Genomic DNA, 72,089 nt, shown 5'->3' on the forward strand with positions numbered 1-72,089 from the left:
TTTTCGATTTTTTGTTTTTTCAAAAATTCAACACACCCTTTACCTATGAAATGTTTCGTAGATAAATATTGCTTTTACCTATGAAATCTTATTTCGTAGGTAAAAGTACCTTTTTGATTTTTGATTTTTTCAAAAATTCAAAACACCCTTTACCTACGAGATCTCATTTTGTAGGTAAAAGTACCTTTTCAATTTTTTATTTTTTAAAAAATTCAAAACACCCTTTGCCTACGAAAACATTCAACGGCAAAGATGGCTTTTACCTATGAAATATAATTTCGTAGGTAAAAGAAACCTTTTCAATTTTTTGTTTTTTCAAAAATTCAACGCACCCTTTACCTACGAAACGTTTCGTAGGAAAATATGGCTTTTATCTACGAAATCTCATTTCGTAGGTAAAAGCCCAGATATCGATTTTTTGTTTTTTCAAAAATTCAAAACACCCTTTGCTTATGAAAATGTTCGTCAGTAAATATGGCTTTTTCCTACGAAATATAATTTCGTAGGTAAAAGTAACCTTTTCAATTTTTTATTTTTTCAAAAATTCAACATTTCGTAGGTAAAAGTAACCTTTTTGACCTTTTTGTTTTTAAAAAATTCAAAACACCCACTTTTAGCTATGAAAAAAAAATTCGTTGGTAAAGGTAAACTTTTACTGACGAAAATAATTTTCATCGGTAAAAGTCATCTTTACCTATGAAAAAAATTTCGTCTATAAAAACCATATTTCTTGTAGTGTCTATAGGTTTTAATCAGGATTAAGAATGGGCCAAGCGTGACATTCATCAACCAATAATAACATTTTATTATTTCTTTTTAAGAATTGGATGTGGATCTCCGTTATTATTTTGAACCGTTCATCTTTTACTTCAAAAGCGTTGATGGGCATCATCAGGCTGGCCTGTTTTTTGGATCAGATTACATCGGTGGTGGGCCCTGCTTGATGAATGGCTCAGATCTTGTTCATAATGAACCAAATTTGATCTAAAAACCATCTCTAGTCTTAGATGGATGCACAAGTGGCACATGGCCAAAATATTGCAATGATCAAATAGCTCTAAATTTTTTACCGTTGGATCATTTTTATGGACCATAGATCATCACATTTGTCGACCCTAAATAATTTTAGGGTTGTCTTATTGAGAAATTAAGAAGATCCAACCATCGCAACGATGGCCCTTAACACTTCAGGAACGGGCTAAGTTGGCCTTTGCGGGTCCCAGCCCAATACGGACGGGCTTGGCCCTGTAAAGGAAGCCCATGGATCGAAAATGGGCTTGGATTGGAATCCTCATTTAGAAATGGGTCTGTCAAAAAATTTTATTTACATACCCGAGATCGATCCGTCCATCTGTCCAAGACGATGGACCTGCCTTGATGATGTGATGTATTCACATTGTCTATTCATTTTAATGGATGTGTGGTTTCCTTGATATATGATTTCATCCACGCCGTCTAGGGACGGGGGACTACCATGATGTATGTTTTATCCATTCTGTCCATGGGATGTGTAACCCACCTGATGTATGCATTTTATATCCACGTCGACCATCTAGTGGGGCCCATTCGTTGCGAGGGCCCACTGTGATGGATATATGACCCATTAGTGTGGCCCATTGATGCAGCCCACTTGTTATATATTAGGCCCATTGGTGCCGCCCATTGTGATATATTTTCGGCCCATGTGAAGAGGCCCCACTGTAAAGTATTTCCAGCCCATTTGGTAAGGCCCATTGAGATGTATTTGGGGCCCATGGGTTGAGGTTCATTGTGATATACTGAGGCCCATGGGTCATAGCCTATTAAGATGTATTAATGGCCCATGTGCAGGGCCCATCTGTTATGTATTTAAGGCCCGTGGGAGTAGCCTGATGTGATGTAATTATGGCCCATGGTGATGTATATTAGCCCCTTATGTGAGGCCTTAGGCCCACTATATGTTTGGCCCCATGAGGACCACTCCTTGGGATTAATGAAGGTTAAATGTTCACATATATGAGCGATGATGGTTAAATGTCCACATTGTGACCTTCCCTTAGGCCTTGTTCGGCCGATTCCGATTGTCGAGGCTGATTATATAGGCCGATTCCAATTATCGAGGCCGATTCTGATTGTTGAGGCAGAGTATCGAGGCCAATTATATAGGCCAATTTCAATTATCGAGGCTGAGCATTAAGGCCGATTTCGATTGTTGAGGCCGAGTATCGAGGCTAATTCCGAGTGTCGATTCCGATTGTTGAGGTCGATTTCGATTGTCGAGGCTGATTTCGATTACCGAGGCCGATTGTCGAGACCTATATGAAGTATATGCGGCCTATATTTTAGGCCCATTGTAATGTGTATTCAACCCCTGTTTAAGGCCCAATGTGATGTATATGAGGCCTATATGATGAGGTCCATTGTAATGCATTTGAAGGCCAGGCGATGGAGCTCATTGCGATATATGTTAGGCCCATGAGAAAGGCCCATCGTGATGTGTATTAAGCTCTTGAGTGAGCCCCATGGTGTTATATATTTAGCCCTTCTGTGAGGCCATGGGTCCACAATATGTTAGGCTCTATGTGGGTCATTCCTTGGGAGACAATGTTGGTTAAATGTCTACATTGTCGAGGTCGATTGTCGATGCTAGTTATTAATATCGATTATGAGTATGTGGCTACATAGCATCATGATACATGTCCATACCCATCATTTACATGTTTGTTATGAGATGTGGTTGATCATTACATATGTCATTAGGCAGGTTGTTATGAGGCTCCCTGATTGGTGGATGTTATCTCACATGAGCACACGGTATGCGCAGGATTGTTGCATGACTGGATTGTATGACTCATGCATCTTGCATTTTGATTACTATATGCCCTGATGACATTAGGGCCGTAGCTTCCACAAGCATGTCGTGGATGGCCAGATGGGACACCGAAAATCTGTTATTAGCATCGGGCTACCATAGATGGCCGTGGGTAAAAATTCCTAAACCTCCGAGGCCAGGAGATGCCCCAACGTCGAGACTGAGTGGATACATGAGCGCCCGAGTGCCGAATATCAAGACGCTGCGTCTCTTACTGTGTCGTGGTCGGTTGGGAGGGGGTGTAGCCTTACCCACCCAAGGGTAGGAGGCATTGCTAGGCTGAGTTTGACCAGCTCGTGAATGTGTCCGCCATCGACGTGCCGAGTAGATATTGGCTGACTACTGTCCAGGCGGATGATGAGGTCTCTTCCACTTGCATGGTCGGGTGTCAATGGCCAGCAATTTGCATGTAGAGTGTACTAGACCCCGGTGATAATCCCAAAGAGGAACCGTACTGATATGTGGACTTATTAAGTAGGAATTGCATACTCATTCATTCATTCACTATCCAATCGGGCTGGTGGTGCGCAACTATTTGTTACGTGAACCTTTACATGATCAGGATTTCATTTGGGCGCGCGACTAACCTGAGATTGGCAGTTTACCACATTGAGTCTGACTATTCAAATTTAAGTATGAGACTGGTTTAGATAGAAGTCCTTGTGGTGGACCACGTAGCCTGCGATACTATGTACTATCATCCCGACTTCACACTCCAGCATGTTCATTCCATTTGCACCACATACTTCATTACATCCCTAGCATATGACATTTTGGATTACTATGTTTCTGCATTTATATGGTCTAGATACGGTTGACGGTATTCGTGAACTCATCAGGAATTGTACATTTCATTGCATTCTCGACATCTGATATCTGGATCTTTATGACTCCTCATTTGCATAGTTGATCTGTATTGCATACTCTGATATTATTTGACTCATGAATTTGTTAGTATTTCCGCTCACTTTGATATCGTATGATTCATGATCTTGTCAGTATTTTCGATATTGTATGATTATGACATTATATTGAATACTTGGCACTTACCTTCTGTACATACTTACACCACCCTTCAAGCTTTTTATAAGCTTATGCACGATAGATGTGTGCAGGTGATGTTAGGTTGCAGCAGTGTGGAGCTTGGAGCATGTAGCTGACTTTTGGAGCTTTAATTTTGACATATGTATTTCCCTTTCAGCACTGTATTCAACTGTTTATATTAGTGGATATATAATGATGATGTTGCCTTTGTGATTTGGGTAAACTTGTGGTTATACTTATTACGAGTTAAATATATATTGAAAAATCCTCCTTGTAGGATCCCAGGATCGAAATCTGGCGTATGGACGCTGGGAGCCGAGAATGGGATACTACGGAAGCTGTCGATTCCAGATTCGGCGATCGAAAATTTTGTGAGTCTGGTTTTCGAGTTTGGGGCGTAACACCTACGCTCATTTCCTAGGAACTACGGTTAAGCCGCAACGCATCGTGATTTGATGGAATTAGAATGTGTGCTCATACAATTATTGCAAGGGTTTCCAGATGAATACAGGAACTGGGAAACCATTGGCCTGACAATGCCTCAGCGTCCCTCAAGGACGAAGCTGCTCCTCAAGCTCTTCATCTAAATAGGGGTAAAGTCACTATTTCTGCTACCCCTTTACTAGTCAAATGGTTGAAACCCCCCATGGCTGGGTGAAGTTGAACGTGGATGGTTCTTCCCGGGGGAATCCGGGCGAAAGTGGTGGTGGAGGAATCGTTAGAGACTCTAAAGGTCGGGTTATTTTTGCCTTTCACAGGCATTATGGCCTTACTTCCAGCATAGTTGCTGAGACTCAGGCTATACTTGATGGTATCACTCTCTGCAGCAAATTGGGCCTTTCCATTATTGTTGTTGAATCTGACGTCATGGTGGTGGTGGAAGTAGCTTCAGATCCCCTCGCTGGTTGCTCCTGGAACATATGGTACTAGTTGGGTGCCATCCATCACTTTAGTCACTACCTCAACCTCAGTTTTAGGCATACCTTTCGTGAGGGTAATTCATTGGCAGATGCTTTGGCCAGGATAACCAATGAAGGTTGGGCTAATTCTTTCTATACTTCTCATTCAGAAATGCCAAGGTGCATCACGGGTCTCTTGGTTCTAGATATGGCAGGCCTGGGTTACTTGAGACCATGACCTTAGTGGGAGATCCTCTCTCTTTTCTCTTTTGTTTCCCTTTTTCTGGTTGGGTAGGTGTGGTCGTGTTTATACTAGTTCGGGATTGTGAGTAAATGATAGGCGAGGCTCCTTTCCTTTTTGTTGGAGCCAGCCCGAAGAATTAATAAATTAAAAAAAAAACTAAATTAGATTAATTCAACATGAAATATGATGAAATTTGGTGAAAAAAAAAAGACATATGAAGCCAAAGCTATGAATGTTATTTCCTGTGTGGTATCGCAAGAAGTTTTCAATCAGATTACCATGTGTGGTACATCAAAAGAAGCGGGCAATTTATTAGAAACAACCCATGAAGGAACTAGCACAGTAAAAATATCAAAGCCACAACTTCTGACATCACAATTTGAACATATCGGGATGGAAGAACATGAGACTTTTATGGAGTTCTTCACAAAGTTGAACATCATTTGTAACTCCATGGGTGCATTGGAAGAGAAAATTCCAGTATCTAAAATCTGTAGGACAATTCTAAGGTCCTTACCGAAACGTTTCAACTCCAAAGTTACAACCATTGAAGAATGTAGAAACATAGATAAAATGGAAGTAGAAGAACTAGTAGTTTCACTACAAACTTTTGAACTACACTTCAAACCACCCACAAAATCCGAAAGTAATGCACTTAAGGCCTTTAAAAACATAACCATGATTGAGGAAGAGGGAAGTGACAAAGAAGATGATAATGAAGAGGTGGCTCTCTTGGCTCAACGATTAAAAAAATTCTTTAACAAGAACCATGGTAGACCATACAACAACAAAGGAAAACAATTAGACAACAAATGCCATATAGTTAAACCTTTCAGGAAGTCCGAAGAGCACCAATGTTACAATTGCTGGAAATTTGGTCATTTATCCACTGAATGTCCCAATAAGAAGACAAAGGGAAAGGCTATGACAGCCACATGGGATGACATTGTTGAACCAAATTTTGAATCCAATGATTCAGAAAGTGATGGAAACCAAAAGTCTTAAAAAATACTTATGGCCTTCACATCTATTATCATTTCCAATCTAAAGGACAGTGAGGAAATGGATGAACCCCAAGCCAAAGAGACACTCTCCTCAGATGAAAAAGAAGAAGAAGAAGAAGAAGAAGAAAAGGATAACGTTCATGATGCCTCTGATCAACTTTATATCTGTAGCATTAGTATCTTTAAGAAGCTTGGTATTATTGAAAACAAAAACAAATAGTTACAAAAGGATCTAGATAAAACTCTAGAAATCAATACCCACCTGAAAAACGATCTCCAGCAATACCATACGAAAAATACCAAGCTTGAAAGAATAACAACATCCCTTATGTCTAAAACACAAAAATTAAACAAACAGATTGAATTCTTGGAATCTGAGAATATGCATTTAAAGAATGAAAATCATAAACTTATTTTTTATGCAGAAAAATCAAAACAATCTGTTGAGCTAGGTCATAAGTTCTCCCAAAGTAGTAAAAAACTAGAAAAACTTCTAAGAATGGGAAGAACACAAAAGGATAAGAGAGGCTTGGGATATAAAAGTTGCAAAACTAACGTCCTTCCTACAGCACTTGTGACTAAGAAAATTGTGGCATCTGGAAGCACCATAAGGGACACTCGTATCTGTCATTCATGCGGAGACTTAGGACCTTACAAGTTTGAATGTCTTACTTTTGGAAGGTCTCACTCCACTTCCGGTTTATAATTTTTTTGGTAAATTCAAACCAACTAGAAGAACAATGCAAAATATCAAGAGTCCTTTAAAATATATACCAAATAAAGGAAGGAAACATCATACTCCACACAAAATGACAAAAAGGATGGAGGAATTATTAAATCAGGTTGCTCAACTGAATCAGAAAACCAAAGAACTGATGAAATAAGGGAATCTAGTTCAGTTGCCCGAAAAATCTAAATAAGCCCATGGTGAAAACAAAACACTGTCTTCAAGAAAGATTGTCACCGAATGGGTAGTGAAAAATAACAACAATTGTCTGGTAATTCATACTGCTCTTAAGGCAGGCAACAGTTCTAAGTGGTATCTTGATAGTGGTTGCTCCAGACACATAACGACTGACCAAACAGATTTTTGTGATTACTCAAAATTTGATGGTGGGTTGGTTACATTTGGAGATGGGAAATCCAGCAAGATAATTAGGCAAGGAACAATAGTTGGTCCTGGAATGGCCAAGATTAAAGATCTTTGCATAGAAGGATTAAAACACAATATTCTTAGTATTTCACAAATCTGCGACAAGTAACACATGGTCACATTCTCCAAAAATGTGTGCAAGATCTCAGACCTGACAGGAAAACTTATTATGAAAGGTATTCACACAAGTTACAACTGCTACATAATTGAAAGTAGTACGGAGAATGATCCATCTATCTAATATCACATGGATATGAATAATGAGTCCAAGTCATGGCACCAAAGACTTGGGCATGTACACTATCGGAACATGATAGGATGACACTTAATCCAGAGACTGCTATTGGGATTGTTGATGAACAATCTTCTAATGAATGTGGTCCTTTGATTAATATAGAGGATGATGTGGATTCATGCATTATAGGTAAATCTGATAACAAATCCACATTTCCTCCCTTTTTGAACCTCAGCCATTGAGTAACGTACCAATTATTTGGGATCATCCTCCCAACCAAATCATTAAGTGATTCAAATGTTGGTGTAAAAACTCTACGTAAGCATGAAGGTTACTATAGTCATCCGTGTCTCACCTTAAAAAATTGAGCCCAAAAGTACAAGACGTGCTCAAACAAATTGAAAAAGAATGAGGTGTGGCTGCAAGTTACAAATCACTTGGAATATGTGCGATATGATATATTTTGTGGTCTACGAGTTCTCAATGATATATTTGAGGATTTTAAGACTCTAAAATTCTTTTTGAACATAAACATAGGATATGTTTATAATTTTGGTTACTATTCTTTTTGTACAGATTTTGATAAGCATACAAAGCACATAAGTGTATTCTTATGAACATTCTCATGATCCTATCGAATCATGCGGCAAACTCAAAAATTTATTAGTTCGATTGAAGATTCAATGTCATCGAACTATATTCGATGTCATTGAACCAACTTTGATAAGATGAAAGTATATGAAGGAACTAGAGCGTCAAATACGGTTTTGATGACATTGAATAATCTGATCGATGTCATCGGAATTTGAACTTCGATGACATCGAACTCGGATCGATGACATCGAAGATGCTTAAAAATATATAAATGCCGTGTACGAAAAAGCCTCATTTTACCTAAAATTTTTGAGGCGTCTCCTCCCTTCTTCCTCCATGTCCGGCGGAATCTTAGTGTGCAAGCAAAACCATTGGTGTGTAAGCAAAGCTCAAATCAGCCCCTTCATCAACACATCACATCTTAGTAAATCCTCACCATCTTGGTAAATATCTTCATCCTCATCTTCCTTAAGTCTTTTTCTTTGGAATCAGGTCTCTCTTTTGCCATCTATAATTATTCTAGGATTTTCTTCTTTACTTTATGCCTAAGGACAAAGGTAAGGCCCCTGCAGAAGGGGAATCGTCTCGACGCTTAAGACAAAAGACCTTGGCACCAAAAGAGCGGGCCAAAGCACCTGTGGCGTCATTGGTTTAGTGTTCCCCTGCCTCATGGCGTGGTAACCCTACCCGAAAAACTTTTTGCAGTGGTGTTCCTCCCATTGCTCCTCCTAGTGCCGCTTTTTTGCCAAATATTTAGGGAGGCAGCTTGTTCATGAGCGACGGGTCAATGTTAAGTGCATACAACCCTTTGAGATTGAACGTCTTCTTGTAATTGTAGATTGGACCCTCTGTTGAATTTTGGGGGTGCCAGTCATGATGAACAGGTCTATAGGTTCCTTGCACACTATCATACCCCTGCTTTGGACCCACCACCTGTGTCCATTACTGTAGGACAGTCCACCTTTGTCATCACACCCGACACTGTTGATAATCAATTTTGCCTCACAACATCTCCAATAGGTCTGTCAGATTTAGACATTGATGACCCTACTATTCGTTCCTTAATGACCAAATTCATGTGCTATGGCAGAGACATTCCCTGGCACCAAGGGAATGCTCTCAAGACATGTACATGCTTCCTAAATATCAGGTCCTCAATGGCATCTTCTCCACTAATGTATACCCACGTGGAACAAATTGCGTCGACCTTACTCCCTTTATGCTCCTAGTTCTATACAATGTTGCATCTGGAGTTAAGTTGTGTCTTCTGTCCTTAATTGTCCACAAACTCGCCGTAGTTGTCCATAGTTCAAGACCAACTCATCTCCCATTTCCACATCTAATCTATGTTTTGTGTAAAGAGCTAGGCTTGCCTACCACTAATGATCCCGAGCGCTCTTTACAACATTTCACCAAACTAAACATCAAATGGATGGATCTGAAATATCATCCAATTCCGCGTGAATAAGAAGGGAATGAGCCTTAAGCCGAGATAGAAATAGGAGAGACAACAGCTCCTACTGAAGATGAGGCACACCTGCCGCCAGTTATTCCATCGATTCTTGGCTCAATGCATGTGCAACGTCCCAAACAACAACATGATCAGGTTGGTACAACTCTTCACAGGCAGGTGCGACTTGAGGACCGGTTTGATCAACATGAGGAGTGTATGGAGCGCACGGAGGAGAGGCTCTCAGGAATTGAGCAGATGGTAGTGGCCTTACAGTGCATGGCTCAACACATTGTCAACTTGTTGACCTGCTGCCGTGACGATACAGTTCCTCAGGATGCAGCCCCTGCTCCATAGCATATCTTTCTCTTCATCACATACATATGTTGATTGATTGTGCTTAGGGCATAGATATCTTTTTGGATGCCTTAAGTATGTGTGTGTGTATCTGATGCTCACTAATTTCTTTTGGATAACTTATTTTTGATCTCGCTCATGGATGGGGTAAATGCATTTTGGATATATATATATATGGGTATTTCTTGCAATATTTTGTTTATCCCAAACTTGGGCATTGTGTTTATGATGATATATATCTGTGTGTGTGTGTGTGTCTGTTTGCTTCTGGCATTCAAATTTAGCCTCCTCTATATTGTCTCTCCTATGTACCTTACTAGCTTCAACTTTAGTCATACAATGATCTTTTCATATCTACTAACCTTTTGCCAATGACTAACAAAAAGGGGGAGAACAATTCCCACCATTATGTTCCTATCAGTGTATGGTTAAAATGAATGGCGATGCAGGATGATAGGGGGAGCTGCAACTCAAGCAATACAAGTTTGTATTTGTCCAGTCTTTAGAATATAAATCTATAAAATTGTGTAAAGATATGTACACACAATTTAGCTTGTTGTTCTAGTTGTTTTGTCACGTAATTGATAAAGTGGGAGATTGAAAGTTCCTTTATTTGTCAATTAATGTGATGGTTGAGTCGGCCAGTCCAGTGAGTCCCATGAGAAGGCATTCCAAGCTACTACCTCAACAAAGTGGATGAATCAGGAACATCAAAGGTAAGCTAAACCTCATATCCCATGACTAAAACACCACATGTAGAAAATCCACACTGGAATTCAAAGAACAACAAAGAAACTCATGTTTGAAAACTAAATTTCAATATGCAAATCAAATCAGTTTTCTGCAATGTCACTTCAAGTCATCGAACATGTCTTGATGAAATCGAACATACTTGTTCAATAAGATCGAACATGACTTAATGACATCAAAAAATGACTCTCAAATGTCCAGTAACCACACAAGATATATGGACTGAAAATTCGATTCATCGAACGTGCCTTCGATGACATCGAACATGCTTACTCGATGACATCGAAGTTGATTCGATGACATTGATGAATTAGAAACTTATGTCCAACAAGCTTCTTGAAAAATCTCCTGGAAATGCTCAATGACTCGAACTAATCTCAATGATGTCGAGATTCAAATTTCGATGACATCGACTCACATTCGATGACATCGAAAAAGGACAAGAAAATGTCCAGCGTGCTCTGAAGGAAAATACCTTAAAACATTCAAGGAATTGAACTCAATTCAATAACATCAAGATTTAAATTTCGATGACTTCGAATCACGTTCGATGACATCGAAAAGGGACAAGAAAATGTCTAGCAAGCTCTGGAGAAAAAACACTTAAAAATTTGAGGAATTAAACTCTATTCGATGACATTGAAATTTAAATTTTGATGACATCAAATCACATTCGATGAGATCGAATAAAGGTAAAGAAAGTGTCCAACAAACTTTGAATGAAAATCCTATGTCATCGAACTATCACTCGATGACATTGAAGGTAATACTCGATGACATCAAACTGAGTTCAATGACATCAAACATAGATAGATTCAGGCAAATTTATTACCATTGAGACCCTCTGTCTTTAAATCCAGAAGATTGGTTCTTGTGGTTGTATTCAGAAAAAGAGTGACCTCTAAGAGAGTTATTCCTCACCTAACATCATCAACCTTTTTCTCATGGGAGTTCATCCTTTAATCCTTTCTTAAATGCAAATATTGAATATTCAATATATTAGATTGGAGAATGAACTTCACCATTCAAGGATCTTCCAGCAACTTACTCAATGGCAAATCATTATGCTTGAATCTCTTGAATGCACAAACCTTGGAATCTCTTTGTCTCTTAAAGATCTGCATTCATTAGAGTATATTCCACCAAATACCTTGACGCAACCTCAGCCACTTATATTAGAGCATCTACAAGTGTTGTTGTTCAAGAGAGTTAAAGACTCTCCATCATTAAGGGAGATCAGCTTCATCATGTGCTGAATATGGCTCACCTACTTACAAGTAAGTCACTAGAGTCCAGAGATCTTGAAGATCATTCCTTGTGTAGGATTGGGTCTCATGCTGTATCTCAAACTTACCAAGACCTCAGTGGAGGCCTCCGATGGGAGAATACGTTTAGGCTCTTGTGTAAAACCTTGACCTGCGTGGCCTAAACCTAGGTTCTTATGTAGAACCTTGGCTTGTGTAGCCTAAACCTATGTTCTTGTGTAGAACTTTGGCCTGTGTGGCCTAAACATAAGTTCTTGTGTAGAACCTTGACCTGTGTGCCGTAAACCTAGGTTCTTGTGTAGAACTCTTGCTCTTGTGTAGGGCATAAATTGTTAAGTCTTTATGTAGGATGGTTTGCCTTGTGTAGGCATTTTTAGGAACCTTGTTTAGGTCATAGTGTTAACCTTGTATAGGTTGTAAAGGTTTGAGGTGAACCTGATTTGAAACGCACGTTAGTGAAATCCGGTACACTCATGGGTTGAGTGCGTTCACCGGGAGTGGAGTAGGCACATATCCGAACCACTACATAAGATCGTGTTTGGGATTGCTATTTTCGTACTCATTTGATTTTCTTGTCTTGTATGTTTAAATATGATGCATGTTTACATGAATGTTTAGGCTTGATAGGAATCAAATCCCACATACTCATATACACAATCCTATGTAGACTAGTCATTTAAATTACATACTTGAGTAATCTATTGCTTGGATCCTTTACTTGGCTTGGAAACCTTTAGAATTAAGATTGACATACCTTGATTAATTACAAATTAGTTCAAGAATAGGAAATTAGTTTTTAAATTGGTATAATTTCTGAAAATTCCTATTCACCCCCTCTAGGACACTTTGACCAATTCCATACTTCTACTGCAGTATCGGTCTAAATCACAATTTCAATTGGTATCAGAGCGGGTTCCTCTTAAGGGTTTAACAACCTAGAGAGAGATTATGACTGAAGTTGGAAATTATGGCCAAAGGAAATGGATCATTAGTTTCTAGACCTCCTGTCTTTGATGATTGAAATTATGCATATTGGAAAGCTAGAATGCATTATTTTCTGCAATCTCTAGATCATGATGTTTGGGAATTAGTTGAAAATGGATATGTGCCACTAACTGATAAAGTAGTACTTGATAATGACACAACTATCAGCAAATCTAAATCTAAAGAGATGTGGACTACCTATGATAAAGAAAAGAAAACATATGAAGCCAAAGTTATGAATGTTATTTACTATGCGGTATCACTATAAGTTTTCAATCAGTTTAGCATGTGTGGTATATCAAAATTTATTGGAAACAACCCATGAAGGAACTAGCACAGTAAAAAGATAAGGCTACAACTTCTAACATCACAATTTGAACATATCAGGATGGAAGAACATGAGACCTTTATGGAGTTCTTTGCAAAACTGAACATCATTTGTAACTCCATGGGTGGATTGAAAGAGAAAATTTTGGTATCTAAGATTTGTAGGAAAATTCTAAAGTCCTTAACAGAATGTTTCAACTCCAAGGTTACAACTATTGAAGAATGTAGAAACATAAATGAAATGAAAGTAGAAGAGCTAGTAGGTTCACTACAAACTTTTGAACTACACTTCAAACCACCCACAAAATCTGAAAGTAATGCCCTCAAGGCCTTTAAAAACATAACCATGATTGAGGAAGAGGGAAGTGACAAAGATGATGATAATGAGGAGATGGCTCTCTTGCCTCAGTGATTAAAAAAATTCTTTAACAAGAACAATGGTAGACCATACAACAATAAAGGCAAACAATTGGACAACAAATGCCATATATTCAAACCATTCAGGAAGTTCGAAGAGCCTCAATGTTACAATTGCTAGAAATTTGATCATTTATCCACTGAATGTCCCACTAAGAAGACAAAGGGAAAGGCTATGGCAGCCACATGGGATGACACTGATGAATCAAATTCTGAATCCAATGGTTCAGAAAGTGATGGAGACCAAAAGTCTTTAAAAATACTTATGGCCTTCACTTCTACTGTCATTTCCAATCCAAAGGACAATGAGGAAATGGATGAACCCTAAGCCAAATAGAAACTCTCCTCAGAGGATAAAGAAGAAGAAGAAGAAGAAGAAAATGATAACATTTATGATGCCTAGATCAACTTTTTAGTTGGTCATAACATGACGAGTGACCAAAGATAATTGGGCAAGGAACAATAGTTGGTCCTGGAATGGCCAAGATTAAAGATGTTCTTTGCATAGAAGGATTAAAACACAATCTTCTTAGTATCTCACAAATCTGCGACAAATAACACATGGTCACATTCTCCAAAAATGTGTGCAAGATCTCAGACCTGACAGGAAAACTTATTATGAAAGGTCTTCGCACAAGTGACAACTACTATGTAATTGAAAGTAGTACGAAGAATGATCCATCTATCTGATATCACGTGGATATGAGTAATGAGTACAAGTCATGGCACTAAAGACTTGGGCATGTATACTATCAGAACATGATAGGACGACACTTACTCTAGAGACTATTATTAGGATTGTTGATGAACAATCTTCTAACGAATGTGGTCCTTCGATTAATATAGAGGATGATGTGGATTCATGCATTATAGGTAAATCCGATAATAAATCCACATTTCTTACTTTTTGAACCTCAACCATTGAGTAACGTACCAATTATTAGGGATCATCCTCTCAATCAAATCATTAAGTGATTCAAATGTTGGTGTAAAAACTCTATGTAAGCTTGAAGGTTACTATAGTCATCCGTGTCTCACCTTAAAAAATGGAGCCCAAAAGTACAAGAAGTGCTCAAACAAATTGAACAAGAATGAGGTGTGGCAGTTAGTTACAGATCACTTGGAATATGTGCGGTATTATATATTTTGTGGTCTACGAGTTTTTAATGATATATTTGAGGATTTTAAGCCTCCAAAATTCTTTTTGAACATAAACATAGGATATGTTTATAATTTTGGTTACTATTCTTTTTGTACAAAATTTGATAAGCATACAAAGCCCATAAGTATATTCTTATGAACATTCTCCTGATCCAATCACATCATGCGACTAACTCTAAAATTTATTGGTTCGATGGAACATTCGATTTAGTTCGATGTCATTGAACATACTTTGATGACATCGAAGTATATGAAGGAACTGGAGCGTCAAATACGGTTTTGATGACATTAAATCATCCGGTCGATGTCATTAAAATTTGAACTTCAATGACACCGAACTAGGATTAATGAGATCGAAGATGCTTAAAAATATATAAACGGCGTGCGCAAAAAAGTCCCATTTTACCTAAAAATTTTGAGGTGTCTCCTCCCTTCTTCCTCCTTATTCGACAAAATCTTGGTGTGCAACCAAAACTATTGGTGTGCAACCAAAGCTCAAATAAGTCCTTCATCAACACATCTTAGTAAATCCTCACCATCTAGGTAAATATCTTCATCCTCATCTTCCATGAGTCTTTTTCTTTAGAATGGGGTCTCTCTTTTGGCATCTATAATTATTCTAACATTTTCTTCTTTACTCTATGCCTAAGGACAAAGGGAAGGCCCCTGTAGAAGGGGAATCGTCTCGACGCTTGAGACAAAAGACCTTGACACCAAAAGAGTAGGCTAAAGCACCTGCGACTTCATTGGTTTAGGGTTCCCCTACCTCACAGCATGGTAACCCTACCCGAAAAACTGTTCACAGTGGTGTTCCTCCTAATGCCGCTTTATTTGCCAAATATTCAGGGAGGTAGCTTGTTCATGAGCGACGGGTCAATGTTGAGTGCACCCAACCCTTTGAGATTTAACCTCTTCTTGCTGTTGCAGATTGGACCCCTCTGTTGAATTTTGGGGGTGTTAGTTAGGATGAACAGGTCTATAGGTTCCTTGCACACTGTCATACCCCTGCTTTGGACCCACCATCTATGTCCATTACTGTAGGACAGTCCACCTTTGTCATCATGCCCGACACTATTTATAATCGGTTTGGCCTCACAACATCTCTAATAGGTCTGTCAGATTTGGACATTGATGACCCTACTATTCGTTCCATAATGACCAAATTCACGTGCTATTGTAGAGACATTCCCTAGCACTAAGGGAATGCTCTCAAAACCATGTACATGCTTTCTAAATATCAGGTCCTTCATGGCATCTTCTCCACTAAGGTATACCCGCGTGGAACAAATCACGTTGACCTTACTTCCTTTATGCTCCTAGTTCTATACAGTATTACATCTGGAATTAAGTTGTGTCTTCTATCCCTAATTATCCACCAACTCGCCATAGTTGTCCATAGTTCACACTACGTGAAAAATGGGAAAAAATGACGGATTTAGAGATGGTTCTGGACCGTCTCTAAAATTGCTTGGTTTAAAGACGCTTTAGAGACGGCCGTAAACCATCTCTAAATTTTTAGATGGCCCTTGACCATCCTTATTATTGTCTTAAAAATTTGAACGTTGACAAATCATTTAAGACGGTCAAAAACCGTCGTTAACTGCAGATAAAAGACGGCCATTGACCGTCGGGAATAAGAGACGGTCCCTGACCGTCTTATATGGCAGAATTTGAGACGGTCAAAGACCATCCCTATTAGAGATAGTCATTGGCCGTCTCTTACTGGTAATTTGAGACTGTCAAGGACCTTCTCAATTAGAGACGGTCGTTGACTGTCTTTTCCTGTAAGTTGGGACTGTCAAAGAGAGCCTGTATTAGGGACGGTCCTTAGCAGTCTTTATTTGAGACTGTCAATGACCGTCTCTATTAGAGACGGTCCTTGCCTTCTTATTATGGTTATTTGAGACTGTCAAGGACCGTCTGCATTAGAGACGGTCCTAAACCGTCTCTAATGCTCAAGTTAAACATTAAGAATAAAAGAAATAATGAATTTCGAAAAAAAAAAAGGTTAAAAAACTTAGAAAAATGACTAACAATGTTTAAGAAAAAAATTTAGATTTTGAAAAAAAATGTAATTTTATAAAAATCTAGATTTCGAAATAAAAATTAAGAACTTTTAATAATGTTGATAATTTGAAAAAAAAAAATTCGATAAGAAAATGATATTTTGAAAAAGAAAATTTTAAAAATTAAACAAAATTGTAAAACAATTGTCAAATTGCAAAAAAAAAAATTTTTTTAAAAAATAAAATTAGATTTTGTATTTTGAAAAGAAAAATTAAAAAGTTGTATAACAAAAGTGATATTTAAAAAATGATATTTTGAAGAAGAAAATTTAAAAAATTAAACAAAATTGTAAAAAAATTGTCAAATTGCAAAAAAAAATATATTTTAAAAAATAAAACTAGATTTTGTATTTTGAAAAGAAAAATTAAAAAGTTGTATAACAAAAGTGACATTTAAAAAATGATATTTTGAAAAAGAAAAATTAAAAAATTAAACAAAATTGTGAAAATTTTGACAAATTGTAAAAAAATATATATATATTTTAAAAAAGAAAACTAGATTTTGTATTTTAGAAAGAAAAATTAAAAAGTTACATAACAAAAATGATATTTTGAAAAAGAAAATTTAAAAAATTAAACAAAATTGTGAAAAAATTTACAAATTGTAAAAAAATATATATTTTGAAAAAGAAAACTAGATTTTGTATTTTGACAAGAAAAATTAAAAAGTTATATAACAAAAGTGATATTTAAAAAATGATATTTTGAAAAAGAAAATTTAAAAAATTAAACAAAATTGTGAAAAAATTGACAAATTGTAAAATATATATATATATATATATATATATATATATATATATATATATATATATATATATATTAAAAAACAAAACTAGATTTTGTATTTTGACAACAAAAATTAAAAAGTTATATAACAAAAGTGAGATTAAAAAATAATATTTTGAAAAAAAAAAAAGAAATTAAACAAAATTATGAAAAAATTGAAAAAATGTAAATATATATATATATATATATATATATATATATATATATATATATATATATATTTTTTAAAAAAACTATATTTTGTATTTTGACAAGAAAAATTGAAAAAAAAAAAAGAAAAGAAAAAAAGGGATCTATACCAAATTGAATGGATGTGGCCTACAATACATAAGGTGGGATTAAAAACATGTAAACGTGAAAAGAAAAAAGAAAAAGAAAAAGAAGAAGAAGAGTGTTAACTCGATGTTTAAAAAAAAATATACAGGTTTAAGAAAGAGGAGTGCAAATCAAAGTTCCTCAATACCTTGGTAAAAAAGAAAATGGTCTAAATTCAACGGTAATATCAGATGGTTGAGATTATCCAATCATTATGATATTAAAGTAAGTGTTCTACCCAACAGAATAGATATGCCCTTCAACCCAACTGCAGACTGAAGAAGATTGAAGCATATAGATGTTTAAAAAGAATAGTACAAGTCAATGTTCCTCAGGATAGTCAAAAAGAAAATGGTCCAAATTAATCCAACGGCAATTTCAGACAGTTAAGATCATCCAATCAGTGTGACCTTTGGAGAGGGTACAGGTATGCCAGGTGTTGCCAATATTAAGAATTGGTACCAAATGCATACATTAGTATAGGCCATTCTCATGTTATCATTTTTCAGCTATTAACTCGTCTCCAAAGCAATGAGATGTAAACTTGCACAGCTTAGATATAGTTTAAGCTGCTTGTTAATTAGAAAGGAACTTGAATATAGTTAATTAAGCCAAATGGAATCTCAAAAAAAGAAAAAAAAAAGAGGACCAACATCCATCCAATCGTACCAAGTCCACCAATCAGGTGGTAGAGATTGTTCCATGAAGGCATTCCCAGCTCTCCACCCATCCACAGTTGGCCCCCACATATTAGCTTCAAGGACTCCAAAATAGTAAAACACAACACATAAGTCTCACTAGAAACCCTAGAACTTGCAAAAACACAAGACATTGACACAGACAGAATTTTTTTCAAATGGAATCAAATTAATATCAGAGGTTAGTTTCCAAACACCACTAGTAGAATCGAACAATCTTTAACAAGAAAACAAAATCAAACCCTACAACCCCTGGAATTCAACATACAGCCTCATCAAAACAGCAAAATCCAAAGGTGAAAAAATCATTATAAGAGCGATTTCATGACCCACCTGAGATTATTGAGTTCTTATGATTCGAAATCACATCCTAAATATATGATGGAAAAATATATGGACGATGTCGATATACATAAAATATATCAAAGTGGGCCATACACGGTTAGAGTAACACCCATGAAGGAGTTATCTAAATAGTGAAATGGTACTATAAGGTCACCTCTTAGGAACTTCCCATAAGGTTAATCTATGTGCGCCCCACCATGATGTATGTAGAACATCAACACCATGATTTGATGTGTCCCATTTAAGTCCAAAAATCAGTCGTATACAAAACTCAGGTGAGCCATAGCATCTAAAACTATGTGAAGACATCCCTAAAACATATAAAAGCATTCAATTGGTGGGGCCCATATGAGTTTTGGATGTGTGTGAAACTTGGGCTGACTCCTTATCCAAGTGGGACACATGTATATAATGAATGGGCTGGATCTATGAACCACATCAGGTGGGCCCAATAAATGATTATGAATGTTTTAATGGGAGGGTAACCCTCTCAACTATAGTATGTGGTGTGGCCCAACCAAGCCATGGATTGACTTTATTTTTAAGGTCGTGGCCACCATGGAATGGTGCATCTGACTGACGGGGCAAATCCAAAGTTCAAGTGGACCCACCATAGAAAAGAGTGGGATAGTGACACCCACTATTGAAACCTTCTTAGGGCCCGCCGCGATGTTTATTTGAGATCCAACCTGTTTATAAGTTAATACAAACATGGATGTAGTTGAAAATTGGTCTGACCCCTCATCCAAGTGGGACACACATAATGAGTGGGTTGGATATGTGAATCACATTTAGGTAGGCCCAATATATGATTATGAATGTTCTAAGGAAACCCCTCCATTATATTATGTGGTGTGGCCCACATTTAGGCTGATGTTTGTGTTTTCCCTTCATTCATATTTTTTTTGATATTATGAACATGTTGGATGACAAATAAACATTACTGTGGGCCCAAGGAAGGTATCAACGGTGGAAATCATTATTCCACACCGTTTTGTGTGGCATGGTCCACTTGAATTATGGATTTACCGAAAATTTGGGATCAACCCACACCGTTCATCTATTTTTCGAGATCATTTTATAAATTTATCCAAAAAATGAATCATATCCAAAGATTAAATGGACCACACCACAAATAAGGGGAACGAATTGGCTCCTCCCCTACACCATCCAATGGCTTGTGGTTGGTGCTGTGTGGGCCCAACCATGATGTATTTTTACAAATACATGGCTGAAGGGAAAAACTAAAATATCAACTTGATCCAAAACTTTAGTGGCCTCCCAAAAATTTTCAATGGTAGACGTTTAGTTTATATTATTTCCTATGATGTGGTCCACTTCAGATTTTTATAGGCTTCAATTTTGAGCTTATGTAATAAAATTATATGTTAAAATGGATGGATGGAGTGGATAAAATGAAAAAATCATGGTAGGCCCTAAAGGATTTACTTAGTATGCTTGCGAACGGATTGACTACTCCCCCAGACACTATCCAATGGCTGGTGGTGGGTGCTTTGCGGCCCCCACTATGATGTATGTGTTTCATCCATGCCGTCCATATAATTTTACAGATAATTTTACAATATGAGACCAAAAATGAGATATATCCAAATCTCAAGTGGACCACATTATAGGAAATAGTGTTGAATGAGCGTCGACCATTAAAAACATTTTAACAGCCATAAAAGTTTTGGATCAAGCTGATTTTTGTTTTTTCCCTTCATCTAGTCCTGTATGACCAAATCAACGGATTGGATGTCAAATAAATAGTACAGTGGGCCTTAGGAGGATTTTAATGGTGGATATCCAATCACTATTGTTCTCATGTGGTGTGGACCACTTGAGATTCATATTCCTCTAATTTTTAACATAAAGCTTTAAAATGATCTTTAAAAATGGATGAACGGAATGGATGAAACACATACATCATGGTAGGGCCCACAGAGCACCGACCAGCAGCCAGCCCAAAGTTGGGCGCGCGCTCAAAATAGAGCCGCGCGCGCCCATCTTTCACTCGGCATCCTCCCTTCCCTCTCTCTCTCTCTCACCCCTGTTGTCCCTCGCTGCCCTCTCTCACTCTCGCGCATCCTCTCTCTCTCTCTCTCTCTCTCTCTCTCTCTCTCTCTCTCGGTCCTCTCTTCACCGTGCCGTCTCTTTGTTTCTCTGTCTCTCTCGGTGCTCTCTCTCACGCATCCACTCTCTCTCTCTCTCACTCTCTCTCTCTCTCAATCTCAATACCGATTGAAACGATTTGGAAATTTGGGAATTTGGGGATTTGGGGATTTAGGGATTTAGGGATTTGGGGATTTAGGGATTAAGGTGGGCCCTACTGAGTTTACTCAGTACAATAAGAGCGTACTGAGTAACTCAGTATGCAATCCAATTTCCTCTGCAGCATCACCATGATCTATAGCCCCACCATGATGTATATATTTTATCCATGCCATTCATCTATTTTTACAGATCATTTTAGGGCTTTATCTCACTCGAAAAGCCTTTTGGAGGACGTGTGAGATGGCCATGCATGCTTATGAGAGTATCAAATTTCTCTTTTGCAGGCCTGTTCCATGAAAGGGGTTTGATACTCTGGCAGAGTTTAGTGAATGATACACATGTACACAAACATCTTTCAATTAGCAGATTTTTTCTGAAATTAAAAATTCTTAGAACTCTGTTGATGTGGCTACTAGTTTTAAGATGGAATGTAAAGATTAGAGATTTGGACATCAACAGTATTTATGCATTAAATTAGTCGTAATCTTTGATATAATATTGACGTGTGGATTCTCTGGTATTAGTTCATAATATAGATGCCAGACAGGCAAAGCTTGTTATACACTGAAAGCTGCAAATATTTAAACTTATCTAATGTGTTTTGTGATGTGTTCTTATGCAAAACCAAAAGAAAATGTCATCTAGAAAGTTTCAGATATGTATTGATTAGGTAAAATATTTATCTTCCTTTAGAGAGATTGTGATACTTTAGCTGATTGGAAATGAAATTTCATGAAACATGATGAAGCAATTGCATCATAAGAATTCCAAAGTGTTGTATTTCATTTAAAATAAAATAAAATAATTCGTTGTGGTTAGGAACATATAAGGTGTGTTTAGATGCATTATTGAACTGAATTGCAGCTATTAGTCTAATAGAGTGGAAATTAGACAAGTTGTGATTTCCTCAGCAACTGTTTGGGCTCCAAATTGTGGTTATGTTGCTTCCAAGTTGGACTTGAATAAAAAATAACTACCAATTTTGTGGGTTGCTTCCTCATCATGAATTCTAGAAAATGTCGATTACTTTTGCCCATTCCTATAGATTAATAAAGTGAAATTTCACAATTAACTTTGTGCATGATTTTTGTGTTTTAACCCATCATAGAGGTAACCCATTGATTGGACAATTGTAGTCAATGAGGATGTTGATTGGATGGTATACGGGGCTTCATACCAAATCTTAGTATATTGCTGATGAACAGGATAATTTCTATTTCCTACACATTTACACTTTGATTTTCAAATAGCCGATGAGTTAGAAAGGCCCATTGCTTGGTGATCTAGACTGTTGAGATGGGTTTTCATCGTGGATGGACCATGCTTCCAAAATTTTCCCTACCAAAGATCCTACCTCTCAAAAGTTTCTACTCCTTTTCCTATTTGCTTTGAATTGTGTTGGAACTAAGAGATCCTTTAGATACATCTATTTAACCTTATTTTCATTTGTTCTATTTGACTGCAGGAGATGATATCCAAGCCTAAAATTGGACAATCACAAAAGTTTTATGCATGAAACAAAGCCAATTTTTCCCTTCATATGTTGCTTTACTATTGATTCCAAGTAGCTTTTTCTTTCTTCTTTATTTAGTTTTTATAATGATTTGTATTTTTTAAAAAGGTTTCTGGGATATCAAGCTGATAAATATGGGTGGACCAGCATGATTTTTTTGAGGTTCTATATTTTTCTTTCTTTCTTTTGAAGATCAGGCTCGAACAAGCTTTGTAATCGTCCATAAAAATCCTTAACACTGTTTGCTACGTCGATTGTCTTGAGGCCAACGTTCTTTTGGGAATGAAGAAGCACTTGTTAACATCCTTTAATCTCTGGCACTGCAGATCTCGTTCTTGTCCCCAACATTATTTATTTCTTTTGATCTGTTTGACAATTGCTTAAGCTTAGTTATGTTGGTTAGCATGAGGAGGTGATTATAAATAGTAACTATTGCTTAAGTTTACAATATCATCATCACAAAGTTTAGCTTTATCTGCAATACAGAGTTCACATCATTTTTTTATCAGAGTTTCTTAATTGAAACTGTAAAGGATGCTTAATTTGTTATATTTTGCTACATCTTGAAATGCAATTATATCTGGCCCCTGCCCTTGCTGCGGGCTCCTTCACCAGGCTGATTTTGCTTCTCTTTTCGTGTTTTTCTTGGGTTCGCATGAACCAACAAGGAACGAAATAGAGGAAGTTCCTTGTTTGTCACAGACAGGAATTTTAGCCTCAGTATAAAATTGTGGTTGGAGTTGAAAGTCAGTCTGTTGCATAGTATTAAATAGTAGCAAATAAACAATATATTATGGTTCCTTTCAGTTTTTACTGATTCTGATTTTTCTGTAGCTGATAAATTAACCTGGGGTGTCATCTTACTCCCATGTGTTTGGCTTTTGGCAGATCCTGTGTTCTTCTTTTTCTCTATTAGTTACTTAGACTATCAAATGTTGATTTTCTTTCATTGTTTAGTTTTTGGTGTATGTGATTGTCTGCATTACTGTAAATTACTGTTCATTTTACCATTTTTGGAACCCACACAAATGATCTTGGCTCGCTTAAGTTTGTCACAGAAAACTTGCCACCAATGCTTGTTACTAAAACTTAAGTTACTGATGAGTACAATCCAATGATTGAATCTCTTTGGTGGTGAAACTCTTTAAGTACTTGAGACTGTGTTCCCTACTTCTTAGCTCCCTCTTGATCTAGCATATACGGAAACATGGCCACTTTGATTACAGTAATTTCAACCTAAGAGGAGACATGCAGTTTCAGTTTCTTTTATATTAGATTTTTTTTGTTTGTTTCATTCTTTCTCTTTTTTCCCTTTTTGTTTGGACAATTGGGAACTGTTAGAGAAATTGGGCTTCCTCTTATATCTTCTTCTGTTATCCAATTTCATAAACACTTACATATAACATGTGTTGATACTCTATGATCTTAGTGAAAGTTTAAAGTGCAAGGCAAACTCACTTGCTCGGCAGATGCTATATATAGGCTTTCTTGGTTTATAGGCAAGAATAATGTATTGATGTAGTGCTTTGTGGACTATTATGTTTTTTTTATTCTTGGAAGATAAAACCTATAACCTTAATCTTAACCTAAAACCTAGCTAAACCTAAGCTTAAAACCTAAATGTATTCTCAAATCCCTAAACCTAAACCTACACCTAATCCTAATCTCAACTCCTTAACCTAAACCTAAACCTAAACTTGAAAACCCAAACCTAAACCCGATCCCGAACCCGAACCTATAACTACAACCTAAACCTTAACCTAAACCTATAACCTATAACCTAAACCTATAACCTAAACTCAATTCCCTAAACACTAATCTACAACTTAACCTAAACCTATACTTATAACCTAAACCTATTCTCAAATCCCAAAACCTATAACCTAAACCTAAACCTATAACCTATAACCTAAACCTATAACTTAAACTCAATTCCCTAAACTCTAACCTACAACCTAACCTAAACCTATACTTATAACCTAAACCTATTCTCAAATCCCAAAACCTATAACCTAAACCTAAACCTTAACCTAAACCTATAACCTATAACCTAAACCTATAACCTAAACTCAATTCCCTAAACCTTAACCTATAACCTAACCTAAACCTATACTTATAACCTAAACCTATTCTCAAATCCCAAAACCAAAGATACTAAAGTATCTAATGCATCTTAAATATTTAGGACTGCAATTAGTTGGACTGCAATTTATTGCATCTTAAACATTTTTACAGATCATTTACATCTTTACTATCAATTGTATTATCAAATGAAATTCAAACTCTTTGTTGGGGTTAACTGTAAATCATTTATAGTTGTTTATAATAATATGAAAAAAATCTTTTTGTAAAAAAAAATGATTTCATTTGATTTTTTTTTGTATGGATGCATCATGCATGGTTTTATGATAAAACACATGTCTGTATGTATGTATATGTATGCATGCACACATGGATGGATGAAACATATGCATGTATGCATGGATGGACAGATTATGCATGTGTGTATGTATGCATACATGCATGGATGGATTTATGTGTGTGTATATGTATGTATGTATGCATGCATGGATGGAAGACTGGATGGATGGATCATCACGCATGTGTGTGTATGCATGTATGGATAGATGGATGGATTGTTAGATCATGGATGGATGGATCATCATGCATGTGTGTATGTATGCATGCATGCATGGATGAATGGATGTATCATCATGCATGTTTGTATGCATGTATGTATGTATGCATGATCCCAAACCTAAACTCGACCCCAAACCCGAACCCGATTTCCTAAACCTAAACCTTAACTTATCCTCAATTCCCTAAAGCTATAACTTATAACCTATAACCTAAAACCTACACCTAATCATGTGCATATATTTGCGGATATATATAGATCCATGTATCGGTTGCATGGATCTATATATAGGTTGCATTATAGGGAAACATTTAATGATGTGTCATACAGGTTGTGGCTATCAAAGATATAATATCACTTCATTATAGGGAAACATTTAATGATGTGTACAGGTAAATTCATTTTTTTTATTCCTTATATTGTTTCCCAGTTATATTTGTGTTGGTTTCAGAGTACAGGTAGTAATAGAAAGTGTTGGTCGATTGTAGCTTATAGACAAAGGGATGAGTAACCAACAATACGAATATGGGAGGCCTTCCCCAGGTATCCAAATGCTTTTAGATATAATTATGTTGTTTTTAAATGTATTAGATCGAAATTGATGGAGCAGACCCGAATGTGCGTCGGAGCTATCCGGATGTTGAGCGGGGGTCCCTGGAAGGTGGGAACCGCTGTTATGACCATGATGAAGCTGTCCATTTCCTATGGACAGCATTGGAGTGGCCTGACCATTTGGACAGGCCATATTTATGTATTAACTTGAAATTGATGGAGCAAACTCGGATGTGTGTCGGAGCTATCCGGATGTTGAGCGGGGGTCCCTGGAAGGTGGGAACCGCTGTTATGACCATGATGAAGCTGTCCATTTTCTATGGATAGCATTGGAGGGGCCTGGCCATTTGGACATGCCGTGTTTATGTATTTGATCAAAATTAATGAAGCAAACCCATATGTGCGTCGGAGCTATTCGGAAGAGCGGGGTTCCCTGGAAAGAAGGAACCGCTATTATGACCATGATGAAGCTGTCCATTTTTTATGGACAACATTGGAAGGGCCTGGCCATTTGCGCCGGATGACCATGTTTATATCTGTATTTGCAGGGACCATACTCTTAACCTAAACCAAAACCTATGACCTAAAACCTTAACCTATAACCTAAACCTCAACCTTAACCTAAACCTAAACCTTAACCTAAAACCTAAAACCTAAACCTAAACCTAAAACCTAAATGCATTCTCAAATCACTAAACCTAAACCTACACTTAATCCTAATCTTAACTCCCTAACCTAAACCTATACCTAAACTTGAAAACCCAAACATAAACCCAATCCCGAACCCGAACCTAAACCTTAACCTTAACCTATTCTCAATTCTCTAAACCTATATCTTATAACCTAAACCTAAACCTAAACCTTAACCTATACCTATAACCTTAACCTAAACCTAAACCTTAACTTAAACCTATAACCTTAACCTAAAACCTAAACCTATAACCTAAACCTAAATCAAAACATATAACCAAAATCAAAACCAAAACCAAAACTTATATCCTAAACCCGAACGCATTCTCAAATCCTATAACCCATAATCTAAACCTAAACCTATAACCTATAACCTAAACCAAAACCTATAGCCTAAACCCGAACCCATTCTCAAATCCAAAAACCTATAACCTAAACCGTTAACTTATAACCTAAATCAAAACCTATAACCTAAACCAAACCTAAACCTAAAACCAAAACCTAAAACCTAAACCTATAATCTATAACCTAAATCAAAACATATAATCAAAACCAAATCCCAAAACCCAAACCTAAACCTAAACCTAAACCTAAACCTAAACCTAAAACCTAAACCTAAACTCAAATCCCTAAACCTAATCCTATAACCTAAACTCAAATCCCTAAACCTTAACTTATAACATAACCTAAACCTATACTTATGACCTAAAACTATTCTCAAATCCCAAAACCTATAACCTAAACCTAACCTTTCCCCAAACCTATAACCTAAACTCAATTCCCTAAACCTAAACCTAGACCTAAACCTAAACCTATAGCCTAAACTCAAATTCCTAAACCTTAACCTATAACCTAACCTAAACCTATACTTATAACCTAAAACTATTCCCAAATCCCAAAACCTATAACCTAAACCTAAGCTTTCCCTAAATCTATAAGCTAAACTCAATTCCCTAAAGCTAAACCTACACCTAATCCTAATCTCAACTCCCTAACCTAAACCTAAATAGAAACTTAAAAACTCAAACTTAAACCCAATCCCGAACCTGAACCCGATTTTCTAAACCTAAACCATAACCCATTCTCAAATCCAAAAACCTATAACCTAAACCAAAACCAAAACCAAAACTTATAACCTAAACCCAAACCCATTCTCAAATCCCAAAACCTATAACCTAAACCAAAACCAAAACCTATAACCTAAACCAGAACCCATTCTCAAATCCCAAAACCTATAACCTAAACATAAACCTTAACCTATAACCAAAACCTATAACCTAAACCCGAACCCATTCTCAAATCCCAAAACCTATAACATAAACCTAAACCTTAACCTAAACCTATAACCTATAACATAAATCAAAACCTAAACCTAAACCTAAAACCTAAGCCTATAACCTATAACCTAAACCAAAACCTATTACCTTTTCCTAAACCTTAACCTAAACCTATAACCTATAATCTAAATCAAAACCAAAACCAAACCTAAACCTAAACCTAAACCTAAAACCTATAACCTAAACCTAAACCTAAAACCTAATGTATTCTCAAATCCCTAAACCTAAACCTGCACCTAATCCTAATCTCAACTCCCTAGCCTAAACTTAAACCTAAACTTGAAAACCCAAACCTAAACCCGATCCTGAACTCGAACCCGATTTCCTAAACCTAAACCTTAACCTATAACCTAACCTAAACCTATACTTATAACCTAAACCTATTCTTAAATCCCAAAACCTATAACTATAACCTAAACCTTAACCATAAACCTATAACTTAACCTAAACCTAAACATATAACCTTAACATAAAACCTAAACCTATAACCTTAACCTTAACATAAAACTTTAACCAAAACCTATAACCTAAACCTATTCTCAAATCCCGAACCTGATTTTCTAAACCTAAACCTTAACTCATTCTCAATTCACTAAACCTATAGCTTATAACCTAAACCGAAACCAAAACCTATACCTTAACTTAAACCTATAACCTATAACCTAAACATAAACCTACAACCTAAATGTATTTTGAAATCCCTAAACCTAAACCTACACCTTATCCTAATCTCAACTCCCTAACCTAAACCTAAACCTAAACTTGAAAACCCAAACCTAAACCTGATCCTGAACCCGAACCCGATTTCCTAAACCTAAACCTCAACCTATTCTCAATTCCCTAAACCTTAACCTATAACCTAACCTAAACCTAAATCTATAACCTAAACCTAAACCTATAACCTAAGTGTATTCTCAAATCCTTAGACCTAAACCTACACCTAATCCTAATCTCAACTCCTTAACCTAAACCTAAACCCGATCCCGATTTCCTAAACCTAAACATTAACCTATTCTCAATTCTCTAAACCTATATCTTATAACCTAAACCTAAACCTAAACCATAACCTAAACCTAAACCTATAACCATAACCTAAACCTAAACCTAAACCTATAACCTTAATCTAAACCTAAACTTAAACCTGTAACCTATAACCTAAACCTAAACCTAAAACCTAAATGTATTCTCAAATCCCTAAACCTAAACCTACACCTAATCCTAATCTCAACTCCCCAACCTAAACCTAAACCTAAACTTGAAAACCCAAACCTAAACCCGATCCCGAACCCGAACCCGATTTCCTAAACCTAAACCTTAACCTATTCTCAATTCCCTAAACCTATAGCTTATAACCTAAACCGAAACCTAAACCTAAACCTAAACCTAAACCTAAACCTAATGTATTCTCAAATCCTAAACCTAAACCTGTAACCTATAACCTAAACATAAACCTAAAACCTAAATGTATTCTCAAATCCCTAAACCTAAACCTACACCTTATCCTAATCTCAACTCCCTAACCTAAACCTAAACCTAAACTTGAAAACCCAAACCTAAACCTGATCCTGAACCCGAACCCGATTTCCTAAACCTAAACCTCAACCTATTCTCAATTCCCTAAACCTTAACCTATAACCTAACCTAAACCTAAATCTATAACCTAAACCTAAACCTATAAACTAAGTGTATTCTCAAATCCTTAGACCTAAACCTACACCTAATCCTAATCTCAACTCCTTAACCTAAACCTAAACCCGATCCCGAACCCAATCCCGATTTCCTAAACCTAAACATTAACCTATTCTCAATTCCCTAAACCTATATCTTATAACCTAAACCTAAACCTAAACCATAACCTAAACCTATAACCTTCACCTAAACCTAAACTTAAACCTGTAACCTATAACCTAAACCTAAACCTAAAACCTAAATGTATTCTCAAATCCCTAAACCTAAACCTACACCTAATCCTAATCTCAACTCCCTAACCTAAACCTAAACCTAAACTTGAAAACCCAAACCTAAACCCGATCCCGAACCCGAACCCGATTTCCTAAACCTAAACCTTAACCTATTCTCAATTCCCTAAACCTATAGCTTATAACCTAAACCGAAACCTAAACCTATACCTAAACCTAAACCTAAACCTATAACCTATAACCTTGACCTAAACCTAAACCTAAACCTAAACCTAAAACCTAAATGTATTCTCAAATCCCTAAACCTAAACCTACACCTAACCCTAATCTCAACTCCCTAACCTAAACCTAAACCCGATCCCGAACCCGAACCCGATTTCCTAAACCAAAACCTTAACCTGTTCTTAATTCCCTAAACCTATAGCTTATAACCTAAATCGAAACCTAAACCTATACCTAAACCTAAACCTAAACCTATAACCTATAACCTAAACATAAACCTAAAACCTAAATATATTCTCAAATCCCTAAACCTAAACCTACACCTAATCCTAATCTTAACTCCCTAACCTAAACCTAAACCTAAACTTGATAACCCAAACCTAAACCCGATCCTGAACCCGAACCCGATTTCCTAAACCTAAACCTTAACCTATTCTCAATTCCCTAAACCTTAACCTATAACCTAACCTATACCTAAATCTATAACCTAAACCTAAACCTAAAACTTAAGTGTATTCTCAAATCCTTAAACCTAAACCTGCACCTAATCCTAATCTCAACTCCCTAACCTAAACCTAAACGTAAACTTGAAAACCCAAACCTAAACCCGATCCCGAACCCGAACCCGATTTTCTAAACCTAAACATTAACCTATTCTCAATTTCCTAAACCTATATCTTATAACCTTAACCTAAACCTAAACCTAAACCTAAACCTATAACCTATAACTTTAACATAAACCTAAACCTAAACCTGTAACCTATAACCTAAACCTAAACCTAAAACCTAAATGTATTCTCAAATCTTTAAACCTAAACCTATACCTAATCCTAATCTCAACTCCCTAACCTAAACCTAAACTTAAACTTGAAAACCCAAATCTAAACCCGATCCCGAACCCGAACCCGATTTCCCAAACTTAAACCTTAACCTTTTCTCAATTCCCTAACCTATATCTTATAACCTAAACCTAAGCCTAAACCTAAACCTAAACCTAAACCCAAACCTGTAACCTATAACCTAAACCTAAACCTAAAACCTAAATGTATTCTGAAATCCTTAAACCTAAACCTACACCTAATCCTAATCTTAACTCCCTAACATAAACCTAAACCTAAACTTGAAAACTAAAACCTAAACTTGATCCCAAACCCCAACCCGATTTCCTAAACCTATACCTTAACCTATTCTCAATTCCCTAAACCTATAGCTTATAACCTTAACCTAAACCTAAACCTAAACCTGTAACCTAAACCCAAAACCTAAATGTATTCTCAAATCCCAAAAACTAAACCTACACCTAATCCTAATCTCAACTCCCTAACCTAAACCTAAACCCGATCCCGAACCCGAACCCGATTTCCTAAACCTAAACCTTAACCTATTCTCAATTCCCTAAACCTATTGCTTATAACCTAAACCGAAACCTAAACCTATACCAAAACCTAAACATAAACCTAAGCCTATAACATATAACTTAAACATAAACCTAAAACTTAAATGTATTCTGAAATCCCTAAACCTAAACCTACACATAATCCTAATCTCAACTCCCTAACCTAAACCTAAACCTAAACTTGAAAACCCAAACCTAAACACGATCCCGAACCCGAACCCGATTTCTTAAACATAAACCTAAATATATTCTCAAATTCCTAAACCTAAACCAACACCTAATCCTAATCTCAACTCCCTAACCTAAACCTAAACTTAAACTTGAAAACTTAAACCAAAACCCGATCCCGAACCCGAACCCGATTTCCTAATCCTAAACCTTAACCTATTCTCAATTCTCTAAACCCATAGCTTATAACCTAAACCTAAACCTAAACCTATAACCTATAACCTTAACCTAAACCTAAACCTAAACCTGTAACCTATAACCTAAACCTAAACCTAAAACCTAAATGTATTCTCAAATCCCTAAACCTAAACCTACACCTAATCCTAATCTCAACTCCCTAACCTAAACCTAAACTTGAAAACCCAAACCTAAACCCGATCTCGAACCCGAACCCGATTTCTTAAACCTAAACCTTAACCTATTCTCAATTCCCTAAACCTATAGCTTATAACCTATACCTAAACCTAAACCTAAACCTATAACATATAACATATAACCTAAACCTAAACCTAAAACCTAATATATTCTCAAATCCCTAAACCTAAACCTACACCTAATCCTAATCTCAACTCCCTAACCTAAACCTAAACCTAAACTTGAAAATCCAAACCTAAACCCGATCCCGAACCCGAACCCGATTTTCTAAACCTAAACCTTAACTTATTCTCAATTCCCTAAACCTATAGCTTATAACCTAAACCTAAACCTAAACCTAAACTTTAACTTTAACCTAAACCAATAACCTATAACCTAAACCTGTAACCTATAACCTAAACCTAAACCTAAAACCTAAATGTATTCTCAAATCCCTAAACCTAAACCTACACCTAATCCTAATCTCAACTCCCTAACCTAAACCTAAACTTGAAAACCCAAACCTAAACCCGATCTCGAACCCGAACCCGATTTCTTAAACCTAAACCTTAACCTATTCACAATTCCCTAAACCTATAGCTTATAACCTATACCTAAAACCTAAACTTATAACATATAACATATAACCTAAACCTAAACCTAAAACCTAATATATTCTCAAATCCCTAAACCTAAACCTATACCTAATCCTAATCTCAACTCCCTAACCTAAACCTAAACCTAAACATGAAAATCCAAACCTAAACCCAATCTCGAACCCGAACCCGATTTCCTAAACCTAAACCTTAACTTATTCTCAATTCCCTAAACCTATAGCTTATAACCTAAACCTAAACCTAAACCTAAACTTAAACTTAAACTTTAACCTAAACCAATAACCTATAACCTAAACCTAAACCTAAACCTAAAACCTAAATGTATTCTCAAATCCTTAAACCTAAACCTACACCTAATCGTAATCTCAACTCCTTAACCTAAACCTAAACCTAAACTTGAAAACCCAAACCTAAACCCGATCCCAAACCCGTACCTAATTTCCTAAACCTAAACATTAACATATTCTCAATTCCCTAAACCTATAACTTATGACTTAAACCTAAACCTAAACCTAAAGCTTAACCTAAACCTAAACCTAAACCTATAACCTATATCCTAAACCTAAACCTATAACCTAAATGTATTCTCAAATCCTTAAACCTAAACCTATACCTAATCCTAATCTCAACTCCCTAACCTAAACCTAAACCTAAACTTGAAAACCCAAACCTAAACCCGATCCCGAACCCGAACCCGATTTCCTAAACCTAAACCTTAACCTATAACCTAACCTAAACCTAAACCTATAACCTAAACCTATAACCTAAACATAAGCCTAAAACCTAAACCTAAACCTAAAATCAAAATGTATTCTCAAATCCCTAAACCTAAACCTATACCTAATCCTAATCTCAACTCCCTAACCTAAACCTAAACCTAAACTTGAAAATCAAACCTAAACCCGATCCCGAACCCGAACCCAATTTCTTAAACCTAAACCTTAACCTATAACCTAACATAAACCTAAACCTATTATCTGCACTTATAACCTAAACCTATAACCTAAACATGAGCCTAAAACCTAAACCTAAACCTAAAATCGAAATGTATTCTCAAATCCTTGAACTTAAACCTACACCTAATCCTAATCTCAACTCCCTAACCTAAACTTAAACCTAAACTTGATAACCCAAACCTAAACCTGATCCCGAACTCGGACCCGATTTCCTAAACCTAAACCTTAACCTTAACCTATTCTCAATTCCCTAAAGTTATAACCTATATACTATAACCTATAACTAAAACCTAAACCTTAACTTAAACCTATAACTTAAGCCTAAACCTTAACCTAAACCTAAACCAAAACCTATAACCTAAACCTTAACCTATAACCTAAACTTATAACCTATAACCTAATACCTAATCCTAAACCTAAACCTAAACCTAAAACCTAAAACCTAAACCTAAACCTATTTTAATGATTAGTTTTATTTTTAAAAAGTGCCCGCTTTTTTGGAAGAAGTTTATGCAATTCTTCATGATTCTGAATTATAATGTTTTGTTGGTTTAATATTTTTTTTCAGGTAAAAGACAGAAAATTGTTGCTGATTTTTTTTTCTTTTTTTATTTATGATGTTAAACTTATATGTATTTATGTGTAGATGAATGTAATGTGGATAAGATTGCATGTGTTTGGATGGATGTAGTTTATATTTGGATGAATGTAGTTTATGTTGGATTTACGTAGTTTGGGTTGTTTAGATAGATGTGAATGTAAATATGATGAAATATATTATATAACAAGTGTATATCAAGAAGAATACGATGAAATATATATATTGACCCTCTTATAAAGGACGGTCTATGGCCGTCCTTTGAAGGCCTATAAGAGACGGTCCATGACAGTCCTTTTTAAGGACGGTCCATGACCGTCCTTTTAAAGGACGGTCTATGGCCGTCCTTTGAAGGCCTATAAGAGACGTTCCATGATAGCCCTTTTTAAGGATGGTCCATGACCGTCCTTTTGAAGGACGGTCTATGGCCATCCTTTAAAGGCTTATTAGAGACGGTCTACGACGGTCTTTTAAAAGGACGGTCGATGGCCATCCTTTAAAGGCTCATAAGAGACGGTCCGAGACCGTCCTTTTTAAGGACGGTTCACGACTGTCCTTTTTTCGTCAATAAAAATGACGGTTTTCGACCGTCCTTTAAGTAATACGACACGTCAAAATTTGACGGCCCTTGCGACGGTCCATGACCGTCCTTTTTGGTCATTTGAGATGGTTTTGGACCGTCCTTTTTTCACAGTTTTGGCATAGTGTCAAGACCAACTCATCTTCCATTTCCACATCTCATCTGTGTTTTGAGTCAAGAGCTGGGCTTGCCTACCACCAATGATCCTGAGCGCTCTTTACAACATTTCACTAAACTAAACATCAAACGGATGGATCTGAAATATCACCCAATTCTGGGTGAACAAGAAGGGAATGAGCCTCAAGCCAAGATGGAAATAGGAGAGACCACAGCTCTTATTGAAGATGAGGCACGCCTGCCACCAATTATTCCATCGACTCCTGACTCAATGCATGCGTGATGCCCCAAACAACAACATGATCGAGTTGGTGTAACTCTTCGTGGGCAGGCACAACTTGAGGACCAGTTTGATCGATAGGAGGAGCATTTGGTGCGCACAGAGGAGAGGCTCTCAGCACTTGAGCAGATGGTAGCGGCCCTGTAGCGCACGACTTAAAACATTGTCAACTTGTTGACCTACCGTCGTGACGATACAGTTCCTCAGGATGCAGCCCCTACTCCGTAGCATATCTTTCTCTTCATCATGCACATATGTTGATTGATTGTGCTTAGGACATAGATATCTTTTTGGATGCCTTAAGTATGTGTGTGTATGTGTGTGATTTTCACTAATTTCTTTTGGATAACTTATTTCTGATCTCGCCCATGGATGGGCTAAATGCTTTTTGGATATTTCTTGGAATATTTTGTTTATGCCAAACTTGGGCATTATGTTTTTGTGTGTGTGTGTGTGTGTTTTCTTTTGCCATTCAAATTCAACCTCCTTTATATTGTCTCTCCTATATACCTTACCTGCTTCAACTTCAGTCATACAATGATCTTTTCATGTCTACTAACCCTTTGCCATTGACTGGTAAAAAGGGGGAGAATAATTCCCACCATTATGTTCCTATTGGTGTATGGTTAAAATGAATGGTGATGCAGGATGATAGAGGGAGTTGCAACTTAAACAATACAAGTCTGTATTTGTTCGGTCTTTATAATATAAATCTGCAAAATTTTGTTAAGATATGTACACCCAATTTAGCTTGTTGTTCTAGGTGTTTTGTCACGTAATTGACAAAGGGGGAGATTAAAAGTGCCTTTGTTTGTCAATTAATGTGATGGTTGAGTTGGTCAGTCCAGTGAGCCCCACGAGAAGACATTCGAAGTTGTTGCCTCAACAAAGTGAATGAATTAAGAACGTCAAAGGTAACCTAAACCTCACATCCCATGACCAAAACACCATAGGTAGAAAATCCCTGCTAAAATTCAAAGAACAACAAAGAAACTCATGTTTGAAAACTAAATTTCAATATGCAAATCAAAGCAGTTTTCTACAATGTCACTTCGACTCATCGAACATGTCTTGATGAAATTGAATATACTTGTTCAATAAGATCGAACATGACTTGATGACATCGAGAAATGACTCTAAAATGTCCAGCAACCACACAAGATATATGGACTGAAAATTCGATTCATTGAATGTGCCTTCGATGACATCGAACATACTTGCTCGATGACATCGATGGTGATTCGATGAGATCGATGAAGTAGAAACTTATGTCCAACAAGCTTCTTGAAAAATCTCTCGAAAATGCTCGATGACTCGAAGTAGTCTCAATGACATCGACTCGCGTTCGATAACATCGAAAAAGGTAAGAAAATGTCCAGCATGCTCTGAAGGAAAATACCTTAAAACATTCGAGGAATCGAACTCAATTCATAACATCAAGATTCAAATTTCAATGATTTCGAATCATGTTCGATGACATCGCAAAGGGACAAGAAAATGTCTAGCAAGCTCTGGAGAAAAAGCACTTAAAATTTTGAGGAATCGAACCCAATTCGATGACATCTAAATTCAAATTTCGATGACATCGAATCACTTTTGATGACATCGAATAAAGGTCAAGAAAGCGTCCAGCAAACTTTGAACAAAAATCCCATGCCATTGAACTGTCACTCGATGACATCGAACTAAGTTCAATGACATCAAACATAAATAGATTCTGACAAATTTATTACCATTGGGACCTTTTGCCATTAAATCTAGAAGCTTGGTTCATGTGGTTGTATTGAGAAAAAGAGTGACCTCTGAGAGAGTTATTGTTAACCTAACATCATAAACGTTTTTTCTCATGGGAGTTCATTCCTCAATCCTTTCTTAAATGCAAGCATTGAATATTCAGTAGATTGGATTGGAGAATGAACTTCACCATTCAAGGATCCTCTAACAACTTACTCAATGGCAAATCATTATGTTAGAATCTCTTGAATGCAAAAACCCTAGAATCTCTCTGTCTCATAAAGATCTGCATTCATTAGAGTATATTCTACCAAATACCTTGACCCAACCTCAGCCACTTATATTGGAGCATCTACAAGTGTTATTGTTCAAGAGAGTTGAAGACTCTCCATCATCAAGGGAGATCATCTTCATCGATCATGTGCTGACTAGGGCTCACCTACTTACAAGTAAGTCACTAGAATCTAGAGATCTTGAAGATTATTCCTTGTGTAGGATTGGGTCTCGTGCTATATCTCAAACTTACCAAGACCTCAGTGGAGGCTTCCGATGGGAGAATACATTTAGGCTCTTGTGTAAAACCTTGACCTGTGTGGCCTAAACCTAGGTTCTTGTGTAGAACCTTGGCCTATGTAGCCTAAACCTAGGTTCTTGTATAGAACATTGGCCTATGTGGCCGAAACCTAGGTTCTTGTATAGAACATTGGCCTATGTGGCCTAAACCTAGGTTCTTGTATAAAACATTGGCCTGTGTGGCCTAAACGTAGGTTCTTGTGTAGAACATTTGCTCTTGTTTAGGGCATAAATTGTTGAGTCCTTGTGTAGGATGGTTTGCCTTGTGTATGTATTTTTAGGAACCTTGTGTAAGTCCTAGTGTCAACCTTATGTGGGTTATAAAGGTTTGAGGTGAATCTGATTTTACACATGCTTTAGTGAAATTCAGTACAGTCATGGGTTGAGTGAGTCCACCGAGAGTGGAGTAGTGACATAGCCGAATCACTATATATGATCGTGTTTGGGTTTGTTGTTTGCGCACTCATTTGATTATGCTTGTCTTATATGTTTAAATATAATGCATGATTACATGAATTTTTAGGATTGATAGGAATCACATCCCACACACTCATATACACAATCCTATATAAACTAGTCATTTAAATTGCATAACTAGAGTAGTCTATTGCTTGGATCCTCTACTTGGCTTAGAAGCCTTTAGATTTAAGATTGACATATCTTAATTAATAGCAAATTGGTTCAAGATTAAGCAATTAGTTTTTAAATTGGTATAATTTCTAAAAAGCCTTATTCACCCCCCTCTAGGACACTTTGACCAATTCCATACTTCTAATATAGTAGCAGTCTAAACCGCAATTTCAGATGAGACATATCGGGTGGTGATTTCTTCCCACCTTGAGCCAAAACAGGAGTGTATGCTTATCTCTACTCTCATTAAGTACAAAGGAGCCCTTGAAAGGTCGATTACGGATCTCAAGGAAATTAACCCTTTGATTTGTACTCATCGCATTTATCTAGAGGATAATTTGAAGACCTCCTAGTAACCACAACGTATATTAAATCCAAACATGAAGGAAGTGGTTAAAGCTGAGGTACTTAAACTATTGGATGTGGGTATCATATACCCTGTATCCAATAGTCAATGGGTGAGTCCAACTCAGGTGGTTTCTAAGAAGTCTGGAATCACCGTCATAACCAATGCCAGTAATGAATTCGTACTAACTAGAGTTACTAGTCGTTGGAGAATGTACATTAACTACAGGAAATTGAATACCGTCATGAGTAAAGACCACTTTCCTTTGCCCTTCATAGATCAAATCTTGGAAAGGCTAGTTGGCCACTCATATTATTACTTCCTTGATGGGTATTTGGGGTACAACCAAATAGAGATTACCCCCAAAGATCAGGAAAAGACCACATTCATATGTCCCTTTGGTACCTTTGCTTACCGAAGGATGCCATTCGGACTGTGTAATGCCTCCGCCACTTTTTAGTGATGCATGAAGAGTATTTTTCTGACATGGTAGGAAAATATTTAGAGGTCTTCATGGACAATTTCTCTGTCTTTAGTCCATCTTCAGTAATTGTTTGGAGAATCTTAAATGTGTGTTAAGGCGATGTGAGGAAAAGAACTTAGTATTGAATTGGGAGAAGTGTCATTTCATGGTTTGTAAGAAAATTGTCCTTGGATATATCATCTTGTAGAAGGGAATTGAGGTAGATAAGGCTAAGATTGATCTTATCTCTAACTTACCTCCACCTAAGAACATATGAGACTTGCGATCCTTCTTAGGACACGTCGGATTTTACAGAGGATTCATAAAGGACTTTAGTCACCTCTCTCGTCCTGATGAACAATTATTTAAAGTCTCTCATTCACCTTGGTTTGCGGATATTGCTAATTATCTTGCCACAGGTTTCACGCTAACACATTGGATTGCACAGGATAAGAAAAAATTCTTCACTGAGGTACGCCAATTCTTCTAGGATGATCCGTATTTATTCAAATATTGTCCAAACTAAATCTTAAAGAGATGTATGTTAGACAATGAACACCAAAGTGTCATCTCCTTTTGTCATTCTCAGGCCTATGGTGGTTGATCACTTTTCTACTACAAAGACCATGGACAAAATTCTGCGGTGCGGCTTTTACTGGCCCGCTATGTTTAAGGACACTCATGAGTTTTGCAAATCTTATGAGCATTGTCAGAAATTGAGAGCATTGTCCCATCGAAATATGATACTTTGAACCCCATTCTGTTCATAGAAGCATTTTAATTGCTGGGGCATCGATTTCATGTAACCATTCCTCCAATCCTTTGAAAATTTATATATTTTGCTAGCAGTAGACTATGTCACTAAATAGGTTGAAGCGATCCCATGCCGGAACAATGACTATCAAACCGTCATTAAATTCCTAAAAGAAAACATCCTTTCTTAGTTTGGAACACCTCGAGCCATCATTAGTGATCGTGGATTTTGCAATATGCCATTCACAGATTTAATGAAGAAATATGGCATCTCTCACAAAGTGAGCACTATATACCACCCACAAACAAGTGGGCAAGTTGAGATTTCCAATAGGAAAATTAAACATATATTGAAAAAAATGGCTAACCCTGGCTTCAAGGATTGGCCAATCCGCTTCACCGATGCTTTATGAGTTTACCGTATTGCATTTAAGACTCCCTTTAGACTTATTTATGGGAAGACTTACCACTTACCTATGGAGTTGAAACATAGGGCCTACTAGGCAATTAAAAATTTTAACTTTAATTTGGATAATGTTGGCTCGCTGCACAAACTTCATTTGAATGAACTTGAAAAAATCCAGAAGAACTCGAGAATTTACAAGGACAAAATGAAGGTATTTCATGATCAATACATTCTTCAGAAATCATTCATACCAAGTCAGAAAGTCCTTTTATACCATTCTCGATTACATATCTTTCCTGGTAAACTCAGATCTCAATGGACCGTCCCTTTCACTGTTATTAATGTCTATCCTTATGGGGCTATCAAGATTCGGTATCTAAACAATAACAATGATTTCAAAGTGAATGGACACCGTTTAAAGCCATTTGTTGAAAATTTTGATTCAGAGGATGTGTCCATACCTCTGAATGATCCTGTTTACTAGGATTGAGCTTCTAGTCTGACGGAGGTGTCGTTAGGTTTACCACTTTTCGCTGTGGATAGTTTGCTTTCCGTTGTTTTAGGATAGTTTGCTTATTATCTGTTCGAATCTTTTGTGTTAACCCATCTTCATACTGAGATCATTGGAAAAGCCTTAAAATTCCTTCTTCAGGTATTATCTTTCCATCACTTCCCTTTTCTTTTTGTTGCCTCTCTTGAATTACACGCTTATTTCTTTTACATTGAGGACAACGTAGATTTTAGGTTGGGGATGGGGGATTTGGTTACCTAATCATCAAACACAAACCAGAGTTCCCCCATATAGCTCCGATGTTGCACGCACTTCCTAAAACAAGTGTTGCAGCAACCACCAGTATGATTGAAGAGTTAAGGATGAATGGAGACATGGCTTCTAATGCAACCTGAGACTTTATTTATTGGGCATGAGAAAATGATGATAGAACCGTCTTTATCATGATAATAAGATATATCGACCACCAAAGGTTTGCCACACAGTGAGGAAGAGTTGAGACATGATGTGCATCATTAATTGTGTAAGAGACCTGCCACCAACCGTGGTTTTATATATGCATTCTAATCCATTCATATGACTCTCCTCATCAAGATACCATACCATGTGAATTTAGAGGTTTAATACAGACACATTTTCACAGCGGGCTAGAGTGGGGTAGCCTGTGGGATGCGGAGACACACTTGGGGTTAATAGCCTATGTGAAGCATAAACCATGTGAAGTGGGGTCCACAAGGAGGTTCGACGATATCCTAATCCATGCGATGTGGGCCTTTGTCACGCCCCAAACTCGGAAACCGGGTTCACAAAATTCCCGATCACCAAATCTGGCACCGACAGCCTCCGTAGTACCCCATTCTCGGCTCCCGGTACCCATATACCACATTTCGATCCTGGGATCCCATAAGGAGGATTTTTAGTATGAATTTATTCCATAACAAGCATAACCATAAGCATAACCCACGAAAAATAACCAGAACTCCATCACAAAATCCATTATGATAAAAAAAAACTTTAAGTACAATGCACATTAAGGGAAATACAATAACAATATCGGAACTCCAAAAGCTCGGTTGTACGCTTTTGCTCCTACTCAACTATGACTGCATCCTAGCATCACCTGCATGCATCTATCGTGCATAAGCTTATAGAAATCTTAGAGGGTGGTGAAAGTGTGTGAGTAAGGTAGTAATGCAAGTATGTAATATTAGAGTAATGTAGAAATATGTTGATAAGTCTATGAATGCTAACAACCGTACCAAGGCTATACAATGCAAGGCATGAATGCTATCGGCCATACCAAGGCTATGCGATGCAAGGCATGAATGCTATCGATCACACCAAGGCCAAACGATGTAAAGCCTACATAGCCAATGTCATGTGCAAGATGCAGCTCAAGCATACCAATCCATATATCAATCCAGCTCATCTTTGGAGCATCATATATCAGTACAGTTCTCTCTGGATAATTAATGGGGTCTAATACACTATACACCACATTGTTGCCCTACACTTGATGCATAATCGTGCAAGCGGAAGAGACTTCACTATCCACCTAGCCAATACTTATCCAGCACATCGATAGAGGACCCATTTACGAGCTGGTCATACTCAGCCTAACAATTACCCCTACCCTCGGTTGGATAAGGCCACACCCCCTTTCAACTGACCATGATACATTGAGAGACGCAGCCTCCTAGTATTCGACTCTCATGCGCTCATACATTCACTCGGTCTAGGCATTGGAGCATCCTCCATGGTACCATAAGGGTTTGGAGACTTTCACCTTAGGACATCTTTCATGCCCCTGTGCTTAATAAGAATTTCTAGTATCCAATCCTGCCATCCACGTTATATCTATGGAGGCTACAGCCCTGATGTCGTTAGGGCATACAATAACCATAATCACGTGATGTAAAATGCATAAGTCACACAGTCCAATCATGCATCAATCCTGTGCATACCATGCACTCATGTGGGACAACTCCACCTATTAGGGAGTACCATAAACAACTTACCCAATGACATGCAATGGTCAACACATCTCATAACAAGCATGCAGATGATGCGTATGAGCATGTATCATAATGCGATGCTATCACATACTCATAATCGGCATCGATAACCGGCCTATATACAAGGCAGGGTCCATAGATGGACAATCGATCTAAACCATAACATAAAGACTGGTCCTCAACTATGGATATACAAAATCCGATAGCATGGATCCCTCCATCTATTGTGATGATGAACTCTCCTCAAATCAAGGTTGGGCCTAGGTGGCCTACCTATAATCCTAAGGATCCAGAGCATGGTTCCTGCACCATACTATTATATGGCCTGCTAGATGCCCTAGGGAGCCCAAATAAGTCCTAGATAGACTTGAAAATTAAAAAGAAATAACCCTATAAGCAACTAATGGGGGCCCAACATCTTGGGTTAGCCCAATATGAATAGATGGGTCATGCAAACATCAATGGGGCCTAGTAATTTGGTTAACCCACTTAGAGAATGATGAGAATGGGCCTAACAAGGCCTAAGGGAAGGTCATAATGTGGATATTTAACCATCATTGCCCATCAATGTAGACATTTAACCAACATTGCTCCCAAGGAGTGGCCCACATAGAGCCTAACATATAGTGGAGCCCATGGCCTCACATAAGGGCCTCACACAAGGGCCTAATGAAACAGCCCATAGCCCTCAAATGACTGGGAATAAAATGGACTTCTCTCATGTTAACTCATACATCATCATGGCGTCACCACATGGGCCTCTAATATATCACAGTGGGCCTCATCATATGGGCTTCTCAAACATTACAATGGGCCGCACATATGGGCCGCACAAACATCACAATGGGCCTCACCAAATGGGCCACAAAAATACATCACAATGGGCCTCAACAAATGGGCCACAAATACATCACATGGGCCATATGGGGCAACCCATATTCCAAAAAAATAGATGGGCCACATGTAAAACATATACCTCAAGGTGGGCTACAATGGGCCTTAAATACATCCATTGGGCCTCATCAATGGCCATAAATACATCACATTGGGCCTCATCAATGGGACATAAATACATCACAATGTGGGGGTCCACGGGTTGGATGGCACTGCATATACAACACATCACAAGGTGGTCCCCACCCGCCCAAAATCAGAGGGACAGCGTGGCTGAAAACACATACATCATGTGGTGGGACCCACCATCCTATAGTGTAGACGGTGTGGATACAGAATACATACATTAAGGTGGGTCCCACCCCCACACATGCAGCACGTGTGGGGTAGGCCCCACATGCTGTCAAAATGGGTGGACGATGGGGATTAAACCCATACATCACGGCTGGGGTCCACACGTCCCAAACGGACGGACGGTATGGATATACAGGTACATCATGGTCGACCCCACACAGCCCGTTCAGATGAACGGTGCTAATATACAATGCATACATCAACATGGGCCCCACCCCACACATGCAGCACGTGTGGGTGGGTCTCACTCATCAGGAAAAATGGACGAACAGCTGGATGAAAGTGATACATCATGATACGTCCCACAACACTATCCAGGGATAGATGGTGTAGATATAAAATACATACATCTAGGTGGGCCATCATACATCATCACAAAAAAATGAAATGAGGAGGGAGAGAGAGAGAGAGAGAGAGAGAGAGAGAGAGAGAGAATAACGTGATGGAGGGACCCCACCACTATGGGCCCCTCTAGGATCTACAACATACATCAAGATGGGTCCTATGCTATGAAAATTAAAGATCACATAAAGAAAGGAAGGATTTAATCCTGGAAAAACACCTACATTAGATCTAGGACTTTTTCTTTCACCAATGCGTTCTAGAGCTCCATGGGAACAAGATTCAATGGTTGAGATGAAGTCTTAATGGTTGGATTGGGGGAAATGAGCTTGGGATGTGGCTAGATTTTTGGGAATCCATGACTTCTCTCTTCCTAAGGGAGATGAGAATTGAGGGTCAAAGGGAGAGAGAGAGAGAGAGAGAGAGAGAGAGAGAGGTAAAAGGCTTGGAATGATTGCTATGTAAGATAATTATGAGTTTGGGGAAGAGAAAGACATGATTACAAGCAAGCATGGGGCTAGGGTGGCTAGGGTAAGGTGATGTCACCCCTAGTGTGACATCATCCTAATGATATATTTCCTAGGGAAATGTGCAATCTGGATAGGTGGGTCCCGCAATGTGCTTTCACGACCCTTACCATGAGCGGTCCATGACTTAAGATCTAAGTGTCGGATTGGTACACGAGATACGGCGTCAAAACTGTGGTGACGGCGTGGTTGTAATGGCATAGGTCTCAGGTTGAGTTAACTCGGGTTTACAGGATGTGACTTAGGGTCATATGCAAATATAATATACGGGTCGCAGGTCGCCGAAATTCGATCGAGAGGACCACGGGATCCAACGGAACGAAATGGTCACTGGGACATGGGCTTGACAGCTCTCCCCTACTAATAAAAATTTTGTCCTCAAAATTTACTATCATGTAGGACAAGGCAAGAGAAGAGAAAGCATCATCACACATACACAGACATATATATAATTAATGCAATACAAAACATAATCAATCTACAAACAAATAGGGATAGCGCTCTCTAATTTTAGCCTCGCGCTCCCAAGACACCTCGTCAATAGAATGATGACCCCACTAAACCTTTACCAAAGGAATGACCTTGGTTCGGAGGACCTTCTCCTTCTGATCAAGGATACGAATCGGCTGCTCAATGTAGGAAGCATCCTCACGGACCTCAAGAGGCTGCCAATCAATCACGAGAATGGTGTCTGACGACCCACACTTCTGCACCATTGAAACATTTAAAACATCGTGGATGTTAGACAACTGAGAAGGTAAGGCAATCCTATAGGCCACAGCGCCAACACGCCCAGTGATCTCGAAAGGTCTAATAAATCTTGGGGTAAGCTTGCCCTTTGCTCCGAATCGAACCACACCCTATATAGGCAAAACCTTAATATACACTTTGTCCCCAACAGTGAACACTAAGGGATGACGCCGACGATCAGCAAAACTCTTCTGCCGGCTCTTAGCTGTCCACATCCTTTGCTTGATGATGTCAATAACCTCTGATTTCTACTGCACAAGATCGGGGTTTAGGAGATGGTGCTCTCCAACCTTGGCCCAACAATTAGGGGATCTACACGGCCTGCCATGCAAGGCCTTAAAGGAAGCCATACCAATAGTCGTCTGATAGCTTTTATTATATAGGAACTCAGTCAGGTGTAAATGCTCATCCCAGCTACCCGAGAAGTTGATCACGCAAGCACGAATCATATCCTCAAGATTTTGGTTGACACTCTCGGTCTGCGGATGATACGCAATGCTGAACTACAAGGCAGACCCTATAACCCTCTTAAAGCTCCTCTAAAACTAAAATGTGAACCTCGGGTCTCGGTCAGAAATGATTAAAATAGGAACACCATGCAGTCTCACAGTCTCATCAACAAACAACTTGGCAAGCCGGTCCGAAGGCCAAGTCCCACGAATCACAAGAAAATGTGCCAACTTCATCAGGCGATCTATGACAACCTAAATGGCGTTATGAATGTGCTGAGTCCTCGACAATCCCATAATGAAATCAGTGGATACATGCTCCCACTTTCACATCGGGATGCTCAACGGCTCCAATGGACCTGCGGGTCTCTGATGATCGGTCTTGACACGCTGACATGTGTCACACTTGGTTACAAAACTAACTATCTGGTGCTTCATCCCTACCTAAAATACTGTCTCCTCATATCACGATATATCTTCGTCAAGCTAGGGCGGATAGAAAACCATGATCCATGTGCCTCGGTTATAAGATTTATGCGTAACTCAGAAACATTTCAGACACATAATTGGCCTCTAAAGCGAAGTCCACCATCAGAACCAATCTACCAATCTGACTGACTCTTAGATGCTGCCTCTGCCCGATAACTCTGCAATGACTCATCTGCCTGCTAAGCTCGATAACCCTTGTGATAAGAGGGGGTTGAATCGACAAGCTCGATAACTACATAATACAAGACTACAAGCCAATCTCGAAATCGAATGTTGATACATCCTCAAGCATCTTCCACTCCTGGATCATTATGTGCGCCACCAAGCCTCGTGGTTGATGGCTAAGAGCATCTGCCACCACGTTCACCTTGCCTGGGTGGTACTAAAGATCAAAATCATTATCCTTCAGGAGCTCCATTAAATATCTCTACCTCATGCTCAACTCAAACTAAGAGAAGAGATATTTCAGGCTCTTGTGGTCGGAGAAAATCTCGAACCTGATCCCATAAAGATAGTGCCTTCACACCTTTAGTGCGAAGAGAACTGCTGCCAGTTTCAAATCATCCATGGGGTAGTTCAGCTCATGGACCTTAAGCTGGTGAGACGCATAAGCCATTGGCTTCCTATGCTGCATAAGGACAACACCCAAACCAACTCGTGAAGCATTGGAAAATACAACAAAGCCTTCACTCCAGAGGGAAGAGTGAGGATAGGAGCGGACATGAGGCGGTCCTTCAACTCCACAAATGCTCGCTCACAAGTATCACTCCACACAAACTCTATACCCTTCTGGGTCAACCTGGTCAGCAGTGCTGCAATACGGGAGAATCCCTCGATAAATCTCTGATAATATCCCACCAAACTAAGAAAACTATAGATCTCGGACATGATCATGGGCTGACCCCACTGACATACTGCATCAATATTTGAGGAGTCCACAGCGACATCCTCTTTCGTCACCACATGACCGAGGAACTTTACCTCCTCCTACCAAAACTTCCACTTCTCCAGCTTTACATACAACCGGTGGGCACGAAGGGTCCGCAATGCAATCTCCAATTGTTGTTCATGGTCCTCACGAATTCTCTAATATATCAAAATATCATTGATGAAGACCACAATAAACTGATTGAGATATGGATGGAAGGCCTCATTCATCCACTGCATGAAGACCATGAGCACAATAGTCAGTCCGAAGGACATGACCTGAAACTCAAAATGACCATAGCGCATCCTGAAAGCCATCTTCAGGATGTCCTCCTCTCGAACTCGAATCTAATGATAACCAGATCACAGATCAATCTTCGAAAAGAACTATGCACTCTGCAGCTGATCGAACAAATCATCAATCCTCGGGAGTAGATACTTGTTTTTTATCGTGATCCAGTTGAGCTTACGATAATCCATGTAGAGCCTGAACGAGCCATCCTTCTTCATGACGAATAGTACCGGCGCTCCCCACGATGAACTGCTTGGACAAATGAAACTCAACTCATGCAACTCGTTCAACTACTGCTGCAGCTATCACAACTCCATCGGTGCCATACGATATGGGGCCTTCGAGATAGGCGTGGTACCAGGCACAAGATCAATCTAGAGATAAGTGCAGTACCAGGCACAAGATCAATCTGGAACTCAATATGCCGATGCGGCGATAATCCCACAATCTCCTGGAATACATCAAGAAAATCCCAAACAATCGGCAACTGATCAACACTCACTGCCACGAGCTCCTCTACTGCACACGACATCAAATAAGACAACGGCTCTCCTCTATGCTTGACAATGAACTGAAATTGTGGCAAGCCTGGTATACAGAACGTGATTGTCCTCACAGAGCAGTCCAAGACAGTGTGTTACTCGGTAAGCTAATCCATACCCAGGATAATGTCAAACTCTGACATCGGCAACACAAACAAATTAACAAGTAAGAAAATCTCTCCCACCAACACAGGGCATGACAAACAGAACCGACCTAACACTTTGGTCTTCCCTAAAGGAGTTGAAACTGTCAACCCCTCAAGGGCAGACTTGGAAGGCAATCTGGTCGAATGGCAAACATTCTTAGATACTAATAAGTACGAAGCACCAGAATCAAACAACACTCAAGCAATGCATGTAGAGACTAGAAGTATACCCTCAATGACTCCTCCAGATGACTGCGGGTCCTACAGAGCTACATAGAATCTAGCTTGAGCCTAGTGGAGAGGTGCCTATTGCTTAGGAGGTCCCTGCTCCTGCTGCTACCGCTACCACTATGGTGGCTTATACTACTGTCTAGGTTGTGGATGAGGCCTCTGCGGCAGAGGTGGCTGTGATTACTGCTGTTGCAGACACTACTGCTGATGTGGAGGTTGCTAAGGTGCTCTCAGCTACTACTTCTGCTGCTAAGGGCGCGGGCACTCTTACATACGGTGTCTAACACCACTGCACCTAAAACAAGTCCTTACGAACGGCCTCTGGGATGGCGCTGGAGGTGCCACTAGTGCTCAGTGAGTTACGCGCCTCTACTATTGTAGACGTTGCTACTGCTAGGGGCCACCGAAGGGTGCCTACCTCTTTCGGTCGCTCCTCCGATCGAGAATGTTCTACGTGCCGACCCAATCAACCTTCTAAATCTGAGCCCTCCGTACTACCTCCTCGAAGGTCGACAGCTCATACCCAACAACACGGCCTCGGAGGCCGTAACGCAAGTCATTCCTAAAACAGCGGGCTTTTCACCCCTCATCATCAACCAAACACAGTGTGAACCTAGATAGAGCTATGAAATGGGCTGCGTACTGAGCCATAGACATGTCTCCCAGAACCAGTGTCTCGAACTCCCATGCTCGATGCTGTCGAATGTGGTCGGGGAAGTACTGCTAGTCGAATCGGTCAATGAAATCCTCCCATGTCTAAATGAAGTCAACTCCTGTAGCACGGGCAACAGAGCTCCACCAGTGCTCGACCTCACCCTCGAACAAATACACAGCCAAGGGGACCCGCTGCTAGGTCGTGCATCTCATGGTCTCAAACAGCTTCGCCACTCAAGAGCGACATCTCTCTGGTGTAGTTAGATTGGGCTCTCCCTGGAATCGCGGGGGATCGAGCCGAAGGAAGTCTCGTAGCAATGTTTAACTTTATATTTTTAATGAAAAAATAGAGTTTCTTATTCAAAAGGAAAGAGATATTTAACTCTACATTTATTTTTAAAATGAAAAAATAAAGGATTTTATTAAAAAGGAAAGAGATATCGATAGTATAGGTGGGTGCTAAAAAAAATTGGCGGCCTCACCTATTATATGCTCAGCACTCTTCCTAACCAAGGCAAACAGATAAAACAGGAAAGATGCCCTATTTTGGGCAGATAAATGGGTGGACTAGAGATTTACCATTTTGCAAACTACTTGAGAAAGGGGGGGCATGGTTATCCCTTTCTTATCAAAGCCCGAACCTGTATAATACAGGGTGATGAGACGTCTCACCTGTTTATGTAAATCTGATCTAGTGAGATAGGTCTTGTTAGGCCACCTTAATGCAGGGGCATTTTCACACCGAGCTTGAGTGGGGTAGCTTATAGGATGCAGGGCACACCCCCACCCATGTGATGCGAGTGGCTCATGTGAGGCAGAACCCAATGAAGTGGGGCCGACGATGAGGGTTTGGCTGAGATCCCAACTCATGGTATGTAAAGTTTGGGCTATGAGATAAAGGGATTGATTCGCCATGCTCTATCAGTTTGAGTTTTTAAAGCAAGTGGTTAATTTTCCTGCATAAATGATTTTGGGAAGGATTTTAGAGAGTCTACTTGCTAGCAGCTTGGTAAAGATCTTATAAACAATGTTGCACAAGCTGATTGGATGATAATCAGCTAGTTATTTTGGGCATGTATCCCAACAATAATTTAAAAAAATAAAATGCCCTCGAGAAAGTACCCAGGCCTGCAGAACTGTCCATCGGTATCAAAAGCAATACATCCTTGATCTCCTTCAGAGAAGGCATACCTAAGAGTAGTGGTTCATCTGGTCTGTGACCAACTATGGGATATAGTCCAAGAGAGCTTCATCATGATCAGTCCCTTGCATTGAGAGAGGATTCAAAAAATAGCTGATAACTTCCTACTTGATATCCTCCGCTGATTCTAGATATTCTCCTAAGGGAAGTTTGATTTTTTTTTATAGCCAATCTCCTCTTGCAATTAATGAACGAATCATGAAAAAAACTTGGGTGTTTTTATCACCCCCTTCTAGATAAGTGTTTCTGGATTTTTTTCTAGAAAATCTCTTCCTGAAGGAGGGTCCTCGCCAATGACTTTTTAACTTCCTGAAGCTCGATCCTACCTACTTTCAATCAAGAAGATAAGAGCTTAAATTTTACACAGTTTATAGCGTCTTCCACCCACTGAATGTTGGTAAAACTATTATCAAAGACTGCCTTATTCCAAGTTTTGAGAAGCTCTTTCGACTTCTTCATCTTGAGGAACAACCTATGTAAGACCCGTATCCTACACCATACCGTTTCATAGACTTCTGCGGTCCTCCCGGTCCAATTCTGGCAACCCTCGACCTGTATCTGACATTTGCACGTGATCCTAAACTGAGTCCTGTATACCAAAGTCGGCTCGACCCGAAACTTGTACCCTACTGACTGCGCCGTTGCCGCGGTTCCAACACCGCGACTTGCGCACCGATCTGATACCCGGACCAAGAGATGTGAGCCCGCATTCATTCTGAAGAAATGTTGCGTGTTGCGAATTTTGAGAGAATCTTTACAACATGTCACATCAAATAAATTCAAGTATATCCTCCATACCCCATGCCACCTCACCCTATCTCAACTACAAGCATCCACTCCCTTTTTTTCATAAGTCAACTCTCTCTCCTTACCCATCCCTCTTTTATCAAAATTTCAAACAAACCCACAACTCTCCATCCCCTTCCCTACAACACCCATTCCACCCATCCCATATCAATCCATCACCTCTCTTTTTCTTCATTTTCTAATTCAGCAACCTCCCAACTCCCATGAGAGCTTCCAACGTCCACGCTCTCTCTCCCATGTGTGGCCCACTTTCCCACCCTCTCATCTCCCATCTCAATCTTTCATTCTCCATCAACCTCCATTAAAATAAAAGGCAAAGAGCATAGGAGTCCAATGAGCTAAAGAAGAAGGCTGATAGGTGGGTGATCCACCATTGATTTTAAATCTTAGGGCCTACTAGATGTGGGACCCACATGATGTATGCATTGTTTAAGGGAGGGCCCAATAGTGGTGTGGCCCCTTTCCTTCCCATTTTTTCTCTCTCTCTTATGGATGATCATGTATGTGTGTGTGTGTCCCACCATGAAGTATGTATTTTATCTATGCCGTCCATCGAGTGGCCCACATGGCAGTCCGTTTGGACGGGCCTAAATGAAAGAAAACACAAGTATCAGTTTGATCTAGATCTGATGTGGGCTACACGTGTGGACCTCACCATGATGTACATCTCTATCATACGACTGCAGAGAGTGGGGACCACTCCACATGTGCTGCACATGTGGAGATGGGCCCACATTGGTGTAGGAAATCAACTTTCCATCCATCGTTTCCAGACTCTCTGGACGCTAGGTGGTTGATTGTCATAATATAATATTATATAATATAAGATATTATATTAGGTATATAATATACAATATTATATAATATAATATATTAGATAATACATTATAGTGGGCCATTCCCATGTAGGATCCATGTGATCGGCACCGTCCGGATGGATCTGGATGGGGCCAGTTGAAGAGCAAACTCAAATATCAACTTGAAGGAAATGTGGGGCCCACGTAATGTTTATGTCATCCAGACCGTCCAGACACTAGGTTTGGATGGAGGGAAAACACGAATATCATCTTGATTCAAATCATGGTGGGCCACCCACGTGGCGCCACCATGATGCATGTGATTTACTCTCATTGTCCATGAGTTAAGGATGGTGGGCCCCTGATGCTCTGGTACTGCATCCAGCCGTCCATCCAGGACGCTGGATGACTGGCGTATAAAGAAACATATAAAATATATATATATATATATATATATATAATATTTATTATAATATAATATAATTTATATAGAGAGAGAGGGTAGTGGGGGTGGCCCATCTAAGTGGGACCCATCGCTGACGTTTGTGTTGTATCCGCACCGTCCACTTCTGGACGGTGCTGGATGGGCCACACGTGATGTATGGTGCTTATCCACACTGTCCAAAATTCTGGACAGGTGGGACCCACCCCATATGTGTTATGTCTACACCGTCCACTACCCAGGGACATGGACCCCCACCATTGAGGTATGTATTACATCCAAACCGTCCATTCATCTGGTGAGCTTGTCTCAAGGCTTGAGACTGGAAATAAGACAGATCCAGTTATCAGGTGGACCACACTACAAGGAGTAGTGGGTTTTGAACGCCTACCATTAAAACTCTTTGGGTTACAGCAGTTTTGGACCAATCTAATATTTGTTTATCCTCTTAGTTCAAGTCTTTATGACCTTACAAACAGATTGGATGGAAAATGAATACCATGGTGGGCCCACTGGAATTTAACAATGGAAATCTTTATCACCACTGCCATTTGTGGTATGGTCCAGATGATCCATTGGATATGATTCTTTTTTTTTGTGATAATGCTCTAACATGATCTCTAACACTAGATGAATGGTGATTGATTCGGCCCATTTGATTCAACCCATTTGATTTGACCCATCTGATTTGGCCCATTGATTCAGCTCATTTGAATCGACCTATTTGATTCAGCCCATTTGAATCGGCCCATCTGATTTGGCCCATTGATTTGGCCCATTTGAATCAGCCCATTTGATTCGGCCCATTTGAATCGGCCCATTGATTCGGCCCATTTGAATCGGCCAATCTGATTTGGCTAATTGATTCGGCCCATTTGATATGGTCTGATGTTATATATATATATATATATATATATATATATATATATATATATATATATATTAGCCCATCAGTACGACCCAATGTGATGCGTATATGCCCCATAAGCGAGGCCTATGATGATGTGTATTAGACTCTTATATGAGACCGTGGACCCATAATACGATTGATCCTATGAGCGCCATTCCTCAGAAGCAATGTTGGTTAAAGGTCCACATTGATGGGTAATGATGATTGGATGTCCACATTATTAGGCCCTTCCTTATCATTCTCTCATGGGTTAACTTAAACGCTTGGGCCCCATTGATTTTGATTGATCCATCATTGGCCATCCATCTATGGACCTCGCCTTACATCGAGGTTGATTATCAATGCCGATTATCGGTACAGATTGTCGATATCGACTACCGTTATCGATTATGAGTTTGTGACAGCATAGCATCATGATACATGCCCATACGCATCATCTGTATGTTTGTTATGAGATGTGATTGGTCATTGCATATGCCATAGTGCAGGTGGTTTTTGGGACTCCCTGATAGGTGGAGTTACCCCACATGAGCATACGGTATGCGTAGGATTGATGCATAATTGGACTATATAAATCATGCACATTTGCATTGGTGTGATTGTGATTACTGTGTGCCCTAGCGACATCAGGGTTGTGGCCTCCACAGACACATCGTGGGGTGGTCGAATTGGATAATAGAAAATTATTTCTAGCATCGGGGCGCCATAGATGTCCCTAGGTGAAAATTCCTAAACCCGATGGTACTAGAGGATAACTCCAATGTCGAGACCGACTGGATACATGAGCGCACGAGAGTCAAATACCAGGAGGCCGTGTCTCCCACTATGTATTGGTCGGTTAGAAAGGGTTGTGGCCTTACCCGCCCGAGCGTAGGGGGCATTGTTAAGCTGAGTTTGACCAGCTCGTGAATGGGTCCGCTATCGACATGCCGGATAGGTATTGACAGATTATTAGACAGGTGGATAGTGAGGTTTATTATGCTCACTTGAGCTGCACGCCTAGGAAAAGGGCAGTGCCATTTGGAGTGTACTAAAATTCAGTGATTATTCAAAATGAGAACTGTATTGATATTTGATGCTCTAGTGATGAGCTGCATTGATATGTGGATTTGGATGAGGATTAGCATGCTTGAGTTGCATCTCGCATTGCATGGTCTTGATATGGCCAATAACATTCATATCTTGCACCGCATAGCCGTGGTACGGCTAATTGCATTCATATATCCATCAGCATAATTCCGCATTACTCTGACATTGCATTCTGAGGACGTTCACATTACGCACACACTTACACTACCCTCTAAGCTTTCTATAAGCTTATGCACGATTGATGCGTGTAGGTGATGTCAGGACGTAGCCGTAGCATCATTGTAGTAGGAGCGTATAGTCGAGCGTCAGGAGTTTCCATTATTATTATCTTATATTTCCCTTCTTATACATTGTACTTTAAATGTTTTGATCATAGTAGATTTGTGATGATGTTGTTGGTTGTTGTTTGTAGGTTATGCTTATGATTATGCTTATTACGAATCAAATTATGCTTGAAATCCTCCTTATAAAATCACAAGATCGAAACCTAGTGTATGGGTGCCGGGAGCCGAGAATTAGGTACTATGGAGGCTGTCGGCACCGGATTTGGCGATCGAGAATTTTGTAAGCCCGGTTTCTGAGTTTAAGGCACGACCGAAGTTGTTATCAGAGTATAGCTTGAGAATAACCGAGAACTATATCACATGTTTGCTATGAGTTTAGGACAATTAGGTTCCGAGTACGTAACCTTCCGACCTAGTTCCCTAACGCGTGTGTATTCGAGAGATTTTCAAGGTTGATTGATGTCCTTATTATTTCCTTTAGGACATGCTGCCGAGGAGAGCGACCTGAGTGGATCCCACTCCACCCCCTAAGATCCCTGCTCCTCATCCTGAGGATGTCGTTCCTTCACCTGAGACCGATGTGGATCTAACCGTATTTGTGAGTGCCTCCCAGTTACAACAGATGTTACAGGCTATGACGGCTGCGCTTCAGGGACAGGGCAGGCATCCTGATGTTTCGTTAGCCCAGGTAGAGCAGGAGCACCCGAGTGCCCTTCTTCGAGAGTTTAGACAGCTCGATCCCCCGCATTGGAGGACATGTCCGTGGCACAGTATGTGGCCCATTTTATGGCGCTATCGAGGTTTGGACCGTATTTGGTTGATGATGAGGGGTGGAAGGCCTGTCATGTTCAGAATGACTTACATTACGGTCTTCAAGGCCATGTTATTGGGCATGAGCTCCCGACCTTTCAGGTGGTAGTACGGAGGGCTCAGATTTATGAGACTGGGTGGGCCGGCAGACAGCGATCAAGATCAGAGGAGAGGTAAGAAGAGGCAAGCCCCCTCCAGTAACTCCCATCAACATCGACAGCCAAAGAGGCACATGATCCACTCATCTGGTAAAGCACCAGCAACACCAATGACACCTCCTGTGTAACCCCAGTAGCCGTTTACGTGGACTTGTTATGGATGTGGTGGGACAGGGCACCGAGTGTATGAGTGCCCCCACCCTCATTTGCAGCAATCGAGACTGTCATAGCAGCCTATAGCGCAATAGCGACCGCAGCAGTAGCCTCCAGCACAGCAGCGACTCCATCAGCAGCGACCGTAACCACCTCAGCTCCTGAGGCCCCACCAGTAGCAGAGATAGTAGTACAGGGCGCCGTAGAGGCAACAGTAGCACCAAGGACATCAGAAGAGATAGGCACCTCCCCAGCCAGTGTAGGCTAGGTTCTACGTGGCTCAGCAGGACCCGCAATTCTCTGGAGGAGTCGTTAAGGGTATACTTCCAGTCTCTGCATGCATCGCTCGAGTTTTATTTGATTCCAATGCTTCACACTCATTTATGTCCGAGGGATTCTACCGTTCGACTAGATTCCTGACAAAGTCTACTCGAGAGGGGTTGACTATATCGATGCCTGTCACGCCCCAGACTCGGTAACCGGACTCACAAGGAACCCGATGGCCGGTTCTGGCCGCAACAGCCTCCGTAGTACCCCATTCTCGGCTCCTGAGGTAGGTTCCGATCCTAGGATCCTACAAGGAGGATTTTCATAACAATATAATCACTTCCAATGCGAGCATACCCAAGATCATAGCAAGTACATCTGAGAATAACAAAGGCACACATCACAAAATCCACTAAAAATTTAAACTTTTACAATCATCCAAAAGGTCCAAAAGGCATACATGAGAATAAAAAGGAAAAGAGAGAGAAATCAGCAATACTGGAGTCCTCACTGCTTAACTCTACTCCATGCTCTGCAGCTACGGCGCCTACCTAGAGTCTCCTGCACGTATCAATCGTGCATAAGCTTATAGAAGCTTAGAGGGTGGTGTAAGTGTGTGACAATGGTGCACAGAAGAATAGCATGAGGTATAAGAAGAGAAGCATAATCAATGAACATATCACTAGTCTTACCAAGGCTTACCATGAATGCGATGCAATAAGTAATGAGTGTCATACCAAGGCAATGTATGAAAGGGGGGGCTTGTACAGCCAATGCTAATGCGATGTAAGTAATGTCAGTGCTCATATCCAAACCATAAGTCAAGTACATTTTCAATCATAAGGAAATCACCGGGGTCCATTACACTGCTGAATGACTGCCGCTCTGCAGACCCCGCACAGTCAAACGAGCGTAAGAGACCTCACTACCCGCCTGTGGACAACCAATCACCAACAAGGCCTAAAGGTAGCGGACCCATTTACGAGCTGGTCAGACTCAGCCTAGCAATGCCTCCTCACACCAGGCAGGTAAGGCCACACCCCTATCCAACCGACTACACGACAGTGGGAGTCGCGGCCTAACTGTATAAGGCCCTCGTGTGCTCATGTATTCCACCCGGTCACGGCGTTGGAGCAGATCCTTGGTACGATGGAAGTTTTGGGAATCTCACCCATGGGCATCCTACGCACCCAGTATGCTCAAGTAATATTTCCGGTGTCCACACATGCGGCCATCCACAAATATCCCTGTGGAGGCAAGGCCCTGATGAAGCAAGGGCGGTATCCTTATGAAATGCGATGCCAATGCATGAGTCGCACACACAAATCATGCACAAGTTTCAGGCACTCAATGTGCAAAAGGGAAGAAACTCCATCCCTGAATGACCACTATACAATGCAATCAATTCATACAGATGATGCATATAGGTTGCAACGATGTAAGTGTGCTACCTGAGGAATATGAAATTGTCTGTCCCAAAGAGGGTCAAGATCTAGGCACATCGACAGGTATTCTAAGAAGAAGAGAAGTCCTCTAGTGGGAGCCCAGTACTTTGAGATGACCCACAAACTAAGAGAGTCAAAATCCTAAGGAGGAACAGTCCTAGCCAGGCCCAAGGTGGGCCTTTAACCACCTATAAGGGCCTCTATGGGCCTACCTTAGGGCCACCAAGGAGGACATCCAACCTCAACTGGGTCCCAAAAGGTAGCCTACTATATATGCAAAGAAAGGTCCAAGGCACAATCAACCCATGGCCTAGTGGGCCATACACTAAGCCCAAAAACAAAGGCAACCTGGTAGGCCCTTAAGCAAGGTTAGGGCCCAACCATAAGGGTCATAGGTTCATTCATTGTGGTAGGCCTAATGGGCAGCCCATTATCCCAACATATGGGAAATTCTTAAATTTTTAACACATGTAAGTTGGGCCTCACATCTCGGCCCAAATATGGATTTATTTTAGTGGGCAAACAAGGGCCCAACTACTTGAGTATTTGGCCCATAAGGCCCATCACAATGACATGCTAAATATAGGACCCAAGGGTTCAATGGGCCTATCAAAAGTTCCAGCCCAACCAAGGCTATAAGGCCCTTACTTAACTAAGAGACTAGCCCAAGAAGAATCCTATTTGGGATGGGCCTTTAATCATACACTAATTAAGCCCAAAAAAATAAAAATTAAGATGATAAGATACTGACATAAATCCTCCTCAAATCTAGTGGGTCATATTGCCCCAAAGAACATCTATAGGCAACAGTTATTGGGCTCAATGCCAAATTCCAGCCCACTCAAATTTCTGGGTTGGTTGGAGTTCAGCATTAGAAGTATTTCTTAGTATAATTAATTCTGGATGGCTCACACACATCACTGTGGGCCCCACCAGATGAGAGAGGATATACAATATATATATAAAATGGGCCAGACTGTTAGAATGCAAGCCCAGCAGTAGCCTAAGGCAGGGATGTCCCATGTGTAGGCAGTCCTATGGGCCTGGGATATATGGCCCAAAAATCCACCTAATGTGTTCTAATTGAATAAAAAGGGGGCAAGTATGATCAATCCCCTAAGGACCCTACATGGATGGGTGGTGGGACATTCAGCACATCGAGGTGGGCCCACGAAGCAGGCTAGATGCCCCAGCCTGGGCGTCCCTGCCTAGCAGACCACTTCCAGCCATACCACGGGCAACTCAAACGTATTTTGGATCTGAAATTTTACAGAGTGATACTTCCGTAGGTGACCTACACCCCCACAAAATTTCAAGATTTTTGGACACTTAGAAATATTTTAATTTATTTAAATAAAATAGACTGTCCAGAAAATCGGACTGACCTGGACGTCCCAACGTGGTGGGCCAGTCCGGCCCTTGCCACGGTGTACACAGAGGTCCATTGGCCCTGAAATTTGGTAAGTGGATCCTAGAATGGGTGGAACATATCTCTACAAAATTTCAGAATTTTTAGACATATATAAATATTTTAATTTATTTAAAGAAATCAATCTGTCCTAAAAATTGGACTGATCTGGACACCGTATTGTAATGGGCCAGTCCAGCCACCACCATGGTGTGTACAGGTGTCCATTGGCCCCAAAATTTTGTAGGTGGGTCCTACCATAAGTGAACCACCTCTCTGTAAAATTTTATGATTTTTGGATACTCATGAATATTTTAATTAAATTAAGAATTTCAATCTGTCCAGGAAGGGATGTTGCTGTCCATGCATTGTTTACCCAATAAGGTGGGCCCAACCTTCATCCAAGAGGGGAAAAATGGAGGTTTAGTATTTTCTTCATAAAATAAAGTAAGGTGGGGTCCATAAAAGTGGCCATCCTTCAGAGAAACCAAGCTGAAGTGTATGTTTTCCCTCCATACATGTGGGTTGGACAGCCCAACAAGGTGGACTGCCCACCCCTATGGGCCTCCTTTTTGGGTACCATATTATGGACCATCTGAGGTATGACCCATCACACCTCATGGTGGGGTCCACACCTTCTCATTACACTCCATACTTATAAAAAAAATAATGACAATCATGATCCAAAAATCCATGGCAAAGATTGAACATGACAATCCATGCAACAGTCCAAGTTTTTGGACAGCAATACATGGCTGGACACATCAGCCTATATCTCAATAATCCCATCCATAAAAAGGGTGTGTGGCCTTCCTCAGTGGGCCCCACATAAGTCTAGATCACATACTAGAACTAGGACACTTGCATGCATTTGATTAAGGTGTCCGATGATCATGGAGTTAGGTGATAAGAGCATCCCACCTTGCTGGATTTTTATTTTTATTTATTTTGGGACATCCAAGGCCCACTATAAATGGGTCACACACACACTATCATCCATACATCAAAGAAAGAAAAGAAGGAAAGAGAGTAATCCGGCCATGGGGGTAGGGCCCCGCCACTAGTGGGCCCTCCCAAGAGTGAATCATACCCATACAACTACATTGATTTTACATGCAACATAAAATCACTACATGCATGATATATAATTGTTATGGATAGTTGGGATGCCATCCCAACATGATCCTTAGGGTCTAGATGACCTTAAGATGGAGTGGATTATAAAATACATCATGATGGGGTCCATGGAGAATGGCCCCATCATGGATCATGACATGCATGTAGGATGGGCCAAAGGGCCACATCCATGGGATCAAATGGGATCCTCACCATGGATTTGTGGGTCCCATATGATCCATCTAGAAAGAAAAAAAAGATCAAAGGGTAGAAAATAAGATCAACAATTATAATCACCCACCTTGAATCTTCAAGCTACTACCAACACTAGGTACTCCAAGCTCCAAGCTTAAAGGTTCAATGGTCAAGATGAATTTGTGGTGGCTAGATGGAGGAAGAAAGGAAGGGAAAGTTGCTGAAAATTGGGAGAGGGAGGGCTGAAAATTCTTCCATGGAAGAGGAAAATGAGAGAATGAATGAGGAGAGAGAGGAAGGGAAGGTTGTAGGGGAGTCATCATTACTCTCCCTCCTTGGTTAGAGAAAGAAATCATAACCTATGGTGATACAAACAATGCTTGCTAGGGTAGGTTAGGTGTGGGTAGTGTTTAGGATGGGTAGTGTTTATTCCATGGGAATTGTAGTGTGTGTGGGTGGTGTGCATGGGAACTTGTGCCTGAGAGTGGTCCATATGCTTTTGTACAAAAAGTGGGCCACATGATGAAATGCTCACAACTTTTGATCTATAAGTCGGATGAATGCACAAGATGCGTCGTTGGAATCGCAACGACGATGCGGTCACAATGGTATAGGTCTCAACTCGATCTGAGTCGGGTCTTCATGACTGGGCTCACGGATGACCGCAAACACTATCCAAGAGTCACGGGTCACCGGGATTCGACCGGTAGGACCGCGGGATCAAGATGGACGGAATGCATACTCACACACACACATGCACACATGCGAACTCAAGTCGGGTCTCACAATACCCTTGGGAAAGACTACAGTATTAGGTCACTTTTATTTGTCTTGCCCACTGTTAGTGGGAGAGATTTTCTTACCCGCTAACTTGTACGTGTTTTCGATGTCAGATTTTGATGTTATCCTGGGCATGGATTGGCTTACTGAGTACCACACCATCTTGCACTGTTCCGCGAGGACAGTCACGTTCTACATTTCACGCTTGCTGCAGTTTTAGTTCGTTGCCGAGCCTAGAGGAGAGTCATTGTCTTGTTTGATGTCTTGCGTCGTTGAGGAGCTTGTTGCCGCATGTATCAATCAGTTGCCAGTGGTTTGCGATTTTCTTGATGTGTTTTAGGAGATTCCGGGGTTACCGCTCGTCGGCATATTGAGTTTCAGATCGATCTTGTATCTAGTACTGTGCCTATTTCGAAGGCCCCATATCGTGTGGCACCGAAGGAGTTGAGGGAGCTGTAGCGACAGTTGGATGAGTTGCGTGAATTGAGATTCATTCGTCTAAGTAGTTCACCTTGGAGTGCACCGGTACCCTTTGTTAGGAAGAAAAATGGCTCGTTGAGGCTTTACGTGGATTACAACTAACTCAACCAAGTCACGATTAAGAGCAAGTACCCGCTCCCGATGATAGATGATTTATTTGATCAGCTGCATGGTGCACAATTCTTTTCGAAGATTGAACTGCGTTCCGGTTATCATCAGATTTAGGTTCGAGAGGAGGACATCCCGAAGACGGCTTTCAGGACGCGTTATGGTCATTTTGAATTTCAGGTCATGTCCTTCGGATTGACCAATGCACCCGCAATCTTCATACAATTGATGAACAAGGTCTTCCGTTCGTATCTCGATCAGTTTATTGTGGTGTTCATCAACGATATTTTGATATATTTGAGGACTTGTGAGGAGCATATGCAGCATCTGGAGATCGCTTTGCAGATCCTCCATGCCCACCAGTTATATACGAAGCTGGAGAAGTGTGAGTTTTGGCATGAGGAGGTGAAATTCCTCGGTCACGTGGTGACGAAGGAGAGTGTCATAGTGGACTCTTCGAAGGTTGAAGCAGTGCGTCAGTGGGACCAGCCTATGAGCGCATTCGAGATCCGCAATTTCCTTAGCTTGGCGGGCTACTATCGGCGTTTCATTGAGGGCTTCTCCCATATCACAGCCCCGTTCACCAGGTTGACTCAGAAGGGCACAGATTTGTTTGGAGTGATGCCTATGAGTGAGTATTTATGGAGCTGAAGGACTGCCTCACGTCTGCTCCTGTCATCACTCTTCCTTTTGGGAGTGATGGATTTGTTGTATTTACTGATGCTTCGCATATTGGCTTGGGTGTTGTCCTGATGCAGCATGGGAAACTTGTTGCTTATGCATCTCGCTAGCTCAAGGTCCATGAGTGAAATTACCCCACACATGATTTGGAGCTAGAAGCAATCATCCTCGCACTGAAGGTGTGGAGGCACTACCTCTATGGGGTCAGGTTCGAACTCTTCTCTAACCGCAAGAGCTTGAAGTATCTATTCTCTTAGTCTGTGCTGAACATGAGATAGATATGTTGGATGGAGCTCATAAAAGACTATGATTTCGATCTCTAGTACCACCTAAGCAAGGCAAACGTGGTGGTGGATGCCCTCAGTCGTCAGCCATGGGGCCTGGTGGCATACATGATGATTCATGAGTGGAGGATGCTCGAGGATATAGTAGAGTATGACTTCGAGTTTGGTCTGCAGTCTTCTACCGTTCAACTATTGAGCCTATCAATTCAACCCTCACTTGTTGCAAGGGTGATCGAGGCTTAGCAGACAGACGAGTCGTTACAGGATTACTGAGCAGAGGCCGCATCTGAGAGTCAGACAGATTGACAGGTTGGTTCTGATGGTGGACTTCGCTTCAGAGGCCAATTATGTGTCCCGGATATTCCTGAGTTGCACAGAGATCTTATGACCGAGGCACATCGATCGCGATTTTCTATCCACCCTTACTCGACGAAGATGTATCGTGATATGAGGAGACAGTATTTTTAGGCAGGGATGAAGCGTCAGATCGCCAGTTTTGTGGCCGAGTGTGACACATGCTAGCCTGTCAAGGCCAATCATCAGAGACTCCCTGGTTCATTATAGCCGTTGAGCGTCCCGACTTGAAGTAGGAGGACATATCTACCGATTTTATCATGGGTTTGCCAAGGACTCAACGTAGTCATGACGTCATCTGGGTTGTCGTGGACCGTCTGACGAAGTCGACACATTTTCTTGTTATTCGTGAGACTTGGCATTCAGACCGGCTCGCTAGGCTGTTTGTTGATGAGATCATGAGACTGCACGGTGTTCCTGTCTCGATCGTTTCAGACCAAGACCCAAAGTTCATGTCTCAGTTTTGGGGGAGCTTTCAGAGAGCGATGTGCACTGATTTGCAGCTTAGCACCGCATATCATCCGTAGACCGATGGGCAGACCGAAAGGGTCAATCAGATCCTTGAGGATATGCTCAGAGCTTGCGTGATCGACTTCTCGGGTAGTTGGGATGAGCATCTGCGATTAGCTGAGTTCACATACAACAACAGCTATCAAGCGACCATTGGCATGGCTCCTTTTGAGGCATTATATGTCAGACCATGTAGATCTCCGAGTTGTTAGACCAAGGTCGGAGAGCGGCGTCTCCTACATCTCGAGCTCATGCAGTAGACGTCAAAGACCATGATATCATCAGGCAAAGGATGTGCACAGCTCAGAGCCAACAGAAAAGTTTTGCTAATCACCGGCGTCATCCCTTGGAGTTCGCTGTTAGGGATAGAGTGTATCTCAAGGTCTCATCCATGAATGGCATAGTTCGATTTGGAGCGAAAGGCAAACTTGACCCAAGATTCATAGGACCTTTCAAGATCACCGGGCGCGTTGACATCTTGGCCTATCGGCTTTCCTGGCCATCTCAGTTGTCTGGCGTCCATAACATTTTTCATGTCTTTATGCTGAGGACGTGTGGGTTAGACAATGTTCCTGTTATTGATTGGTAGTCATTAGATGTTCATGAGGATGCTTCTTACATTGAGCAGTCAGTTCGTATCCTTGATCGGAAGGAGCAAGTCCTCGAGACCAAAGTCATTCCCTTGGTGAAGATTCAGTGGGGTCACCATTCTGTTGATGAGGCATCTTGGGAGCGCGAGGCCAAGATTTGAGAGTGCTATCCTCATCTCTTTGATGATTGATTATATGTTGTATCTTGTATGCTGTCTTTGATTTTATATGATGATGCTATATTTTCTCTTTCTTTATGAGTTATGTCTAGTTGTGATGATTGTGTAAATTTTGAGGACGAAATTTTTATTTAAAGGGGAGAGTTGTAAGACCCATATCCTACACTGTACCGTTCCGTAGGCTTCTGCGGTCCTCCCGGTCGAATTCCAGCAACCCTCAACGTGTATCCGACGTTTGCCCGCGATCTTAAGTCGAGTCTTACATACCGATGTCGACTTGACCCAAAACTTGTACCCTAGTGACCGCGTCGTCGTCGCGGTTCTAACACCGCAACTCGAGCACTGATTCGATACCCGGGCCAGGAGATGTGGACCCGCGTTCATTCTGAAGAAACACCACGCATTGCGAATTCTGAGAGAATCTCTACAACATGTCACATCAAATTAAGTCAAGTACATCCTCCATACCCCATGCCACCTCACCCTATCTCAACTACAAGCATCCACTCCCTTTTTTTCACAAGTCAACTCTCTCTCCTTACCCATCCCTCTTTTATCAAAATTTCAAACAAACCCACAACTCTCCATCCCCTTCCCTACAACACCCATTCCACCCATCCCATATCAATCCATCACCTCTCTTTTTCTCTCATTTTCTAAGCAACCTCCCAACTCCCATGAGAGCTTCCAACGTCCAAGCTCTCTCTCCCATGTGTGGCCCACTTTCCCACCCTCTCATCTCCCATCTCAACCATTCATTCTCCATCAACCTCTATTAAAATAGAAGGCAAGGAGCATAGGAGTTCAAGGAGCTAAAGAAGAAGGTCGATAAGAGGGTGATCCACCGTTGATTTTAAATCTTAGGGCCTACATGATGTAGGACCCACATGATGTCTACAGTGTTTACGGGAGGGCCCAATAGTGGTGGGGTCCCTCTTCTTCCGATTTCTCTTTCTCTCTCTCTCTTATGGATGATGATGATGTGTGTGTGTGTGTGGCCCACCATGAAGTATGTATTTTATCTATGCCGTCCACCGAGTGGCCCACATGGCAGTCCGTTTGGATGGGCTTAAATGAAAGAAAACACAAGTATTAGTTTGATCTGGATCTGATGTGGGCCACATGTGTGGACCCCACCATGATGTATGTCTCTATCATACGACTGCAGGGAGTGGGGACCACTCCACATGTGTTACACGTGTGGAGATGGGCCCACATCGGTGTAGGAAACTAGCCTTCCATCTAGCGTCTCCAGACTCTCTGGACGCCGGGTTCTTGATTGTTATAATATAATATATTATCTGAGGTATATAATATAATATATTAGCTAATACATTATGGTGGGCCATTCCCATGCAGGACCCATGTGATCGGCACCATCCAGATGGATCTGGACGGTGGATCTGGACAGGCCCAGTTGAAGAGCAAACTCAAATATCAGCGTGAAGGAAATGTGGGGCCCACGTGATGTTTATGTCATCCAAACCATCCAGACACTGGTTATAGATGGAGGGAAAACACGAATAACGTCTTGATTCAAATCATGGTGGCCTGCCCAAGTGGCACACCATGATGCATGTGATTTAGCCTCACCATCCATGAGTTAAGGATGGTGGGCCCCTGATGCTCTGGTCCTGCATCCAGCCATCTGTCCAGGATGCTGAATGACTGGCGTATAAAAAAAAACATATAAATATATATATATATATATATATATATATATATAATATTTAATATAATATAATATAATTTATATAGAGAGAGAGGGTAGTGGGGGTGGCCCATCTAAGTGGGACCCACCGCTGATGTTTGTGTTGTATCTGCACCGTCCACTTCTGGATGGTGTTGGATGGGCCACAAGTGATGTATGGTGCTTATCTACACCGTCCAAAATCCTAGACAGGTGGGACCCACCCCATATGTGTTATGTCTACACCGTCCACTACCCAAGGACATGGACCCCACCATTGAGGTATGTGTTACATCCAAACCATCCATTCATCTGGTAAGCTTGTCTCAACACTTGAGATTGGAAATAAGACAGATCCAGTTATTAGGTGGCCCACACTACAGGGAGCAGTGGGTTTTGAACGCCTACCATTGAAACTATTTGGGTTACAGCAGTTTTGGACCAATCTGATATTTGTTTGTCCTCTTAGTTCAGGTCTTTCTGACCTTACAAATAGACTGGATGAAAATGAATATTATGGTGGGCCCACTAGAATTTAACAATGAAAATCATTATCACCACTGCCATCTGTGGTATGGTCCTGATGATCCATTGGATATGATTCATTTTTTTTGTGTGATAATGTTCTAACATGATCTCTAACACTAGATGAATGGTGATTGATTCAGCCCATTTGAATCGGCCCATTTGATTCGGCCCATTTGAATCGGCCCATCTGATTCGGCCCATTTGAATCGGCCCATCTGATTCGGCCCATTGATTTGGCCCATTTGATTTAGCCCATTTGAATCGGCCTATTTGTTTCGGCCCATTTGATTCAGCCCATCTATTTCGGCCCATTTGAATCGGTCCATCTGTTTCGGCCCATTGATTCAGCCCATTTGATTCGACCCATTTGATATAGCCCGATGTTATATATATATATATATATATATTGGCCCATGAGTGAAGCCCAATGTGATGCGTATATGCCCCATAAGCGAGGCCCATGATGATGTGTATTAGACCCTTGTATGAGACCGTTGACCCATTATACGATTGACCCTGTGAGCGTCATTCCTTGGGAGCAATGTTGGTTAAAGGTCCACATTGATGGGAAATGATGGTTGGACGTCTACATTATGACCTTCCCTTAGGCCTTGTTAGGCCCTTCCTCATCATTCTCTCATAGGTTAACCCAAATGTTTGAGCCCCATTGATTTTGATTGATCCATCATTGGTCGTCCATCTATGGACCCCGCCTTTCGTCGGGGTTGATTATTGATACTGATTATTGGTGCAAATTTCTGATACCGACTACCATTACCGATTATGAGTTTGTGATAGCATAGCATCATGATACTTGCCCATATGCATCATCTGTATGTTTGTTATGAGATGTGATTGGTCATTGCATATGCCATAGTGCAGGTGGTTTTTGGGACTCCCTGATAGGCTGAGTTACCCCACATGAGTGTACGGTATGCGCATGATTGATACATGATTAGACTGCATGACTCATGCACATTTGCATTGGTGTGATTGTGATTACTGTGTGCCTTAGGGACATTAGGGTTGTGGCCTCCACAGACACATTGTGGGTGGTTGGATTAAATACCAAAAATATTGTTTCTAGTATCAGGGTGCCATAGATGTCCCTGTATGAAAATTCCTAAACTCGATGGTACTAGAGGATGACTCCAACATCGAGATCGAGTGGATACATAAGCGCACAAGGGCTGAATACCAGGAGGTCGTGTCTCCCACTATGTTGTGGTGGATTGGAAATAGGTGTGGCCTTACCCGCCCGAGTGTAGAGGGCATTGCTAGGCTGAGTTTGACTAGCTCATGAATGGGTCCGTTATCAACGTGCCGGATAGGTATTGATAGACTATTGGCTAGGCAGATAGTGAGGTTTCTTACACTCACTTAGGCTGCGTACTTGGAAAGACGCAGTGTCATTTAGAGTGTACTAAACCCCGGTGAATATCCAAAATGAGAACTGTACTAATATTTGATGCTCTAGTGATAAGCTGCATTGATATGTGGATTTGGATGAGGATTGGCATGCTTGAGTTACATCTCGCATCACATGGTCTTGATATGGCCGATAACATTCATATCTTGGACCGCATAGCCGTGGTACGGCTAATTGCATTCATGTATCCATTAGCATAATTCCGCATTACTCTGACATTGCATTCTGAGCACGTTCACATTATGCACACACTTACACTACCCTCTAAGCTTTCTATAAGCTTTATGCATGATTGATGCGTGCAGGTGATGTCAAGACGCAGCCGTAACCTCGCCGCAGTAGGAGCATACAGTCGAGCTTCAGGAGTTTCCATTATTATTATCTTGTATTTCCCTTCTTATGCATTGTACTTTAAAAGTTTTGATCATAGTGATTTTGTGATGATGTTGTTGGCTGTTGTTTGTGGGTTATGCTTATGATTATACTTATTATGAATCAAAATCATGTTTGAAATCCTCCTTATACAATCTCAGGATCGGAACCTGGTGTATGGGTGCCGGGAGCCGAGAATGGGGTACTATGAAGGCTGTTAGCGCCGGATTCGGCGATCGAAAATTTTGTGAGCTCGGTTTCTGAGTCTGGGGCGTGACAACCAATACATGGGGGAAGTTGCTACATCCACGTCCTAGCGGTTTTTCACAACTATATGAAATACATCATGGTTGTCCACTTTCTTTGGAATATGAATTGTTTGGAGAAGGATATTTACACTCACAACAAGAAAGAGGGTTTTTAGCGATGAAACTTTAAGCGACGAAACTTTTTTACGTTGCTGAAAGTCACTTTTAGCGACAAAAATTTTCGTCACTAAAGGCTGTAAATAATTTTTGAAAAAATTCCAAAGGTTTACTTTTAGCTACGAAGATTTTCGTAACTAAAAAACGTGGATGAGACATTTAGCGATGAAAATTTTCATCGCTAAAGGCTGTAAACAATTTTTGAAAAAAATCCAAAGGTTTCGCTAAAGCTGTAAATGATTTTTGCAAAAAAAAAATCCAAAGGTTTACTTTTAGCTATGAAAATTTTCGTAGCTAAAAAACGTGGATGAGACTTCTAACGACGAAACTTTTCGTCGCTAAAAGCTGTAAACCATTTTTTAAAAAAAAAAATCCAAAGGTTTACTTTTAGCTACGAAAATTTTCGTAGCTAAAAAACGTGGATGAGATTTTTAGCGACGAATATTTTCATCGGTAAAAGCTGTAAACCATTTTTGGAAAAAATCCAAAGGTTTACTTTTAGCTAGGAAAATTTTTGTAGCTAAAAAAGATGAGATTTTTAGCGATGAAAATTTTTGTCACTAAAGGCTATAAAAATATTTTCAAAAAAATTGATAGGTTTACCATTAGCTACGAAAATTTTCGTAGCTAAAAGATGTGGTTGAGACTTTTAGCAACAAAAATTTTTGTCCTTAAAGAACGTCGTGTAAACAATTTTTGAAAAAAATCCAAAGGTTTACTTTTAGCTACGAAAATTTTCATCGCTAAAGGCTGTAAACATTTTTTAAAAAAAATGTCCAAAGATTTACTTTTAGCTACGAAAATTTTTGTCGCTAAAAAATGTGGATGAGACTTTTAGCGATGAAAATTTTCGTCACTAAAGGCTGTGAACTATTTTTGAAAAGAATCCAAAGGTTTACTTTTAGCTACGAAAATTTTCATAGCTAAAAAACGTGTATGAGACTTTTAGCGACGAAAAGTTTCGTTGCTAAAGACTATAAACAATTTTTGAAAAAAAAAAACTAAAGCTTTACTTTTAGCTACGAAAATTTTCATCGGTAAAAGATGTGGATGAGACTTTTAGCGACAAAAATTTTCATCGCTAAAGGTTGTAAACAATTTTTGAAAAAAAATCCAAAGGTTTACTTTTAGCTATGAAAATTTTCGTAACTAAAAAATGTGGATGAGACTTTTAGCGACGAGCATTTTCGTCGCTAAAGGCTTTAAAAAAAATTTCAAAAATATCGATAGGTTTACCTTTAGCTCCGAAAATTTTCGTAGCTAAAAAACGTGTATGAGACTTTTAGTGATGAAAAGTTTTGTCGCTAAAGGCTGTAAACAATTTTTAGAAAAAACCCAAAGGCTTACTTTTAGCTACGAAAATTGTCGTAGCTAAAAAACGTGGATGAGACTTTTGGATACGAAAATTTTCATCGCTAAAGGTTGTAAACAATTTTTGTAATAAATCGAAAGGTTTACTTTTAGCTACGAAAATTTTTGTAGCTAAAAAACGTGGATGAGACTTTTACCGACGCAAATTTTCGTCGCTAAAGGCTGTAAACAATTTTGGAAAAAAATCCAAAGGTTTACTATTAGCTACGAAAATTTTCGTAGCTAAAAAACGTGGATGACACTTTTAGCGATGAAAAGTTTCATCGCTAAAGGTTGTAAACAATTTTCAAAAAAATCAAAAGGTTTATTTTTTGAGCCCACCGAGATGTGGTTCACAAATCCAGCCCATCCATTATGTGTATGTCTTATTTACCCTGTCCATCCATTTTGCTAACTTATTTTATCCAATGAGGCCAAAAATAGGGCAGATCCAAATCTTTGGAAAATTATGGAAACTTTTTGGGGCCACAAAAATTATGGATCATGTTGATATATGTGTTTTCCTTTCATCCATGCCTGTGATGTTATCAACAGGTTGGATGAGAAATAAACATTACAGTAGGCCATGAGAAGTTTTGAAATGTTGACGTTCAATCATCATTGTTTTCCTGCGGTGTGGTCCACTTGAGATTTTAATCTAACTCATTTTTAAGCTTATGCCCTAACTTTATATAGAAAAATGGATGGATGATGTGGATAAACATCATCGTAGCCTATAGAGCTTTGACTCATGGACTGCTGGTGTTGGGGTCACTTGCCAAACCGCATGCAAATCCTACACCTCCACTCTGTCCATCTATTTTGATAGATCATTTTAGGTTATGATACCAAAAAGGAGACAGATAGGAGACTTTGGTGGACCACACCATAGGAAACAAGGGTCACAGCTGTAGTCATTTAGGTGGGGCCCATATAGTTCCACAATAATGTCCACCACAAAAAATTCATCTACATAGATCATTTCAGGGCATGGGTCAAAGAATGAGGCAGATCAAAATCTCAAGTTGATCCACCATAAAAAAGAAATGTGGGGATTGATCGTTTACTAATAAAAAATTCTAGAGGGCTACAGAAGTCTTGGATCAAGCTAATATTTGATTTTTCTCTTCATCCATGTCTTTTTTTTTAAAACTTATTAACAGGTTAGATCTCAAATAAACATCATAGTGGCCCTAGGAAAGTCTCAACAGTGGGTGTCACTATCCCCACTATTTTCGGTGGTGGGGCCACTTGAGATTTGGATCTAACTCGTTCTTTTGATCATCCCATAAAATGATCTCTCCAAATGAATGGACGGTGTTGATATAATACATACATCATGGTGGGGCACACAGATCTGATTCCTTTTTTGATCAACTATTAAAATAATCCGTTAAAATGAATGGACAGAGTGGATAAATAACATACATCATGGTGGGCCCCACAAGACTTAAAAACTAGGAGACGGATTGGCTACTCCCCTGACACCAGCCTCGTGGCTGGTGGTTAGTGCTCCGTGGGGCCCACCATGATGTATGTGTTTCATCCATTCCGTTCATCCATTTTTATAGCTCATTTTAGTAATTTACAAAAAAAATAAAAATAAAAATTGTGGGGATATAAATCTTAGGTGGACCACACCACATGAAAAAAATAATGATTGAATATCCACTATTAAAATCCTCCTGAGGCCTAATGTACTGTTTATTTGACATCCAATCTATTGATTAGGTCATAAATACCCAGATGAAGGGAAAAAATAAATATCAGCTTGATCCAAAACTTTTATGGCCCCCAAAATGTTTTTAATGGTCAACGTTCATTAAACACTATTTCCAATAATGTGGTCCACTTGAGATTGAGAAATAACTAATTTTTTCCATAAGAAATTATGGGAATAATGTTTCCACCATTGAAACCTTTCTGTGGCCCACGGTGATGCTTATTTGTCATCCAACCTGTTCGTAATATCACAAAGACATGGATGAAATGAAAACACAAAT

Source organism: Magnolia sinica, chromosome 12 (genome assembly GCF_029962835.1).
Source record: "Magnolia sinica isolate HGM2019 chromosome 12, MsV1, whole genome shotgun sequence".
NCBI classification, from domain to species: Eukaryota; Viridiplantae; Streptophyta; class Magnoliopsida; order Magnoliales; family Magnoliaceae; genus Magnolia; species Magnolia sinica.